Genomic DNA, 72,089 nt, shown 5'->3' with positions numbered 1-72,089 from the left:
TCCCAGCAACCTAAACTCACAGGATGCTCAAATACAACAAGTTTTTCTCTCACGAGCAAAACAGCCTAATATGCTTAGAATGAGACTAGTTTTTTATCTATGTGGTATTAGGGTTTATGCTAGGTTTGAATACTTGAGAAAGAATACTTTTGCTGAGAGAATACTCAAAAATTATCGTGCAAAAGCTTAAGGTTTGAATCTAGCAAACTTCTTAAATAAGCCTTTGGTAAGTAAGTGTTACATGATATTATGAGAGTATATTTCCTCGGAAGTATGGAAATTATTCCAAGGAAAATATACTCAGTATAATATCATATAACACACTTACCATACTTAAGAAATCTTGCTCGCATAACAAACCATGCATCCGTGTATTTTGAAAATCAATTTTACGCGGAAAGAAACTTTCCTAAAATACGAATGCATGAAGTAAAATTAGAGGACTGGTTCAGATCTGTTCCCAGATTGTTCCAATCAACCAAGTTTTACTTGTAGTTGTGTATGACAGTATCCGATGTTTCTTGTCATCCACAACTACCTCATCTCTCTAGTTTCAAACCTTTATAATGCATTAAAACCTTTATACCACTTACATTGCATCTAAGACCTAAAAGCTACACTTGATCTTGGTCTTCATGCAATTCTTCAAGACTTGGCTTCACTAGCTTCGTCTTTCTATCCATTGAACTCGTACTTTGGCACCTACACATGTAAACAGAAACATACATGCAATATAATAGTTCAATGTGGTTTGTCATCATTCAAAACTCAAAATAGGGAACATAACAAATTCCCCTTTTTGATGACGACAAACCCTGAAGTTCCCCCTGCAAATAATATCATTAGTTTTGGGAACTTTTTTCAAACAAATTGAATTCTTAAGATAAGAACTCAAAGAACTGGTCTCGTACTGTTCCTGCAGATTAAGCATCATTTACAAGTACACCAGTTCACAACTAACTGACAGCAGTTTAAGAAAGAGTTTCTAAGTACCATAGGCAAATACTAATTAGACTCAGAGCTCTTAGACTTAAACATGCATCCGCAAGAAGAACATCAGTAGTGTTCAGACTTATTTCTAAGTCATTAGGGTGAAAAGAAGTAAAGTGCTTTGAATACACTCAATCCAAACCACTTCTAGTCTGTCACCACTAACAAGGCCTCAGCCTTGTTCTAGTTGTGCAACACACACAAGTTATAGCACCAGATCTACGCCCCCCTAAGATTAGGTGGAAAAGATCACATAACCTTCACACCTGCTTCCCCCTTTTGGCATCATCAAAATGAATCAAGGGTACAATCAAAGGAACATAAAATAAGCAGTAGAAACTACTAATTCAAGCCAAATAGGCAGCTCAAACAGCATTCTAGGGATGCTGATGCTACCAAAGTTCCTGCAGAGTACCAAAAGCTACTTGTCCTAATTAAGAGTTATTACAGACCAGTAGTAGACCAAATTACAGAAGAGATCAATTGTTTTTGTAATTTGGGAAGGGGGGGTAACCAGATAGAAAGTTTAGGGAAAGAGGGGTTAGCAACAAAAAATAATAAGAAGAAAAGAAAATAAATCAATCAGCTCCAGAGTCATTTTCAGTCCCATCATCTTCTTCTCCTCAAGTTCTCTGAAGCATCTTCTTCATGTCTTCTTCCTCCTCTTCTTCTTGCTCTCCTCCTCCTCTTCTGCCTCCTCCTCTTCATCATCTTCATCACCAGCAGCATGAGATGACTCATCCTTTTCCTCAGAATCCTCTCTTCCCTGAATACCAGCCTTGTCAAGGCGAACCTCAACTCTCTGTAGGATTCCTGAAGAGCAGTGCAAAGCTGAATGACACTATTTAGCATATTCTGCATCATCTGATTCTGGTCACTCAACTGCTTCACCAAGGCATAAGTAGCCTGAACTGATTCCGTACTGGTCCCTTCACCAATAGCATCACCCTTTGCTGCACTTTTCATTTTCAGAACACCACCTGCATAGACATGCCCTTCTGACCTATAATCTGATTCGTAAGGTGAGACATGGTGCCATAGTCTCCCACCATACGAATTTTCCAATGAGTGAACACTAAGGTCAGCCATCCTCCATAGGGCAGTGCATGCTTGGCCTTTTCCACACAGCAGATCATGTGACCCAAAATTATAGCAGGGAGATTGACTGGAATATGTTCCATGAGACAGTAAATAAGAACACTATCCATCAACCGAACACTCATGCGCCCTTGTGCTCTGGGAAACACAATCTTTGAGGCTATGGTATGAAAGATCCTCATGATGGCTCCCTTAGATGGCCAATGGTGTACCCCTGCTTAGGGTTAGGAGGACCAATGAACAACCTGGTCTGGATCTGTTCTGCTGTGAGGCCTTTAACTGTGGGCCAGTTCTCCCTTGAGTACTCATCCAGTCCCTTGTGTGGGACTTTGAGAATTTCAGCCAAACTCTTCTCAGATAAATTAATGGGAGTGCCCTTAACAAAAGCAAAGTAGGACCCATCGTCCTTAGTATGCAGGTGTTCATAAAATTCCTCAACCAAAGGCATAAACACATCAAGTTCTTTGGCAAATAACACAGACCATTTCTGAAAATCTAGGGCTTCCTTCGCAAGAATTTCTGATTAACCCAACTCTTTGCAACAGAAAAACCAACCAGTATAGACCTATCCCTCAAATCATACAAAGGCGCAGGAGTAATAGACTTACTTTTCTTGGGTTTAGAACCCTCAGCAGCAGCAGTAGCAGACACCTTCCTCTTTTTGTCAGCAGGGAACCGGTCTGATTCTGGTTCCTGCTCCATGATCTCCTTGCCTTTGGAAGATTCAGCACCCTCTAGCAACCGTCTTTATCTAGGCCCTTGCTAGCACCAGCCTTAACCCCTCCTTCTTAAAAACTTCCCCCTCAACATCAACATCTGCCTTCTTTTTTAATTTCTCCACTGGTTTAGGTGAGATTGAGGGGGTAGAGATTTTGGACTTGGTGGTTTTGACTAGCGGTTTTAAGGAATGGGTTTGGTAACCGTCTTCTCAACAGACTTAACCGCTTTTGATGGCGGTTTCTTGGCGGCAACCTTCTTTGCCTTTTCAACTACAACATCCTCCTTCTCAACTTCTTCTTCCTCCAACTCCTGATTTTCCGGTTCCGACTCACCCACCGGCTCCGACTCCTTTTCAGATTCTGACTCCTCTATCTTCTCCGACTCCTCTGGCTTAGACTCCTCAACCGGTTTTGGAGAGGGAGCCTTTGATTTTGGTGTGACAGGTTTTTGGGAGTGGTGGTTTTTGTAATTTTGGGAGTAGTGTTTTGGTTTTTGGCGGTTGATGTGGAAGTAACTGCTGTTGTGGTGGTAGATTTTGTGGTGATTTTTGGTGTTGTTGATTTTGTAGTGGTGGATTTTGCAGTGGTTGGCTTCTTTGAGACCTCGTATCAGAGGTACTTCTTCCTCTTCTTCAATCTCTTCCTCTACAACGGATCAACCACTTCCTTTGCTTGCTTGTTTCAATTTCAGGAGATTCTTCAACCTCCTTTTCGACCAACCTTGAACTCCTTCTTTTTGACATGATGAGACTGAATTTACTCTGTTGTGAGCACTTGAGAACAAGAAAAGAAAACTTGAACAATTTGTGTTTCAAGAATTCGAGAAAGAAAGGAGTAGAAGAAAGTAGGGTTTGATCGAGAGAGAATAAGCAACTAAAGAAAAAAACAAGAAAATATGTGATCAAAGATAATGAGAGAGAAATAAGGAAAGTATGATCACATGCAAGAATATATATAAGATGGTAAGAAGAAAAAAAATCAAACGGATATATCCGTTCTTCGCAAACTGCAGTTGCCTTAATTACAACCGTCACTTCATTTATTTTCCTAATTTGAAATTTGAAAAATAAACCAAGTATTCAGAGAATAACCGCCTCAAGAATCTGGTTCCCAAGTGGTCTGCAACTGGTCTGTGCCAACTTACCTTTTAAGACTTATGCTTAAGTACTCCAAGTACTAAGATGATCAGTTCAGCATCGCATAAGAACTTTGTAAGCCCTAAAGAAAAAAAAAAAAAAATTACAAAAAAAATATATACACAAATTGACATCATTTGACTAGCCAAAGGGACAAGTCAAGACCTAAGAGCTCATTGTCTAATCTTAATCATACCCAACAAGGTACGAAGTTGATGAACACTTCTCTGCTCAAAGGTTTTGTAAATATGTCAGCATATTGATCTTCTGACCTGCAAAACTCCAACTCAACATTACCTTTTTCAACATTGTCCCTTAGAAAATGATGCCTTAATCTCAATATGCTTGGTTTTAGAATGCTGGACAGGTTTTTCGAAATATTGATTGCACTTGTGTTATCACATAAAATCGAAACACTTCCGAAACAGACCCCAAAATCCTTTAGTTGTGACTTTATCCACAAGAGTTAGCACAGCACAAAGCAGCAGCAATGTACTCAGACTCAGCTGTGGATAATGCTACAGAATTTTGTTTCTTAGATCCCCATGAAATGAGACAAGAACCTAAGAAGTGGGCCATTCCAGAAGTACTTTCCTGTCCACAATAAAACCAGCAAAGTCAGCATCTGTGTATCCAATGAGGCTCATGCTGCTGCCCTTTGGATACCACAAACACAAATCATCAGTACCATTGAGATATCAAGAATCCTTTTAACAGCCTTTAGGTGAGATTCTTTAGGGTTGCTTTGAAATCTCGCACACAACCCTACTGAAAACACTATATCTGGCCTACTGGCTGTTAAGTAAAGCAATGAGCCAATCATACCTCTGTATAGCGTCCCTCAACATCCTTTCCCTTCTCATCAAGGCTCAATTTTGTAGAAGTTGGAATAGGTGTTTCATAGGACTTGCTATCTTGCAGACCATACCTCTTCAGCAGCTCCTTGAGGTATTTCTGTTGATGGATCATGATTCCATCTTTGGTTTGCTTGATTTGAAGACCAAGGAAGAATCCAAGCTCTCCCATCATACTCATCTCAAATTCGCTCTTCATCAAATCTGCAAACTCTTTACACAAATCAGGATTAGTAGCTCCAAACAAAATATCATCAACATATATTTGGACCACTAACAGATCAATTCCCTTTCTTTCAAGAATAGTGTCTTGTCAACTGATCCTCTCTTATAACCATTTTCTAAAAGAAAACTGGAAAGTCTCTCATACCAAGCTCTGGAGCTTGTTTGAGACCATAGAGAGCTTTATCGAGTTTAAAAACATGATTTGGCAAATCACTATCTCAAACCAGGGGGCTGCTTTACATAAACATCTTCTTTCAAATAGCCATTAAGAAAGGTGTCTTAACGTCCATTTGAAAGAGTTTAAAATTCATTTGAGCAGCAAATGCAATTAATATCCTGATAGCTTCAAGCCTGGCTACTGGAGCAAAGGTTTCATCATAATCAATTCCTTCCTGTTGATTAAACCCTTGAACCACTAGCCTAGCTTTGTTTCTGACTATAATTCCTGAATCGTCCAATTTGTTCCTGAACACCCATTTAGTTCCAATAACAGACATGTTCTCCGTCCTGGGTTCAAGATGCCATACTTGATTTCTCTCAAACTGATTGAGTTCATCTTGCATGGCTAGAACCCAATCTGGATCCGTTAAAGCAACCTTATAGTCAGTAGGTTCAACACTTGATAAGAAGGAATAGAATGCACAAAAGTTTTGCAAAGTAGAATTCCTTGTCTGCACCCCCTTGTTAATGTCACTAATGATTAGATCAGTGGGGTGAGAGGACTTGTACTTAAAAGATTTATTCATATCAATGTTTTCATTTGTGCCTTCTAATGTTGAACCTGTTCCTGTACTGGTTCCCCCTGTCTCATTGTTGTTTTGAGCAGGTGAACCAGTTTCCATAGTGGTCTCATCTGCATCATCTTCATGTGGATGAGCATCTGAGTCACTATCTCCTTCCCTTACCTCTTGAGCTACCTGATTCTGTGCTGGACCAGACTCTTCCTCTCTATGAGAGTTGTGTGGTGAGCCTGGTTCAGCACCATCTTCATCCTTAGCCCCTGTAAAGTTCAGCATACCAATTTCGAACTCATCAACATCTTCAACCTGCACATGCTTGCTGAACATGTTAGTCTCATCAAACAAGACATGGATACTTTCTTCAACACACAAGGTTCTTTTATTGAAAACTTTGTATGCCTTGCTGTGTGAAGAGTATCCAACGAAAACAGCCTCATCACTCCTAGGGTCAAACTTGTCCAAACTTGATTTACCATTGTTGTGTACAAAACATTTGCACCCAAAAATGCGTAAATGTATAATGTTTGGTTTTCTTCCCCTAAGGAGCTCATAAGGTGTTTTCTTAAGTAAAGGTCTCAACATTACCCATTCAAAATATAACACGCAGTACTCACAGCCTCAGCCCAGAAGTTTCGAGGAAGACCACTCTCTAGAAGCATTGTTCTTGCCATTTCTTCTAGAGTGCGATTTTTCCTTTCAACCACTCCATTTTGTTGTGGAGTTCTAGGAGCTGAAAAATTGTGAGATACACCATGATCATTACAGTAGGTTACGAAGCTGACATTGTCAAATTCAGAACCATGATCAGACCGGATAGAGACCAGTTGATGACTAATCTTGTTTTGGACTTGTTTTACCAGAATTTCAAATTCTTCAAAAGTTTCATTTTTAAACTTCAAAAAGATTGTCCAAGTGAAACGAGAATAATCATCAACTAACACAAACACATAACTATGACCATTTCGACTTTGCACGCATGGGCCCACACAAGTCCATGTGTACAAGTTCGAAAGGTCTAGTTGTGCTTACAAACTTCTTTGGCTGAAAAGAGGACTTGACATGTTTACATTTAGCACATTCATGACAAATATGATCTGCAGCAAACTTGATGTTGGGTAAACCTGTCACCAAGTCTTGAGATCTCAGTTTATTTAATAAAGAAAAACTCACATGTCCAAGTCTCTTATGCCACAGCCAATGATCATCCTTTATAACACTAAGACAAGTGGCACTGGTCTTTGGAATCTGACTTAAAAATGTTATGTAAACATTGTTATGTCGAAATCCCTTGCAGACCAGTTCCCTTGTTTCAGTGTTGACTATATGACAAAGATTGGTTTCAAATTCAACATGGTTTCCTTTGTCACATAGTTGAGAAATGCTCAAGAGGTTATGTTTCAAACCTTCTACATAGTAAACATCATTAATCGCTTGAGAAAGTGTCTTACCAACTTTACCTATACCTTTAATCAAACCTTTGCTATTGTCTCAAAGGTGACACTTCCTCCTTCATACGCTACGAGTGAGAGAAATTGACTTTTATCTCCTGACATGTGTCTGAGCAACCACTGTCCAAATACCAGTATGGTTTTGCTCTCACTCTAACCTGCATAAACAAATCAAGGTTTAGTTTTAGGAACCCAGACTTTCTTGGGTTCCTTGTCCTGGCAACTGGTTTGACTCTGTCCTTTCTAACCCAGATTTGTTTTACATTGGTCTTCTTAGTTTTATCATGTTTTCCATTGTTAGACCAATTGTGTGTGTGACCCTTCTGATATTGAATATTGTGAACATGAGACTGGTTTCTTTTGTCATGTTTTTGCTTAGTCCAACAAGTATTAATAACATGACCATTCTTACCGCAGTAGGTACACACGTGCATATCCTTTGCAAACACGTACTTACCTCTCTTGAATTCAGAAATCCAAGTCTCATCTCTTCCCAACTTTGGTGGCTGTTGGGAGCTGGTTCCAGAGTACCCTAATCCAAACCTCTGAGGATTACCAGGTTGTGAGGTCAAATGTTTAAGGTACTCTGAGCATCGAGCAGCCTGTTCATCTGTCTCAAGCAATCACTCAAATCCTGTTCCTTGGTTTCAAGTTTCTTAAGTTGAGCTTCATTAAATTCTGCAGCAATGGCAAGATCCAACTTTGCCCTATGAAGCTCATCCTTAAGTTTTGAAACCAGTTCAGGATCTGTTTTAGAAGTGGTCGCAATGTTCTTGCCTTTTCTTAGTTCGTATATTCGGATTGAAGATCACAGATCTTACCCTCATATTCCAAACATAAGTCTTCAACATTAACTCTAGGACCACTTGTGCTAGCAAAAGAAGCTTTCAAATCCACATACTCATTGAACAATTCTTTCACATCATCAATTAGATAATTATGAGCCATAATTAAATCAGAATGTTCTAAAGTAGAAGCTTTTCTGTTTGAGTAACTCGAAGTTTATACCTTCAACTTCAGCCTCCTTGAGTTTACTAAATCCTCTATCAGTGTTTTGATAAAAATCAGTTTTTGAAAAATCTGATTGAGGTCTTAGCATCTCAAGCTCAATGTTCTTCTGATCCAAACTTATTTCAAGCTCTGAAATTTTTTCTTTCAGTTCTGTACAAATAAGTTCAAGTTCAGCAGACCGGCTCTCACTTAGGTCTAAGTTTCGAGTTACTTCTCTCAACTTCTTTTTGTTAGCTTTATAAGCACATTACCTTTAACATTTTGTTCTATAGCAGAATCAATAAAATCCAGTAACTCATCTCTATCACAATATCTCATTTGTTCTTGGATATTAGAAATAGTTACCTGTTCCTCGTCGTCGGAGCTGCTTCCTGCCATGAGGCACATGTGTCCTTTCTTTCCCAAACTGGTCTGCTTCTGGTCTATGTCTCCAATCAGAGCTGTCACCACCTGAATCAGAATCACCCCAGGCGGCTAACATAGCCCTCTTAGTCATTTTCTTCTCCCTCTGTCCTCCTTTATCATTCTTCCATGCTGGGCAATCCTTGATCATGTGTCCAGTTTCTCAGTGCTGGAACTGGTCTTCTTCAAGTTGCCCTTATTCTTCTAAGACTTCCCCTTGAACTGTGTTCTGAGACTCCTCTCAAACCTCTTGGCCATGAGACCAATATCATCAAGATCTTCATCATTTTCCTCACCCTTCAAAGCTAACCCACGACTTTTTGTTGTGCTTTCCTCTTTTGACTCCACCAACATCTCATGAGTCATTAATGACCAATAAGTTGTTCTATGGACAAGGTCGTTAGATCCTTGCCTCCTGAATAGCAGTCACCTTGGGCAGCCATTTACCTGTCAAACTTCTCAAGATCTTTCTCACCAAATCTTCATTAGTAAAGTCTTTTCCAAGAGATTTAAGTTCATTGATAATTGTCATGAAACGAGTAAACATATCGCTTATATTTTCATCTCGGTTCATATCAAAAATTTCATATTTAGACACAAGCATATCAACTTTAGATCTCCTGACTTCACTAGTGCCTTCATAGGCTAATTCTAAGGTTTCCCATATTTCCTTAGCAGTAGAGCATGCTAATATACGACTTACCTCATTATAAGCAATACCTTGTTAAAGAAGAGACATGGCCTTTGCATTCTTCTCGAAGGTCTTCAGATCTGTAGTAGTGTACTCACTCTCCTTCTTCTCTGTTCCATCTGAATTTTCAGCCACCTTCTTTGGTCCATTCTTGATGATCATCCAGCACTCATAGTCTGTGCCAATCACTAGTACAAAAACGTCGATTTACGTCGGACTTGGGTCTGACGGCACAGGTCACGACGCAAATGACCTATCAATGGTCTGCGTTGAATGCAGATCCGACGCACATTTTCATCTATTTGCGTCGCACCTCGTATACGGTGCGACACAGATGGCTATCACAGCCCAATTCAGAGTAATGCAGAGGGTAATCTGCGTCGCACATAGCCTAGGGTGCGACGCACATTAGTGATTTGCGTCGCACCTCGTATACGGTGCGACACAGATGGCTATCCCAGCCCAATTCAGAGTAATGCAGAGGGTAATCTGCGTCGCACATAGCCTAGGGTGCGACGCACATTAGTGATTTGCGTCGCACCTCGGCCTATGTGCGACGCAAATTACTATTTTAATAAAAAAAAAATTATTTTTAGAACAGTAGAAGATTCTCGAACAGTAGGAGATTGAGAGAAAAATTACCAACAGAAATCGAATGAATTGAACACAACAAAATATATACTTCAATAATTTAACACAACAGAAGTTCAATAATTTTATAATTTACAAACTCCAACACAAAACATTAAACCACCAAAATTCTATAATTTACAACTAGAACACAAAATAATATAAAAAATCAGAGATCTAGAGTAGAGAGACATTGCGAAGTCGAAACAAAAAGACGTAACTTCAATTTCCTTCCATTTCTGACGAAGAAAACTTCCAGATAAACTTTTTCCTACTAGTGTTCGATGAAAACTTCCATTTCAAAAATTTCCAACGAAACGACCATCTGCAAATGAAAGTAAGAAAAAAAAGTCAATAAAAAATCAGATCTAAAAAGTAAAAAAACAGAAGAATATAATTTCAGATGTATAAAACTCGAAGACAATGAAAAAATGAAAAAATTAGATCTAAACAATGTAAAAATGAAAAAACGAAGGAAAAAATTGTAGATCTGAAAACATGAAAAAATGAAAAAACAAAATTGTAGATCTAAACAATGAAAAAATGAAAAAACGACAATTTTACATGCGAAACTAACCATAAAACGGCTGATTTGTCGTCGGAAAACGACCGTTGATGTGTTCGAAGTGATGGATTTTATGTGTTGGTGTGTTCGAAGTGATGCAAAATTGTAGATCTGTTGAACACGGAGTTGAACGCGAAACTAACCATGAAAATGCTCGAATGATTTCTCATTTCAAGTGTGAGGGAGGAGGGAGGAGAGTTTTTAGGGTTGAGGAGTGACGGAGGGAGAGAGAGGAGGGAGGAGAGAGAGAAGAGTTTTTAGGGTTGAGGAGTGACGGAGGGAGAGAGAGGATGGAGAGAGAGGAGAGAGGGAGGAGAGAGAGAGGAGTAGTGAGAAATGAAATGCAGCGCGGTAAGATAGAGGAGTTTTTAGGTTAAAAGTAAGGATGGGCCGAATTTGCGTCGTATGGGCCATGAGGTCCGACGCCATTTAGGCTTTTGCAACGCACTAAAATACCATGCGACGCAGATAGTAAAGGACGATTTGCGTCAGATTCGTCACGTGGTCCGACGCAAATTGGGATTTTGCAACGCACTTTTGTTGCATGCGACGCAGATAGCTCATCTTGGTGCTCATTTACCCATGATGTGCGTCGCAGTCTTCTTCAAGTGCGACGCAAGTAACATTTTTGCGTCGTTTCCGTTTATGTGCGACGCAAATCGTCTTTTTTCTACTAGTGAATGATCAGATTTCTCATGCAATTCTTCCACCAAGAATAGTTAGTTCCATTGAACTTTGGTAGCCTTGATCCTCCGGGTCCACTGGTCATTTCTTGAGTAGTCATTATGTCCTCCTTCTCTAGTTGTTACCCTTTCAAGAAGTTAGGCTCTGATACCAATTGTAAGTGCAAGAGACACTCAAGAGGGGGGTGAATTGAGTGTTTGTCCGAATGTTGCAACTTTTTCGATTATTGTAAGAACAATAAGGAACCAGTTCTCTAGCAGCGGAAATAAAAGCAATGAATAAACAACACAAGGATTTAACGAGGTTCGACTTCAAATAAGTCTACGTCCTCCACTCACTCACTTTTTTATTAATCAACTCAGAATAACAAAAGGATTACACTCAATCACTTATGCACCTATGCACAAGATGATTCCCCAACTTCCAGCTATGGAAGTTCAACTCAACCACCAACTATGATGGTTCAAATGAAATTGATCCCTGATCAACTTCCCCAGCAACCTAAACTCACAGGATGCTCAAATACAACAAGTTTTTCTCTCACGAGCAAAATAACCTAATATGCTTAGAATGAGAGTAGTTTTTTTATCTATGTGGTATTAGGGTTTATGCTAGGTTTGAATACTTGAGAAAGAATACTTTTGCTGAGAGAATACTCAAAAATTATCGTGCAAAAGCTTAAGGTTTGAATACTAGCAGAACTTCTTAAATAAGCCTTTGATAAGTAAGTGTTACATGATATTATGAGAGTATACTTTCCTCGGAAGTATGGAAATTATTCCAAGGAAAATATACTCAGTATAATATCATATAACACAATTACCATACTTAAGAAATCTTGCTCGCATAACAAACCATGCATCCGTGTATTTTGAAAATCAATTTTACGCGGAAAGAAACTTTCCTAAAATACGAATGCATGAAGTAAATATTAGAGAACTGGTTCAGATCTGTTCCCAGATTGTTCCAATCAACCAAGTTTTACTTATAGTTGTGTATGACAGATATCCGATGTTTCTTGTCATCCACAACTACCTCATCTCTCTAGTTTCAAACCTTTATAATGCATTAAAACCTTTATACCACTTACATTGCATCTAAGACCTAAAAGCTACAGCTTGATCTTGGTCTTCATGCAATTCTTCAAGACTTGGCTTCACTAGCTTCGTCTTTCTATCCATTGAACTCGTACTTTGGCACCTACACATGTAAACAGAAACATACATGCAATATAATAGTTCAATGTGGTTTGTCATCATTCAAAACTCAAAATAGGGAACGTAACAGTATGTGTCACTTATATGTGCGTGTCAATATAAATAATAATATGTAAATAACATAAAGTGTAACGAGAATAAGTTATAGACTTTAGACTGGTGCACGTCTAGAGTTGGACACTAAGGGTTGGAGTACATGGTGGTAGCCCATGGCTTTTCTAGGATTGGATTGATCACCATCCCTCTTTTATTTCAAAGGTTCCTCGATATCGTAGGTCACTCTGAAATACGGAGTCGCGCCTGCATTTCACATTAGTAGCTAAGTCAACTCGTCCAATAAGTATTCCATTTAAGTATTAAAAAGATGTTTTGAGTTTAGTTCAATAAAAGTTGCCTGCAGTTTGTTATATGTTTATTTATGATTTATTCCTATACTTATTGTTTAGTATCATGTTTAGGAATATTTATATCTGATATGTAGTACTCAGCTTTGCTGATTACGTGCTTTACTCGTATGTGTGATCATGGCTTTGCCTATTGATCCTGTAATGATCCTTCTGATGAGCAGAGTTGATATTGCATTGACATTAGAGGTTCGCAGATGTGCATCGCATTGGGAATCTGGAGTGGAGAGACTATATATATATATATCTAGCGTAGTTTAATTTCCGTGTTCGTAGGAACATGTTTATTTCGGATAGTTGTTGATTTAAGTTGGTTTATTATGTTTCAAACACTTGTTTCGTAAGTTTTAATAAAGTTGGTTTTTAGTAAACTGTTTTCCGCTGCAAAATTCTGAATAAGCCGATACGTTATCACACGGGCGATAATGCTTGGGTAATTCTCTAAGTTTTATATTATAAAAGTATTTCTGAAAAGAGAGAATTATCGGGGTATTACACCTAGTGAATTTTAAAAACATGGAGGGTACCAGGTGAATTTATTTGAAAACTTGGAGGTATTTGGTGAAAAAACCGTTTTTTTTTTGTACTAGTGGGTCCTCCTGGCCAATGTATTCTTTTCCTGGCATATAGTGACTTGTCTCTACAAGGATGGTGTGCTTAAGATTGGGTCGCCTGTCCTTCACTCGTCGGTCTCTCACAAGTTGGATTGTTTTCTTGGTTGCTTCTCCTATATCTTGGAAGACTAAGAAACATCATACAATTTCTCATTCCTCTGTAGATTCAGAATATGTTCTATGGCTGCTATTACTTGTGAGTGGAAGTGGTTAAAGGCACTTCTTTTAAGTTTGGGTGTGCATTATCCCAAATCTATTCCTTTGTTCTATGATAGTTAAGTCTGCAATATATTTGGGTTGGAATCTAATTTTTCATGAATGCACAAAACATAATGAGGTTGATTGTCATTTTATGTGATGACATCACTGAAGGATTTATTTCTCCATCTTTTGTGTCTACTAAGTAGGGATGGAAAAAGATCGGGTTCGGGAAGGGTGGAGCTTCGCCCGCATACACCCGCATCCATCCATCACCCGCTAAGCCATCACCTGCATCCATCCATCTGTCATCCACCAAGTGAACGGGTGGGTCGGGTGAGGATATGTATATATATACATATATATATATATATATACATATATATATATATATATATATATATACATATATATATATATATATATATATATATACATATATATATATATATATATATACATATATATATATATATACATATATATAACAACTTTTACAAAAAAAATTATGCCATAAGATACATATTTTTAAAATTTTCAACTAAAAAATTTAATAAAGTAAGTAAATAAACATGTGTAATTGACAAAATGGATGATGGGTGGGTGTTAAGCGGGTGATGGGTCGGGTGACGGATGAAAAAAATCTCACCTGCATCCGACCCGCTTCACCCGCCACCCGCTTTTTATCCATTTATTTCGTGTTTTCACACACTTAATACAACCGGGATAAGCGGATGATGGATGATCCATCATCCATTTTCATCCCTACTTCAAGGCACATTTAGATGATATATTTACTAAGGCTCTTGGCAAGTCTCAGTTTGATTTTTATTGTCCAAGTTTAGCATTGCGGAACCTACCCATGCTCCAACTTGAGGAACGGTGTTGGAGATAGCTTAGCATAATGTTTTCTTAAGACAGACTTAGCTTAGGTTTCCTTATTCTTGTTGGTTTCCCAAAACTATTGTACTATATACTGTGATGGCTTAATGAGAAAAGGGAAAACTTTACACATATTAAGTACTCTCTCTATTTTTTTATCTTTCTCACTTGGAATCTTGACAATGTTCATACTTAGAGAGAATCTTCTCAATTTTTCTAGATTTTTAAGAAAATATAGTTATGTAGGGTCTTGTTTGATTCAATTCGTCTCAATTAGTAGTTTATTAATATTCATTCGTTATATTTTTTACTAATATACAAGTAAATATATTTAAGTACAAAGACATGGGAGACGCGCATAGGATAGTGAAAATGATAAAAACAAAGGAAAAATTGGCAAGGGCAGTCCCAAATATGGTCGTCCTTCCATAAAAGGTCCCAACATTCGATTATTCCACAGCAGTCTCAACTTTGGTGGGGGTTTTATAATAACGATACAAGTGGAGGTGTTATCGGTATAAGAGGTACTTTTTTACAAAAAAAAATCTTTTACTGGTTTTAAGGAATGCAGTTTCAAGGGGGTTTCAGGAGGGTGTGTAGTTTGGACCGGAATTGTACCGGAATTGACCAGATCGGAAATTCAAATCTTGTCTCCGGTCTACGAAAAATTGGGATTCCAGGTTTCCGGTCCCGTCCAAACCCGAAAATTTACGGTCTGGACCGAAATTTTTTCTTTTTGTAAAAATAGGTTTGAAAGTTAAAAAAAAGTTTCAAACTTAGAAAAGTTAGAAAGTTAAAACCTTATCTTTATTGCCTTTAAGAGTATTACTTTTACTATTATAATTTTGGGTTTTTTCACCAAATACCCCTGACAAACTAACAAATTCACAATATACCCTCAATGTTTCAACAATTCACCATATACCCCTGAGTTTTCAATTTTGTGCACCAAATACCCTTTTCGTAACTGTCGTTATCTCACCGTTTGCATTATTTACAATTTTGCCACTTTTAAACCCTAACCCTAAAATCTAAACCATAATTCTTAACCCTAATTTAAACCCTAATACTTTACCCTAATCTAAACCCTAATCTAACCCATCCACCCCAACACAGCCCCCTCCCTCTCCCCTCCACCCACCCCGGCCCCCACCCCACCCTCGAATTCTGCCAGTCCCCACCACCATCCTCTCGCCCCTTTTGACGGCAGCCCCCAGCCCAACCCTCGAATTCTGCGCTAGTCCCCACCCCCATCCCTGCCACCACAGCCCCACCCCATCCCCCTCCCCTCTAACCCAGTGCAGCCCGCACCCCTTCCCGCTGGCACCCCAACCCCATCCCCCTCCCTTCCCTTTCGATTTCAGCCGATAATCCTCTACCCTCTCTCGTCCTTGTCTTTCGATTTGCGCAACCCTCAATTCTCGTTCTCATCTTGCGATTTGCACTTCAGATCTTGCCGGAAATTCGAGGAAGGGTAATTCGAAGAGGGGGTTTGCGAAGATTTGTCGATTTCCGGCGGTTGGGGACTCAAATTCCGCCGCGAAAACTCGTGTGTGCTTTCCGGCAGTTGCGGACTCAATTTTCGACAGCGGTTTTCAAATTCGAAGGGGAGACTCGAATGCAGCCGCAAAAACTCGTGTACGCAGGCGGGTGTTGCGCCGGTGGAGAGGAGGTGGAGGGGGCAGTTGGATGGGGAGGGGGACCAGTGGAGGGGGACCGGTGGATGGGAGGAGGTGGGAGTGGGGGGGGGGGGGCTGGTGGGGGTGGGGGAAGGGTGGGTTAGGGTTTAGATTTTAGGTTAGATTAGGATTAAGATTAGAATTAGATTAGGGTTATGGTTTAGGGTTAATAATGGCAAAATGGTAAATAAAAGTTAACGGTGAGTTAACGGCAGTTAGAAAAAGGGTATCTTGTGAGCATAAATTTTCATATTTTAAGGAGTGAGATTTAAGAAAGCAAATGAGGGTTTCAAGAATCAACGGGAACCACCTCCAAAAAAAATTCTATGCCTGGGCCGATTAATGTTAGTGAGGACAATATTGATGCGATATTATCAAATTAAATATGGACGAGTCTGAATATATTTTTATTGTCTAAATCTTCAATTAGTGAGGGCGAGGCAAGGGCCGGGTTTCAAGGACGGGGGAGGGTTATTCTGGGACAAGGGAGGGGGTAGCGGCGCAAAGGACAAGGTTTCGAGGGTGTAGGAAGGGGTAGCGGGGCATTGGAGGAGGTTTCGATGGCATGGGAGGGGTAGCAGTGCCTGGAAGAGGGTGGTGGTTTCGAGGGTTTACCTACCATAGCAGTTTAGATGACCTGCTAGGACCGTTAAGCACCCTCGTAATTGAGACTGTTGTGGAATAGCCAAAAGTTAGGGCCTTTTGTGAAAGGGCGGTCATAGTTGGGACCGTTAATCACTCACGCTAACCCCAGTTGGTTAAGAAAAAACATCCTTGGGCATACATTACACCCCACATGTATAGTATACTTCATTTGTTTTTTAATAGTTGAAATATTTTGACTTTTACATTTGTCAATGCATAATTTTAATCATTATTATTTTTAGCTATTCATGTATAAAAGTAATAAAATGTTGAAATCTTATAATTATACTTTTATATTGAGATAAGTTATAACTAGTGATGGCCACTGGTGCGGGCTGGGCGGGCTGGACCGTGGGCCGTAGTGGGCTGGGCTGAGATTTCACGGCCCAGGACCGGACCGTGAAATTCATGGGTTGAGCGGGCTGGTCCGCAGGCTGAAAAATCTTGGCCCACACCGATCTGCTACCGGTTTTCACGGTTCGTGGCTCTGATGGGCTTGACCGGGCTGACGGGCCGACATGAGAATTTTTTTTCAAAATTATTTAATCATTGAAATTATTCATTATTGTTACATAAAATATTTAAAATGAATTTAAAATATATACAAATATTAATATTAATGAATAATTTCATTATTTTTAAATTTGATTAAATCATAATATATGCAATTTGATTAAAATATATATAATTTGATTAAAATATACATAATTTGGTTCAAATTTTTGCTTGGATTGGGCTAGTCTGGTTCATGGGTCGGGTTGGACCGGTTTCATGGGTCGGGTTGGACCGGTTTCATGGTCCGGCTGGATGGTTTTAGTAGTGGGCTGGGCTCAAGGAATCTGGCCCACGGCCCACCCACCAATTTGACGGTTCGAGCTGGGTTGGACCGGACTTTTTGCTGGCCTGGCCCACACGGCCCACAAAATGGGCTGGGTTGGATGGGCTGGATTGACCTGCACTGTTGGCCATCTCTAATTATAACGGATAAATCCAGCAACGTGTTAAAAATTGCCATTATATGTGTCACAATAATCACAAAAAGTATATGAGTAATGTAGAAATCAATACGTTTCAAATTGCGATGGGGGTAAACTTAAAAAGGGAGGGACGGGACTGGACTGGACTGGGAGGAACAAAGCGACTTTTTCAATGCGGATACATTGCTCGATAATTTGGAAACTATAACATTCAATAATGGAAAAGTATTTCTCTCTCTGTTGCACCAGTCCACTAGATATGGAGAAAACCCAGCTCTTAATAGAATGCCCGTCCAAAATCCAGAGAGTAAAGTCTAAAGGTATCTCATAAAAAAATTATTTATTGTCTTCAATTTGTTCTGTTGTAAATATCAAAATAGCAAAATTGATTCAACAGATGCAAATTTTTTAAGGGTTCATAATTCTCTATCTCTTGCTTTAAGATAAGCTCTTATCCTGATTATTTTTCCATTACATCTTGTTTCAACAGATGCAAATTCCTTAAGACTTCATGTTTATTCCGTGAATTTGCCACACTTCTTACTATCCGACCAATTTCTCAAGATCTTATGTGTTTTTCTTCTTAAATTAAGATAAATTTTCCCATTTATTGTTAAGCTAATAACAATTTTGTTTTGGGTAATTTTCATTGGGTTTAATATGTGCAATGCTATTACCTACTCCTCTTGAATTGGAAAAATACACAATTGAAATTTTTTATCAAATGAAAGTATAGTGATGGAAAAATGGGTCTTTTTATTACAGTAAGGAAGAAGATTTTTCTTTAATTGTGCATGAATTTGTTTCTGAATACTAGTATAAAATAAATTTGGATTATTTCTTGAAAATTATTCTCAGAAGGAAATCTAACAGGGGTGACCACAGTTTAAGGCATTTTTCCCCTACTCCTTATTATTGATGTAGTAATAATTAATCTTCATTCCCTTAAAAGTTAAAACTCTTCTTTGACCATCCTCCTGAATCACCAAAAATTCCTGATAAATCAACATTATAATTAGGCTAACTTGGAGAGAAAGCAAGTGCATTAGCTCTATAAATAGAAGAGGTTAGTGAAGGGAAGGGACATGAATTACGATGAATATTGGAGCGTTTAGTTTGGTATTTTGGAGAGAACAAGCCTCTCGAAAGCTTGTAGTTATCACTTTATTGTACTGTCTTCCAGAAAATCGTCGATCGAAGTCCAATTATTTCTTAATCTTCTTCTCTTATCTTCATAGCAACGTTAGTTCACTACACAGTATAACCTGAGAGTCTCTCAGTTTATTTCAGACGGTTGTCTTATTACATCTCAAGTATAACGTTGTTGAGAGTCAGCCTTAAGTCAAAATAGTGAACTTTGATGATTAACATGTGTGTGGATATGGACGAAGAGCTATTGTACAAATATATATTTGTTCTTGTTCTTTGAACATTGTAGAATAACTAATTTTTATGATCCTTGCATAGATGCATTGCTTCGCAAACAACACAACGGTTTCATATTTTATAATTATGTTTGTTTCTGTTAACTTTAACTGAGATTGAGTTTTATTGTATTGGATACAGGTAATCACTGATGAAGGAAAGCACCAATACTAGCACTTTCTCTTCTACACAAACTTTGATTATATGTAAGTATTCATTTTCTCCATGGGATGTAGAGTTCTGTCTTTTTATGGTAGTTGATGTCCATACTATAAGAATGTAGGTGCAGCTCTCAGCATGGTAGCTCATCCTTCCACTGTGCTCAACTCAATCCAACATGTGCATTGCACTTTGTATCAGAAGATAGAATTTTTGTATAAAAGACTGCATCTTGCAGTTTTCATTTGATTGGCTTGATATCTTCTGATTTTGATCAGTCTCATTTGCTGTGTGTGGCGGCTCATAAGCCATTTTTACATATATACAGCGGCAATTTCTAAAGAATCTAAAGGACCAGTCAGCCAATAAAACAGTGGCAGAATGCAATGGCACAGCATAAAAACAACAGCTAGCATTTGAGCTGTTTTACAAGAGTAAAAAACTAAGAAAAGGACTGCAATTAGCTAAAAATTGTGATTAGCTAAGCAAGCACATTTGACTCTGCTTCTGCAGATGATTTCTCTTTACAGAACTAGAATATGGAAACCTTGTCTCATGATTTCCAATGTTATCGTGGTCTGTTGCGAGAGATGGTGGGATCAATGATTGGGAGCAACACGACGAGTTGGATGTGCAATTTTGAGAACAATGATGGTTGTGAATACTGAAAGAGGGGGTTGTATAAAGATGTTGAAGTACTTTATATTGTTTTCTGCTTTCTCCCTCGTGGTTGTGTTGCAGTTATTAATTTTAAATTTTCTTTTTCTAGCTTCCTCGAAGTGATTGGCCTTGGTTATGAATAGTAATCAAATTTTTCCTTCATTACTCATTTTTAGAATAGGAAAGCAAGTTATATGCGTATTGGCTGTGTAGTTGTCAAATGAAAGGCACAAAGCATAGTCAAACTTCTACAAAATGAAACTTCAATGCAGTACTCTCTGAGTTTGGCACTAGAAACAACAAAGAGGAAAGAGATAGATGAAAAGAAAAAGTACACCCATGTGATATGAGAGTGAGAAAATTAGAAAGAAATCCCATAGAAATAAAAGTGAATGTCAAACTTATTTTAAAAATAAGGGTTATGATTTTTGGTTATGCTTATGCAAGTCTTTTTTAATTAGAATTTTTAAACATCATTTTTGTTATTGGGTCATATTATGTATTGTTTATGCCCATCTTGTACGATGTTATCGGTGTCATCCAACAACCACATCATATTAATTCATTCTTCCCTGAACTTTTTGAAAAGTTTGTCTGCCACCTTAGATTATTCTATTCAAAGAAAATCCTTGTATAAGCTGATCTCTATGTTCACTTAACTCATATCCTTGATACCTCAAACTCGAATGATCAGAAATTTTGGAATAATAAACAGAACAAACCACAGAAATAATGGCAGTAGCAGTTCTGTCCTGTATTGCAGAGGAAGTTCTCAAGAATTTGGGATCAAGTGCACTTGATGAAATTGCCTCAGCATGGGGTTTCAAGGCTCGGATCGAGAGCCTGAAGAACACCATCAACACCCTCAAAGATGTGCTGTTGGATGCTGAGAAGAGACAAGCTGATAGCCACGCAATTCGTGGTTGGCTTACGAGGCTTACCTCTGTTATCTATGCTGCAGATGACTTGTTTGATGAGTTCACTACAGTTGCATCGCGGAGGAAGCTCCTGGGTGGAAATAAACTAATTAAGGAGGTACATACTTTCTTCTCCTGCTCAAAGCAGATCGCATTTGCTTTTACCATTTCCAAAAAGATTAAAACAATTAGGCGAGAGCTTGATGACATAGTCAAAGATGGTACCCAGTTTGAATTTGTACACCGTTCTTATGAGGAAGGGAGAGTAATGAATAGAAGGAGAGATGATACTTATTCTTTTGTTGATGCGGAAGAAATTATTGGTAGAGATGATGATAAAAAGGCCATCTTGGACATGTTATTAGTTCAATCCACTTCTATTGAGCATGAGGTCCTCTCTGTTATCCCAATTGTGGGAATGGGAGGCCTGGGAAAGACAACTTTAGCTCAACTCATATATAATGATTCTCAAATTGAGGAGTACTTCGAGTTGAGATTATGGGTTTGTGTTTCAGATGTCTTTGATATCAAAGGAATCACAGAGAAGATCCTTATGTCGGCTACCAACACAGAACCTCTGAAATTAGAGATGGAGCAATTACAGGGTCGACTGCAGAACGAAATCAGTGATAAGAAATACTTGCTTGTTCTGGATGATGTTTGGAATGAAAAACGCGAGGAATGGCTCAAGTTGAGGGCTCTCTTGAAGATTGGTAGAATGGGGAGTAAGGTCTTGGTAACTACTCGATCAAGGGAGGTGGCAAAAATAATGGGCTCTGTACCTCTTTATGAGTTACAAGGTCTATCAGAAGAGAAGTCATGGGATCTATTTCAAAAGATGGCATATGAGCCTGGACAAGCTCAACGAAAGTCACATCTTATGGAGGTGGGGAAGGATATTGTTAAGAAGTGTGCAAATGTTCCATTAGCCATACGAACATTAGGGAGTCTCCTTTATGGCAAGGATGAAAGCAAGTGGTTATCATTGAACGATACAAGTCTTGCTAATATACCTGCAGATCAAAATGATACTATGAGCATTTTGAAGCTTAGCTATTTCCACCTCTGGTCCCCGTTGAAGAACTGTTTTGCTTATTGTGCTTTGTTTCCTAAAGATTATGAATTTGACAAGGATACATTGATCGATCTTTGGATGGCTGAAGGCTTTATTGCTCCAACAGATTTTGAAAATCGAGCTCTAGAAGAACTTGGTGAGGAGTATTTTCATATTTTGTTGCAAAGGTGCTTCTTCCAGGACATACAAAGAGATGAATGGGGGTTTATTACGAGGTGCAAAATGCATGACTTGATGCATGATCTTGCTCAAGAAGTGGCTGGATTCAACTGCAAGGTTGCAAAACTCGAAGACATAAACTTTGATAACAAAATCCATCACGTGTCCTTTGATTATTGTCTGAATTTCCAGTGGAAGATCCCGAACAGCATGCTGAATCTGAAGCTTCTGCGGACATTTCTTTTGCCAGCACAAATGAAAGACGGGTCGCCTTTCAGCAAATCGATCTGTCTACAATTAATATCAAACTTTAGAGGCTTGCGGGTACTGGATATACATAACCTTGGGATCAAAAGTCTTCCTAATTCAGTAGGTCAACTTATTCACTTAAGGTACCTTGATCTCTCTACGACACCTATCAAAAAACTCCCTGGCTCAATCACAGAACTTCACAATCTACAAACGCTGAAACTTTATGGTTGTTTGAGACTTAGAAGGCTACCTACAAATATTAGAGCACTTGCCAATCTTAGGAGCCTTGACATTGGTGAATGTCACTACTTAACTCATATGCCTCCAGGAATAGGAGAATTGACTTCTCTCCATAAGTTACCTCGCTTCACTGTTAACCTCGAGCATTGTCCAATATTCAAGGGCAAGCCCACTGCTGCTATGTTGAGTGATCTAAAGAACCTCAATGGCCTGAGAGGAGTCTTGTGGATTGACATTCGTGGAAAGGTAAAGGACCCTCATTTACAAGCAAAGGAGGCAAACATCACCAACAAACATGGGTTAACTGAGTTGCGTTTAGAATTGGGTAACCTTTTGCATAAAGATGATAGTGGCAATAATCAGGGTGAAGCCGTGCTGGAAGGCCTCAAACCACATCCAAATTTAAGGAAGCTGGAGATTTATCATTTCAGGGGTCAGAAGCTCCCAACTTGGGCAATGATGGGCAATTTGTGTGTTAATCTACCAAATTTGGTTGACATTACACTCCTACGTTGTGACGGGTGCCAGCAAGTGCCCTCTTTTGGCCAACTACCTTTCTTGAAGCGTCTTAATCTTGCATGTTTGGCAAGTGTAGAATACATGGAAATGGAAAGCGGTCTGTATGACTTTCCCTCATCATCGAAATTGACATCGACAGAGATACCGTTCTTCCGATCTCTGAAGGATCTTACTCTCATGGGTATGAGTAATTTGAAGGGATGGTGGAAAGGAGAAGAAAATGCTAATAGTGATACAAAAGAAACACTGCATGTTTCAACGGAACATCTATTATCCATGTCATTTTCTAATCTATCAAAATTGAGTGTACAGGAATGTCCAAACCTCGTGTACTTGCCAGCATGTCCTAATCTGGACGAATTGTCCCTAGTGGACGCCAACGAGACCCTCTCAGTGTCAAAGATGGCAACAGTGTCATCATCAAGGCCTAGCTCTAAGTTGAAAAGGTTGACAATCAGTAATGTGGAAGACCTTATATCCCTCCCAGCAGAGTTCCTAAAGCATCTTTCCTCACTAGACATTTGGGATGTGAAGCTGGTGAGCACTGACAGATTAGGAGAAGTCATGGCAAGTCTATCTTCTTCTTTGCGATGTTTGCAGTTCACTCATTGCAAGAGCTTAAGAAACATCTCTAAAGGCCTAGAACATCTGACTGCATTGGAGGAGTTGGTACTTTGGGATTGTGAACAGCTTGATTTTCCACTCGAGGACGACAATATGCCCTGGAAAGCCTTCAACAGTAGTCTCCGTTCTTTGCGTTTACATGTGATCTCTAAGCTGGTGTCTCTTCCTAATGGGCTTCAGTACTTGACAAGCCTCCGTTCGCTGAAGGTAACGGGCAATTATGAATTAGCAGAACTACCAGACTGGATTAGTTCTCTCCAGTCCCTTAAATATATGGAATTGGACTCTAGTGACAAATTGACGTCTCTACCAGAAGGCTTTCGCGAGCTCACCACCTTAAATCAACTACGAATTGAGGAGTGTCCAGAATTAACGAAAAGATGTCGAGGCCCAAGTGGTACGGAATGGCCCAAGATTCGGCATATTCCATTTGTTACTATTCTGGAGAGCTATCTTGATTGATTCATGGTGTATTAGTGTAGCAGCCTAGCAGCTTTCTGATTAAAATTTAGACAAAGAAACACAGCTTCTACTTAATTGTTTCTTGTTTTTGTATATGTTTTTCCCATATAATCCCTTACAGCCTTCTATGTATATGAATATAGACTACAACTACAAGAAGTTAACTGAAGTAGTTCCTTGTATGTCTGTAAAAATCAACTTTTATTGAATTTTTATCTATTCAATGAACATGAATGTCTGCTCTTAGATTTTATCCGGGCAGTTAATTATAATTCCTGTCTGTGGTCATTTAAGATTATCATGTCTACATCCTTTTTATCATATCGAGAGGCGGCTAAAGACATATGCAGGATGAGCAGTTGGGTCCCCAAAATATAAGGGTCCAATTCTATTAGTTGTCCGCCTAAAGAAAAAAAAACCTAAATCTAATTACAAACTATTCAATTTAAAGAGATTAATTTCTATTTGGTATTTTTCTTTCTCCTCCTATTTTCCCAAAAAACCCAATTAATAATTCTTTCTTCTCTTTCATTTTACCAAAAAAAAAAATTAGTCTTTATAATTTATTTTAGCACATGGTCCCTGATTTTATAAGACGACGGTCCTGATCATATCTAATCATATATTCAGGAAAGGTTTTTCCAAGTTTTTCTATAGAGTTTGTTTTACTGTTTTTCCATTGTAACTTGTACCTTCAATGTTTTCTTTTTCAAGATGTACCCTTGAACTTTATATTGCTATATTAATTATTCAACATTTTGTGTAATCAGACAACCAACTGACTTTCTGCTAACTGGAATTTTTCAAGCTGAATCCTTCCATTCTCTTATGAGCCAACTCAAATTTCAGCTGGTGGGGAATTGGTACTAGTTGTCCATATGGAATTTTGCTGATACCTTATTTATAAATTTATAATTTCTGTGTGTTGTTTTTCTGGGTTTTAAGCATATCTTTCAAATAAAGATATAAGTGACCAACTAACCATTACATACTTTACATCCCGCTTGACCAATTTCAGATGATTTATTAGTCAAATCCTCTAACATTGTTCTTTTTTTTTTTTAGAAGAAGTCTAACACTGGTTTTTAATAAAGAGAAGACTGGAAAAGTTTTAAGACCCAAACCTCTAATTTCAAAAAAATAATGGAAGAAGCTTTTCGGTGAGTAGGGATTCGAAATATTAAGGTAAAATGAAAATTAGGCTAAACTACAATGAGCCACCAATTATTTACCAAACACTCATACAAACAGCTAAAAAAACTTCCTACATTGATTGCATTTGACTTACCCTTCATATACCTCTAAAGTGTGAAGTAGTATATAATTCTAAGGTTGTTAGCATACTTAGGAGTTAGCACCCATCTGCATATATTATCTAAATCTCTAGTATTATCTTCTTAGCTTGTCATACATTGTTCAAAAGATTTGCACTATCTCATTACAGTTGTTTGTGTAATTAAAATATGAAATGGTTCCCTGCGAGCCGGAATCTGTCAAGAAAATCCCTTTCATTATCTTGACAGCCAACTTCACATCTTGTATACATATTATTGTTATTTATCTTTAGCATATTTTTCAAAGACTAATAATTAAAATCTAAAATACTTATTGTTATTTTTACCTTGAATAATCAGGTTGATTGACCTGATCAAAGCTCATCATTACAATAAGTTGCACATATGTTTCAATAATATCAGATTCTTCAATTACTAGGTGACATTTGTTACTTTTCCCAGAAAATCCTAGAGGACTAACTCGCAGAAGAGTGGAAGAAAGAGACTCAAGGAGACAATGGCAGAAGCAATTCTGTATGGTGTTGCAGTAGAAGTCCTGAAAAAAATGGGATCAATGACACTTGATAAGACTGCATCAGCTTGGGGATTCAAGGGTGAGCTCGAGAAGCTCAAGAACAGTATCTGCTCTATCAAAGATTTCCTGATGGATGCTGAGGAGAAGCAAGCTGATAGCCATGCTGTCCGCGGTTGGCTTGAGAGGCTTGCCACTGTGGTATATGCTGCAGACGACTTATTCGATCAGGTCGCTACAGTTGCATCAAGAAAGCAGCTCATGGGCAGAAACAAACTAGTTAATGAGGTACAAACTTTCTTCTCCCAGTCCAATCAGATCGCATTTGCCATCAACATTTCCAGGAAGATTAAAATAATTAGACAAGGGCTGGATGATATAGTGAATGACAGTGCCCAATTTGCCTTCATAGCCCGCCCTGTAGAGGAAAAAGGCATAGTATGCAAGAGGAGGGATCAAACCTATTCAATTGTAGATGCAGAAGAAGTTATTGGTAGAGACGGAGACAAAAATGCTATCTTAGACATGCTGCTTACCTCCTGTTCCACGAACGATGATCATGAGCATCAGCGTGAGGTGCTCCCTGTCATCACAATTGTGGGAATTGGAGGCCTGGGGAAGACAACTTTAGCTCAACTTGTATATAATGATCCTCTGGTTGAGGAGCACTTTGACTTAAGATTATGGGTGTGTGTTTCAGATGTCTTTGACATTAAGGTAATCACAGAAAATATCCTTAAGTCAATAACACTGAAAGAAACTCAAAATTTAGAGATAGAGCAGCTACAAGGTCAGCTACGGAAAGAAGTTGGTGCTGGAAATGAAATTGCTAATAAAAGATCAAAGATGGAGCAGCAGGATCAATTGCACAAAGAAGTTGGTGACAAGAAATACTTGCTTGTTCTGGATGATGTTTGGAATGAAGAACGTGAGGAGTGGCTGAAGCTTAGGGCTCTTTTAAAGGTTGGTAGAAAGGGGAGTAAGATCTTGGTAACTACTCGGTCGTTGAAGGTGGCGAAAATAATGGGAACGGTTCCTCCTTATGAGTTGCAAGGCCTATCAGATGAGAACTCATGGGAATTATTTCAAAAAATGGCATTTGAGCCTGGACAAGCTCAGCAGCAGCAACACTTAGTGGAGGTTGGAAGAGAAATTATAAAGAAGTGTGTGAACTGTCCTTTGGCCATAAGAACTTTGGGGAATCTTCTATATGGTGAGGATGAAAACAAATGGTTCTCATTAAGAAAAAGAAGTCTTGCAAAGATACCAGAGAACAAAAACGGCATTATAAAGATTCTGAAGCTTAGCTACCATCACCTCCAGTCTCCATTGAAGAATTGCTTTGCGTACTGCGCTTTGTTTCCAAAAGGCTATGAATTTGACAAGGAAACCCTGATAGATCTTTGGATTGCTGAGGGATTCATTACTCCATCTGATATTGATGGAAGTGAGAATCTAGAAGAAATTGCTGAGGAGTATTTTCTCACTTTGCTGCGAAGATGCTTCTTCCAAGACATCAAAAGAGATGAATGGGGAGCCATGAAGAGCTGCAAGATGCATGATTTGATGCATGATCTTGCTCAACAAGTCGCTGGTGTCAAGTGCAAGGTAACCAAACTCGACGGAGGAGAACTGAATGGGAAAATTTATCACTTGTCAGTAGACTACAGTTTGGATCAGCGATGGATGATCCCGAGTTGCACACCCAATTTGGAACTTCTGCGTACATTTCTTTTGCCTGAGCAGATCAAAGACGGATTGACCTTGAGCAAATCTATATGTCAACAGTTAATATTGAGGTTTGGATGCTTGAGGGTATTGGATCTTCACAACCTTGGGCTTTATAGTTTACCCAATTCAATAGGTCGATTAATTCACTTAAGGTACCTCAATCTCTCAAAGACTTGTATTGAAGAACTCCCTAAGACAATTACAAAACTTCATAATCTGCAAACACTAAAACTACATAGATGTTTGAGTCTTCGAAGGCTGCCCAAAAATATTAGGCAACTTGTTAAGCTCAGGAACCTTGATCTTGGCAAATGCGACGAACTAGATTATATGCCTTCAGGGATAGAAGAATTGACTTCCCTCGAAAAACTACCTCTATTTATAGTTAATTGCAAACATCTAGGTACTGCTAGGTTCAAAGATCTGAGGAACCTTGAAAAGCTTAGAGGAGTCTTGCACATTAAAGTTCTTAGAGAGTTAAAAGATCCATTCTTAGAAGCAAGAGAGGCAAACTTGAGGGGCAAATGTGGGCTAGTCGAGTTGTTTATAGAATTTTTAGATTTGGATGTCTATCTGGAGTCATATGCCAATAATGTTAATGGTGGTAACCATGATAAAGCTTTGCTGGAAGGTCTTACACCACATTATAATTTAAAGAAACTGGGGATTAAACATTATAGAGGTCAGTTCGTACCAAGTTGGGCGAATAACTTGTGCGTGTCTCTTCCCGGACTTGTTGAGATTGAACTTAGTTTTGGAAGATGCCAGAAAATTCCTAGTTTTAGCCAGCTACCCTCCTTGAAGCGCCTTACTCTTGTATCTCTGAAAAGTGTGAAATACATGGAGAGTGATCCTGCATCCTCAACCTCTTCACTACTGACACCGACAGAACGACTAATGTTTTTTCCATCTCTTCGAGAGCTAATCCTCATAGGAATGACCAGTTTGAAAGCATGGTGGAAAGAAGCATATCTAGGGGTGGAGCATCCTCTATTATCCATGTCATTTTCTCACCTTTCCAAATTGGATATAGGTTTCTGTCCAAACCTTGTAATCCTGCCACTTTGTCCTAATGTGGAGGAACTGATACTAGAAGGCACCAGCAGCACCCTTTCAGTGTTGGAGATGGCAACAAATACATCAACGACAACCTCACCTTCATCCTCAGGGTCTGGTTTGAAGTTGAAGAAGCTGAGAATCGATAATGTGGAAGACCAACTTTTGTTACTACCAAAACAAAGTCTGCATCACCTTGCTTCACTCTACGTCCTAGATCCCAGGCTGGAAGACACTCTCCGACTAGGGGAAATCTGCACAAGTCTGATATCACTCCGTTATTTGGAATTTTCCTTTTGTGATAGCTTGAGATGTATTTCTAAAGGGTTAGAACATTTGACTTCATTGGAGGAGTTGGTCTTTCGGCAATGTGAAAAGCTGGATTTATCCCTGCATGAAGAACAAGAAGATGAAGACATGCCATGGAAAACCTTCGAAACTAGTCTTCATTCTCTTGTGTTCCATAAGATGCCTAAACTATTGCGTCTTCCAAGTGGGCTTCAACACTTGACAAATCTTCGTTCTCTGCAGATATCAGACAATGATGAACTGATGGAAGTGCCAGAATGGATAAGTTGCTTTTCCTCACTTGGGTATATGGAATTGTATAAATGTCCCAAAATCACATCTCTGCCAAACAGCTTCAGCAAGCTCACTGCCCTAAATGAACTCCAAATTGTAGGATGTGATGGATTAACAGAAAGCTGTCGAAGTCCGAATGGTAAGTATTGGCCCAAGATTCAACATATCCCTCTAATTATAGTTCGGACGAGCTATAGCAATTAAGATGTTGGTAACTAACAATATTCTTACTCCCTGTTCTTCCTCTGTAAATCATCCCAAACTTGCAGATGGGCAGAGATCTGTTAAAAAGAGAAAATATATGATCTTTATTGTTTTTTTTCTATGTAGTATCCTCTCCAATCTTATTTTAACCTTCCAAGCATGTGAATACTACTCTCAAAAGGGAAAAAAATAATACTAGTACTATAAGATGTATTTCATATTCTAGAGGATATCATTGTATTTTTATAGGAGTGAGTTATTAATTGCTTAGATCATATATCTTTTCATTTCCTCTCTCTCACAACTCACAAGCAAGTGTAATTGCGGCACCACCAACTCCACCCCCGCGTCTTTCTTGTCAGATCCTTTGATTTCCCTAAATGCGGATTTTATTGTTTTAATTCATGAAAGTTCATTAATGGCAGTAGTTGAATGATAGTTTACATGATTAAATCTCGTTTTATTTGATATAATTAATGTTTAAGCTTATATACTCTATCCCTCAAAAGAAAAAAGCTTATATATTCCATCTACATTATATGAAAGTAGATGAATGTATGTTTCAGTAGGTGGAGTCGATAACAGTTCTTACCTTTTAGTTTATGGCAGTAGATGTATGTTGTAGGATGTTGATGAAATTAGTAAAGATGAAGATTGGAGCTCCTAGGTGATGAAAGTGTAATTGTGTAGACATTATTTTAGTTTTATTGGTTTTTTAATTTCCCGATTTGTTATAATTGAAATTAATCTTTCCTCCATTTGAAGATGTACAAAGATAGTATTATATCCCTTTAAAAAAATTAGTATTATATTACATTGTAAACGATTTTTTATAAAGTATGAATATAGGTTTTCAACATTAATTATTAAGGAATCCGTTTTGCACTTGAATATGTAAGATTAGCAGGCATTTGGATCTAGGTCCTATTTTCGGATATGTTAAATGCAGGTCAGATCTGGATCCAATTCCTAGAAATTGATTTGGATCCTGGTTTAGATCCAATCCGATGTCATGCCTACATTTCTGTTTTGTGGGTATGTTTGATTTTAATCCTTAAACATGCTAATATATCTTTCGTTAAGATAAAAAGATTGATGTTGGCCAAGAGCATAGCACCAACAGAATAATATTGTCTGCTACTAATGCCCTTTGTTAGTTTGAACAAATTTAAGATTTTGTCAAAGACAATAATAATTAGTTTATTACTCCATTGAGTTAAGATGCAGTAGCACACTAGCATCCGAACTATAAATGGCATCTAAACCTTTTCTAGGAAACCAGCTAAAGTTAATCAAAGCTACAGCAAACCCATTTGCGAAAAGGCTAACAAAGATGAATGGCTTGCCCCAGACCCAGAAAAATACAACTTCATACTACATTTGAAGATCTTAGAACTACCTGTTAAAAAAATCATCTTTAAACTGTGCTCCGGGGATATTAACGAGTACAGTAGCAAGGTTCGATGCGTCTCGCACTTATTGAGACTGAACTCTTTCGGTTTAGGGGAGCTAGCCTGCTGTCTTTCTGAGGTTCGGTTTTAAGCTGGTGTGTCCTCTTTTCAAGGGCGGTGAAAGGTGCATGAGTGATGAGTTCATGAATGGCTTCTCATTGCTCTCATGGTCGTTCAAATATATACTTCCTGCGTCTTTTTATACTTGCAACATTCGGGTCTGCACAAGAACCAAGGAGGAGAAAAAAATAGAGGGAGATAAAAAGAGAAAGCCTATGTGTAGGGAGAGAGAAAGAAATAACATATTGCTAAAAATAAATATGTTAAAAGTAATAAATTAAAAACTTCAGTTGGTGGCAATTCTAGCCTTCTAGGGGGGCACCAACTTTGCTGACGTCTCCTTCACAACTTGGGTTTATTTTCTTTTTTTTTAACACACATTATTCGACCAAATGTGCAGGAGTAATTATTGAATTCCAGCTTATCCATTGTTAATTTCCTTGAAATGATAAGATTGACCCAATCGATCGCTTGGATATTCAAATTAATTAGAGAAATTGTGAAGTTCATACACGCCTATTGTTAATTTTCCTTGAAAATCCTGAGAGAACAGAGAGAGGGGAACTAAAGAAAATGGCAGAAACAATCTTGTACGGCACTGCAGTTCAACTTGTTAGGAAACTAGGCTCACCTGCACTTGATGAGATTGCCACTATATGGGGCTTCAAGGCTCGTCTTCAGAAGCTCAAGAGCACCATCAACACCATCAAAGATGTGCTGCTGGATGCCGAGGAGAAGCAAGCTCATAACCACGCTGTTCATGGTTGGCTTCAGAGGCTCGCCACTGCTGTCTATGCTGCTGACGACTTGTTTGACGAATTCGCCACTCTTGCATCGCGGAAGCAGCTCATAGGTGGAAGCAATTTCACTAAGAAGTTACGCACTTTCTTGTCCAGAACTAATCAGATCATATTTGCCATCAACATATCCCAAAAGGTTAAAACAATTAGGCAACAGCTGGATGATATAGCCAAAGACAGTACCCAGTTTGCCTTCATAATCCGCCCTCATGAGGATGACAGGGCACCAAGAACACTTAGAGGGAGAGATCAGACCTACTCTTTTGTAGATACAGAAGTTATTGGCAGGGATGATGATAAGAAAGCCATCTTAGGCATGCTGCTTGCTTCCTCTTCTGATGATCATGATCATGATCATGAACATCAGCATGATGTGCTCCCTGTCATCTCAATTGTGGGAATTGGAGGTTTGGGGAAGACAGCTCTAGCTAGACTTGTATATAATGATTCTCAAGTTGAGAAGTACTTTGAGTTAAAATTATGGGTTTGCGTCTCAGATGTTTTCGACATTCAAGTAATCACAAAAAAGATCCTCACCTCAATAACCCTGAAATTAGGAAATCAGAATTTACAGAAAGAACAGATACATGGTGAATTGTGGAACGAAATCAATGTTAATAATAATTTAGAGATGGAAGACTTACAGAGTCAATTGCGAAACAAAGTCAATGACAAGAAATACTTGCTTGTTATGGATGATGTTTGGAATGAAGAACGTGAGGAATGGCTGAAGCTGAGGGCTCTATTGAAGATGGGCAAAGTGGGAAGTAAGATCCTAGTAACTACACGATCTCGGAAGGTGGCAAAAATAATGGGCACTGTTCCTCCTTATGAGTTACGAGGCCTTTCAGAAGCGAACTCGTGGGAGTTATTTCAAAAGATGGCGTTTGAGCCTGGACAAGCTCAACAACAACCACACCTGGCGGAGGTTGGGAGGGAAATTGTTAAGGAGAGTGCAAATGTTCCATTAGCCATAAGAACTTTGGCGAATCTCCTTTACAAGGAGGATGAAAACAAATGGTTGTCAGTCAAAAGTAGAGGCCTTGCGAAAAATCATGAAGACAAAAAAGGTGTTACAGAGATCCTCATGCTTAGTTATGATCACCTTCAGTCACCATTGAAGAAATGTTTCACTTATTGTGCTTTGTTTCCAAAAGACTATGAGTATGACAAGGAGATTTTGATGGACCTTTGGATTGCTGAGGGGTTCATTGTTTCAGTTGATCAAAGTCAGAATCTAGAAGAACTTGCTGAGGAGTATTTTCTTACTTTGTTGCAAAGGTGTTTCTTCCAGGACATAAAAAGAGATGAATGGGGGGCCATAATGAGTTGCAAAATGCACGATTTGATGCATGATCTTGCTCAACAAGTGGTTGGAGTCAAGTGCATGGTCGTGAAGCTCAGAGAAGAAGAGTTGAATGGGAGGATCTATCACTTATCTTTTGACTTTCATTTGGATGACCAATGGATGATCCAGAGATTCGCGCCAAATTTGAAGGTCATGCGTACTTTTCTTTTGCCAGCTCAACAAATCAAATATGGGTCTTCCTTCAGTAAATCAATATGTGAAAAATTAATATCGAACTCCGGATGCTTGCGGGTGTTGGATCTTCACAATCTCGGACTCAAAAGTTTGCCGAGCTCAATAGGCGGATTAATTCACTTAAGGTACCTCAACCTCTCCAAGAATTTCATTAAAGTACTCCCGGAAACAATCACAAAACTTCATAATTTGCAAACACTCTACTTGCATGGATGTTTGCATCTTACAAAGCTACCAGAAGATATTAGGCGACTTGTTAATCTCAGGAACCTCGATTTTGGTGAATGTTTTGAGTTAGACTATATGCCTTCTAGAATAGGAGAATTGACTTCCTTGCAAAAACTACCCCTTTTTATAGTCAACTACTATAAACATCAGGGTAGTGCTAGGTTGAGTGACCTGGGGAACCTTCAAAAACTGAGAGGAGCCTTACACATCAAAGTTCCGAGGGAGTTGAATGATGCAAAAACAGAAGCAAGAGCGGTGAACTTGGGTGCAAAACATGGGCTGACCAAGCTGTTCATAGAATTATTAGATCAAAAGTTATACTGGGAGTCATCAGAGCAAGATGTTAATGGCAGTAAACATGATGAAGATTTGCTGGAAGGTTTACGACCACATACTAATTTAAGAAAACTAGGTATTCAACGTTATAGGGGCCAGAAGCTCCCAAGTTGGGCAACTAACTTGCGTGATAATCTTCCTCAACTGGTTTCAATTAAACTTGAGTTTGCAAAATGCCAGGAAGTCCCTAGTTTTAGCCAACTACCCTCCTTGAAGCGCCTTATTCTTGTAAATCTAGAAAATGTTGAGTACATGGAGGGTGGTGTAGATGGCCTCACATTTTCTTCCTCCTTACTATCGTTAAAAGTAGCCTTTTTCCCATCTCTTCAAGAACTAATTCTCATGGGAATGACACGTCTTAAAGGATGGTGGAAAGGAGGATCAATTGTTGATAACGGAAGTACAGGAAAGGCATCAAATCAAATGTATCCAGTATCATTTTCTAATTTAGCAAAACTCACCATAGAAATGTGTCCCAACTTGACAATCCTCCCACTTTGTCCAAATGTGGAGGAACTGAAACTATGGGAGAGTAACAAGAGCCTTTCGATGTTAAAAATGACAGCAACTTCATCAGCCAAGTTGGGATCTGGATTGAAGTTGAAAGAGCTGACAACAGATGATGTGGAAGACAAGCTTTTACAAAGTCTACATCAGCTTTCTTCACTAACAGTCCTTGGTGATCCCAAGCTGGAGACTACTTTCAGTTTCAGACCAGCAGAAGTCAGCACAAGTATTACACCATCTCTTCGGCGTTTGGAATTTTGTCTATGTCATAGCTTAAGATCTGTCTCTAAAGGCCTGGAACACCTCACTTCATTGGAGGAATTGGTTTTTTCCAGTTGTAAAGAGCTTGATCTATCACCAGATACACAACCACAAAATGAAGATGAAGTTAACATGCCATGGAAAGCTTTCAAAACTAGTCTTCATTCTTTGCAGTTGCAATTCATGGACAAACTAGTGGCTTTTCCGAGTGGGCTTCAATACTTGACAAACCTCCACTCTCTGGACATACAATCCAATTATGAATTGCTGGAACTGCCAGGATGGATAAGCTGTTTCTCTTGTCTTAGATTTATGCAATTGTATAATTGTCCCAAATTGACCTCTCTTCCCCAAGGTTTTAGTGAGCTTGACGCCCTACATGAACTTCGAATCGTCAAATGTAATGGATTAACAGAAAGATGTCAAGCTCCCAATGGTGAAGATTGGCCCAAGATCAAGCATATCCCTCTTCTAGTTGTTCGAATGAGCTATCATAATTGAAGATGTTGAGCTCCAATTGAACACCACCAATGATACTAATCTTGCCCATGCACATATTGACAGTTATTAATTGATGCATCAAGGAAAGAAACCATGTGATGGCAAATCAGATTGCCAACTGAGACACCAACAGCGGAATGAACCCACCATAGCATCCATGACACAAAAGACTAATCATCTTGTAAATCGACAAGATTGTCAACATGATCTTAAGCAGGGGATTAGGTTAAAACCCGCCTTAACTTGGCTTGTAATTGTTCGTTTTCTATTCTTTCTAGTATTTACTTTGCGTTTTCAGGACTCATGTTTAGATGTACATAGACTACATACATTATTGTGTTCCTTTTCCAATGTTCAGCAAGAAATATAACTATGTTTCATTTGAACCTCTTGTAGAGTGATGAATTGATGATTAATGAAATCAAAAAATTTATCAATTGTTGCCATTGCTCTAGATTCTAGAAATTTGGTTGTTATAAGACTAACCTAAAAATTGTATCGCCTCTTGTGTTAAAACTGTCAAGTTTCCAAAATTTCAAGCAAGATATATCAATTGTGCTCTGACGGAATCTCTGCTGTTGCACATTAGAAACTACAACTGAAAGTACTCAAATTGAAAGTGATGAAACCTAGAGCTCAGACCTCAGAGTGCAATGCACCACAAGATGTATTCATGGTCTTTCGAAATGGTAAACCAATTACAAAAGCTCTTAGAATCTCGTCCAGAAGGACCTCATGAGCAACAAACAACTGGAGCTCAAAAGCCAAGTCCAGCTCATGTTATTGAGTAGCTCAGCATGTACTGCAAGAAACTCTCCGCTAAATCTTATTTTCTTTACTGAAATTGGTTGAAAATTTTCTTTGCGAAAATCATCATCTTTTTTGAGTTTGTAATAGACTAGCCTAGGGGGTAGGGGGTATTTTAGTAGTTGAAAGTGGCAAAACGAGAACAAGATAACCAGATATCAGTACCACACTATTTACACAGTTTTGCAATTAAAATTTTCACACAGATTTCATTACCACATTATTTCAGCAATTCTACAAGCAAAAGCTCAATTTTTTGGCAACTATATTAAAACATCAAGCTTGCGCAAGTGATAATGTGATATGACATATCATATCAATATATTGAACAAATCCAAAGAAGGCAAAACTTAATTCATATATACAAAAAAGAACTGCAACTTACATAATGAAGGCTTAAAGTCTCAGACCTCGCTCAAGATGAAGCAGCTTTAATGGCCTTTTGCAATTCATTTTCCACTTCACTCATCCTACTCTGTGACTTCTTTGATTCTCTATGCCCATTCTCTTCAACATCACTCTTTCCATTTCCACCACCTTTTTTGCTCCTCCACCTCTCAAACTCACTAGAACTGTCACTACTTGGTAATGGCATAATCTTCTTCCCAACAACTTCTCTCTCCCTTTCCTCACCTCGACCCCTCGAAGCCGGAACCTTCAACCTCATAACCTCCAAAATCTGCTTCATCTCCCTATTTTCCCTCTGTAAATCCTCCACTTCTCTTCTCATCCAGCTACACATCCCTTTCAAAAGCTCCACGTCCCCGGCTTTCGCCTCCTCAACCCTCTTCTTCTTATTATCCTCCTCTTTCCTCACCTCGTCCACCCTCTCCAATGAAATCTTATTCATCACCAACACCGGAAACTGCGGTTTCGCCTCCAAAACGCCACTCTCAGGTGGAAAACTCACCCCCCACCTAAAATTAACCACTGCCCTCTTCGTCAAAGGCACTGAAGTCCTCGCCGCAACCAAAATCCCAGACAAAATCGACGAATTCCTCTTCAAATCCCTCCACTCTAACGCCTTACCCCTCCCACCCGACCCATCCACTGGACCGTCCATAATCTCAAATTCCGACACCGACCCACTTGATAATTCCCCATTTTGTGGGCACCCATTAACTGAAATTGAGCTAGAACTGGACGAAGAAACAGATTTGAAGAGAGAGAAATTTCCGAATTGGGGTTTGATGAAGAGAGAGAAAGTTGGGGTTAGGGAATTAGGGTTGAAATTGGCAGTGAAGCTAAGAGGGGAATTTTGAGGGGAACCAAAAAGGCCGATACCAGATTTAAGAGATAGAGAAAAAGGGTAATTTGAGGGAGGAGAGATGGTAGGATGGTAGGAGAGAGAAAGAGAAGGACCAGAAGAGAAATTGGAACGGAGAGAGAAAGAGAGGTCGGAAGAATCGCCGGCAACTATTCCGGTGAGGAAGGGGAAACCGAGGATAGTGACGGGAATTTTAGCTCGTAAAAGTGGGTTGTGATGGTGAGTTTCTTCTCGAAATTTCAAGGAAAGCTTCATATCTTTAAGTTTGTGTCACTCGTTTATTCCTAATTTGGTTTCTCCTCTGAATATGGGAGTTATGGATAATGAATATGGTTGGTTGGCAAAGATTTGGGATTTACAGCAACTGAAACCTCAGAGTTGCTTGGTAGTTTGTACACTGTGCAAATTGCAATCGACGAAAGTACTAGTGCCATTTTAGTTTGGAACATAATTGCACATGTTGCAATGTCGGCTGTTGTTGGGTTAATGGGCTGCTAACGGCCCAAGACGAAGAACAAAACAAATTTCCTAAGAATACGAGGCTGGAATTGTAAAAGGATGAAAAGGTGAGAAAAAAAAGGTTATTAGGTGAGAAAAAAGAGGTTATTATGTTATTGGATGAAAATATTATTATGATAGATTAGTGATAGAAGTGCTAATTATATATATAAAAAAAAACTAAAAGTCTTTGTGGGCACCTCGTCCATTCGTCCACACTAAATTATTACAAAAATTATTAAAATAGACGGTCTAATTTTAATAAAAAAGTAGACTTAGTAACTAAATAGATTAAACTAGTCATCGAAATTAATTAAACTAGTCACTATTGGGCTAATTCTCTTTTTAGTATTGGGCTTATTATTGCCTGATTTTAATTTAAAAGTAAGCGGTCTTTTACAAGACAAATTCAAATTATTATGGACGAAAATGTCACGTGTGTCAAAAATTATACGACGAATACATAATGATCTCGATTTAGAAATAATGATGTTTTTTTAAAAACATATATTCTAATCATTGACATACGTGCGTGGTTTTCAATGCTTCAAAAAAAAAAGTCATTATGGGTTGAACAATGGTCAATATGATAAAATTAAGGATCAATTAAAGGTAAATGTATGAAGGTGACTATTTTGTGAAAAATATCTACAATTATATGCTAATAAAGCCACAACGATGACTAGGTCTAAATGAATACTTTAATTATGTTTACAAATTTATAATATATGTTATAAAAAAGACTTGTTAGAAAAGTGTGTATATTTAAATAGGGGTCATTATGTGTTCCACATATAATTTTTGCCACATGTGATCTTTTGGTTCGCAATAACGTTATTGTGGATAAGGTCTACGAAAGTCTTAATCATTAAAAAAAAAAAAATACGTGTAACTGTACAAGACGTAATAGACTGTCATTTGACACAAAGCCAACTAACAACTGAATATCTATACCGCTCAAAAGATAAATTATTCCATATCCTAAAAAGATGTATTTTATTCAAGATTGCCCTCATACAATGACAAGGCCTATCATCAAAAGATAATTTTTTTATTCTAATTTTTCTATTTTTGGTGAAGACACAAAAACTCTCAAACAAAAAAATACTAACTAATTAGCAACACTTTTGACTAAAAAAATACTAACGAATTAGTAAATACTCAAAACTTTTGATTAAGTCAACCGATAAAAGGTAACAACTAACAAGTTAATCAACATTCACTTAAACCCTCAATTATTTACCATTCTCTCTCTAGATTGTTTCTATCAAAAACCGTTTGTTTGGGTTCCTTCTCACTGTTGCCTCTGCTCTTTTATTTGATTGAAGATTACCGTTTTTCTCTCTCCTGCCAAGAGAGCAATCAGAAGCCATTGAAAAACCAAAACTTGGAGAAAATTGATTCATCTGAAAACTCAAAATTAACAGGTATGTTTTTCAATTCACACTCAAAAAACTACAAATTAGACTAGTGTGATTTTCGATTTTCTGTAATTAATGGTATAATTGTCAATGCACTTCCTATTAAAGCTAAAACTGACTCAATTATATAGTTTTTCTTTATAGATTGATAGCTTTTTTTACTTTATTGTATGTTTTTGCTTTCAATTTGTTTTGTATTATTTGAACTAAATGCATTTGATTAAAGTTGAATTTTTTAATTAGTCATTATATGTTTTGGCCAATGAGAATTGTACAATTGATTTTGTGGGAATTCGAATAGTATAACGTTAAAATTCTGTTGTATTGTTTTCATGTTTTGCTTTAGCAAAAGGGTGTTTTTTTAAAGAATTGAACATTCAATAATAACATCGAATGTTTTAAGAAGAATTTTACTGATACATTGAGTTTTCGTTCCTCAAAAGTTGGGTATATACTGATAGATGCAGTCAATAGTCGACTAATGTGCAAGTGTGATGTGAATATAATTTATGGTGGTTATTATCATTCTGTGATTATACATTATGGTTGTTGATATTATGATGTGGTTATAAATTATTTCTGGAGTCTTCGGTTAATATTACTGTCATGGATTTAAGTTGTTCTATATGAAAACTAGTCTTATGCATGTCAAAGCAAATAGAAATCACCTTGAAATTTGATAGAACTGGAGTATAATTTGGCCTCTTTATTGGTAAAGATGAGTTGGATTTTTTTTTACTTGAGGGTATATATGAATTATTTGTATTGATCTTGATGTAAAGAATTTTATATTTGATTCATGTTAAGTTGCAAATTGCAATAAACTGTTATTTATTTGAGATGTTTTTTTCTGAGATCACTGAAAGACAGATTTGAAAAAGAATTGAGTAATTAAAACAGAAATAATAGTTTTGATAGATAAGTCGAATATATGATGAATTTCTCGAACTTTTAAATAGCTACCCACCTCTTGTAAATATAGTCAATTGTTGTTTGCAGAAATAATGGATAACGTTACAAAGAAGGATTTGGGAAAGATCAATTGTTGGGTGCCAATAACTCCAGAAAAGCTGCCTGTTGCTGAGATTTCCAGTATCACCAGTGGTAGCATTTGCATCGATATGGTAACAACCTTCCCCAAAAATATATCAAGATTTAGCATCTTATTAACACACTTTCGATCTTAATTAGTGTATTCTAACTCGTCGCCGCTGTAGGACAAGATCGATCTGGATGGACTTTCTTGTACTGAAATTCTGGGGTTAGCTGATGCTGCAAGTGTAATCCAGCAAGAACAACTTCAAACGTCATCGCTGCCGCAGGACAAGATCGATCTGGATGGACTTTCTTGTACTGAAATTTTGGGGCTAGCTGATGCTGCAAGTGTAATCCAGCAAGAACAAGTTCAAACCCCAGCAGATGCTACTGGAATTAACTATCAGGTTGCTGCATCTGAACCTGCTTTGGGTGAGTATATACTAACACCTTCAACTATATATATTTGTAATGTGGTATATCTTATCTGGTGCATCTTTTTTCTTGCCTTTCAATTTGTTACTCGTTTAACCCATCTACTATTCAAGTGGTCAAACTTATAATTAAGGATATAATCATCATGTGATAAGCTTGGCTCAATAAAATTTAATATGTAATGAAAGATGTAAATGGTGCATTAAAGAGTGAGTAAGTGGTTGTTTGATATATAGGAAATTATGTAGGTAATAGAAATTTTCATGATTTTCAAATTTGGTTAGTTTCATGCGAATTTGAAATTCCCACAAAATGTAGGAATTTATTTACCTACCCTCCCCTTGATACATATATCCGATGAATTACAGCTTTTCTTATGAATACTAAACAATTTAGATTAATTCCTAGAAATTTCATAAGGGAGATTTCCCACATTGTAAATTCCTATGGGACTTTTATTCCCATTACGACCAAACAAGCACTAAGTGCATATAGCTCTGGACAACATAGATTATATGATAGTACATCAAGTTTCTTTTAGACCAACTAATTCTACACTTGTGAGGTTGAGGTGGGAAGTGATTTGAGGTGGTGTAATAGTGACATCACTTTCTACCTCGTATTCGTGAAATATCAAACCCCATGAGACTCATTTGAGGAATTCTTTCTATTCTCTCAAGTGAGCCCCTTTATTTTACCTAACAAAAACTAATTACTACACTTGTGGAGAAATTAAAATATGATTTTGTAGGCCAAACTTTGACGTAAAAGTTGACTAATGCAACACAAAGTTATCAGAATTTCGATTATTCTATGTAGAGACCAAAATCTTAATAATTCATGTGGTACCTTTTTTTTTTTTAATTATGACCTACATTACTTTATGCCATTCCATTAAAATTCCACTAATATTTGGTTAAGTGCTTCTGTATATTAATTGAAAACGGTGTACTCTATAACATAAAAAGGACCTAAGTCGCAATAAGATGTCAAATGAAAGTAATTATATATATTTTCGTTTGAGTGGTGTGACCAATTAAAGTAATTAATAAGCGAATTTTGGCAAACATTAACTACAATTATTTTTTTTATTTTTTTTTGAAAAACTAACTAATAACAAATGTTATTAAAAACTATCTTATAGGACACTTGAGGTTGTGAAACACGATCTTATACCTAAAAGTGAGATGTTGACCAGTTTTCCAGTATTGACCTTCCACATGTGGCTGACTTCAAAAGAAACCACATTTTCACTATTTTTCGTTAATTGTCCCTCATCTCGATTTTTAGTGGGATTCTTGTAGATTGAGATTTCTTTCAAAAATTAGAACAGGTGAAAAGTGATTTAGGAGGAATGAGAGAAAAGAAAGGAAAAAAAGGGTTTTTTTAAGTCACATAACATGCAAATGACGACGTCACCGCGTCAACAATGAATAATAGGTCAACCCCTTACGATTCGAAATAAGGTGGTGGTCCACAATCTAAAACAATTTATTAGGTAGTTGTTGATAATAATTTTTTCAAAAAATTAGTTTTATAGGTAGATTCTGACAAAATTCCCTTGTGTTAACAATAGTTGTGGCAAAAAGTGATCTCACTTGGAAAAATTGTTTCGGCCTGCTTATATGTGGAATTGCTAGTTTTGCACTTCCTTCATTTTCTTTCCTTCTATCATTTTGACTTTTGATATTACTCACAAATTCTATCTTACTATTTATATGTAAGAAAAGACATTATTATGTCGATCTTATCATATTTGTCTCAATATATATTTTTAAATATCAACCCTATATAGTATTTATTTATACCTAACTATAGATATTAATGCTCCAAGTTGCGAATTGAAAAATATACAAAAAACAAATAATATAACCAAAAAAATGAAGGAAAATTAAATATTTTCTTTTTTTGTTAAATACTACGTGTTTAATTATCATTTCAATTATACCTCTTTTTCCATGATTTGCCAAAGGGAAAATTGCCAATAACTACCTTTCCATTATCATCAACTTTGTCCCTTTTCCTTGCAAGGAATCATATTTTGCTCTCTACTTTAGTCTTAGAGGATGAAGACATATCTCTTTTAGATAACAAAGAAAAAAGCAATTAAAACTAATTTCAGGAAGTAATTGAGGGATGAAAGAGTTGTTAGAAAAAAAATCAAACAAAAACCCCCCAAAATTATAAGCCTTAATTTCTAAAATGAATGAATCTTATCTGGGAATAATTGTTAAACTTGGGACTAGCTCTAGAAGTGGCTAAATCAACTTGATAGAGTATTTTCTATCCTAGTTTAAGAAAATTGGGGAGAAGTTTTTAATTTTGGGATGATTTAATTTGATAAGAATGTGAAGAAGAAAGGGTTTTTTTTTTTAATGAAGTACTCCCTTTGTTTTTTTTTTATCATTCTCACTCTTTTGTGCGCATCTCTCAATATACGTCTTTGAACTTAAATATTTTTCATTATATATCAGTAAAAATTATAACGATTGAATATTAGTAAAGTACTAATATTGTCACAAACAAACAAGATTTAACTTGACTATATTTTTTCTTATAGATTGAAAAAACTAGAATATTTTTTCAAAGCTATATAGTATTAGTTTTCAATGAGAAAGACAAAAAAAATAGAGGGAGTATGTTTTGATTAAGATAAAACGAGGAAAGGTTTAGTTTTCATTGGTGGGCCCCACCCTAACTGGATGTTTGGATGGAATTCGTGAAGTGGCAGCGATTGTTTAGGTATTGGTACTTGGTAGTTAGAATTTAATTTTTTTAATTTTTTTTTACATCAAGCAAACATACAATCTATCTATATATATATATAAAACAAGGTTCATTTTGCTTACGTGTCAAGCCATCATTATTCAATGTTCACTTCGCCTACGTGTCACGCTACTACTACATCTGCCATGTGTCATCGCCAAATTCGACACTCTATTATATAAATGTTACATCAAAGATTCTGATGTCACATGGCGTGATAATTTCCTTCCAAAAAAAACTACCGTGAAATCAAACAATGATATTAGTGTGGGAAGTTTTAAACAACTGCCTATATTATAGCTGCAATCAAATATAATTGAATGTTTTTTATTTAAAATTTAAAATTCACCCACCAAGAATTGTTATTATAGTTGCGGAAAAATAAAGGTAAAAAATGTTATTATATAAGATGTTCATGTAATCACACCCTAATATAAACTGATTGTCCAGAAAATTAAAATGTGCATTAATCCTAATTTCAATCTCAATTCTAAATTTTCTAAATGACAGTTATATTACTAATATATTAAATAATTTTCACTAACTTTTAAAACTTAGAATCTTGATTTTTTCAATATAGTTTCTCACTCACTAACTGTAATAAATTAGAATATTTTCTATAGATTGGCATATTCACTATTTCATTTCAACCTCATGTTATTGTTTCAAATAATTTGAATCTTGATTCTTCTCACTCACTGTTATCAATTTTAGGAATTATATGACTCATTTTAGTATTATAATTATAAGATATCTAATTGCTAAAAACTACATGCAAACATACAATCATGGAAATTTCATCATAATAGTCAAAAATCATTTTTTTAAAATAAACTTACCAAATATTTCCAACCTATTGACCCATTTAGAAAATTTCTTCGAACTCCATTTCAATCCAACTCCTTCATAAGATTTGCGATTTTGCATGCGGTCTTTAAATCTTCTTCACTTTGTAGATCGAATGATGTACACCTTGGTTGCATTAAGGGATTATAGTAACCATGCTTCAAATGCAAAAAACATAAAGATAATCAAAGGCTTAATTTCTTCACAAAACCCACATGCGTGAGTTTTATAATTGTTGTTGTTGCAAAAATCGATGACTTGAGAAGATAACAATTCAAGATGTTGGAGTATAATTTTGATCGATAATTTGTGGCTTAAAGTATAAAAATGTAGCTACTTATAAATGAGAGATTGTAATTTGATTTGCTTGAAGCCTCTAGATTTTAGAAGATGAGTAGGCGTATTTTTTGGACTTAATTTTTGGAGGGTTTTGATGGAAAATCGAAGAGGAAGAAGAATGGCGGTTGGTAATGGATAATTGTTCATAAAGAAGTTTAATATACGGTACATAAATATAAGGAAGATGAAGAAAGAATCTATCTCATTTAAGTTCCCTGAATAATCTGAATACAAACCATAGTATAAGTTTGCTATAAAGTGTAACAACTTATAAAGCTTGATATAAAGAGTTGAAAATAAAGTCTGATATCTTATTGTATAAGTTGATATTAAGGTTATATAAAAACAAATACAATTTTTAAACATATTAATATGGTTTTATTTTTTGATGTATACATAACTAATTATCAGGTCAAAAAATTGGTTTTTCTTTTTTGATGCATAATGTACGTACTTGATATATGATGTATGCTTTTTGATATAGTTGAAGAATATTTTGTGGACTGTGCGACATAACAATAAGAAAAAAAATTATATTGTTAACTCATAAGAGCCCTTTATTAGATATATATTTAACAGTACGACCAATCATAATTTCAGTAGTAAAAATTATATAAGAGTTATTGACTTGGTGCTCGAAATCTAGATCTCAATTTATAAGGAATCTTAATGAAAGATATATAAATGAAATATATTGTCTATTTGATAAATTAACTCACATGTTTTTTTAAAAATGATGGAAAACGTAATCACTTTACTTTGATTAAATAATATTTAATACATAGGCTTAATTATAATATTTCGGTAAATATTTATGAACTTTACAACATATTTTTGGCGAAACTATCATAAAATCTTAAATTTATCATTCCCATGTAATTTGCAGGGGTCAAAAACCTATACTAAAATTTTTCGATCAAATTTATTAGTAGCATAAATTATGTCCACTCACACATGAGAACCATGGTATTAGGGGGCTATACTTTGTTTTTGTGTGTAAAGAAATTGATATAGACATTTAAAATTGACTATAAGGAACAATGGCATAAAATTACTGAGTTTAAAGTATCTATGAGACAAGTTTTACCGCTAAAAAGTTAGTTAAAGTTAAATAAATGACCTAAGCAGGTCCATTTTTTATAAGGCCCGTTCTAATAAAATAAGAACAATCATACTACTATTATAGATAATTCACAAGTCATAACTTCAGCACAAGGGTCGTAAGCCAGTTTTAAACTATTCTCATTACAAGTTCTAAATTTTTTAATCACAAGGCCATAATAAATATTTCAACCTAAAATTACGAGATACACCTCATTCACGAGTATGTTGGAATGTAAATATAGAAGTTTGAAATTGTTCTACAATACAATTCTAAAAATCGAAAAGAATATGGAAAAGAACAGGCCGGTCATATGGTGATTAAGAAATAAAAGGCAAATCAAGACAAAAAATGCCATATTTGTATAATTTTTTGAGTGTTTCTATTTATTAAATTAATTTTTTCACTTAGAAATTTAGAGATAACCTCATTCATTTGATGAAAATCATGCTATATAAACTTTGAGATTGTTTTTTAATACAATTTGGATAATCATATCATTAGAAAAATAAAAATTTGTAATAAGATAGTTTAATAAGAGAGATGAGTTGAGTGGGATTGCAGAAAGCAAGGAGTACTGAAAGTTGTTGCATGATTGAGTGACAGTAGTGCTACACATTGTGTTTTTATATGAGCCTTTGTATAAAACGATAGGCAGAACAAAAGCTTCTTCATTCAACTTTTTTTGTTTTAAGGAATATTTTTTGCAAAGCAAGTAATTATATTAATTAGAGCAACCAGTTACAACCTAAAACGAACTGAGAGAAAGTAAACCTTTGCTTAGCAAAAAAAAAAGTTGGTCGGTCACATGTTTTATCATGACATTAGCTACATCAATCACTGAACATACGGGTCATACGTCATTTATTTTTAATACACGATATGATTATGAAAACTTGAAATCAATTAGCTACTATTCAAATCATGATTTTAGGAGAAAATCACTAAAATCTTAAATTTATAAACAAAGTATTCCCCCACATTTTAATGTGTTTTTTTTGTTTTATTTACGTAATTATAAATGTATATATCACGATTACAATATTTTTAAAGTTTAAAATATTATAACAAATGATTTTTATATATATTAAATATAATTTTACATTGTATATTCTTTTAATCTTAAATACATGGATTCTAATAATCACGGATTCAATATATTTCGAATAAAAACAACTACTTAATATACAAAATGATGTTGTCGCACATTATACACGGCTCCAAACCATTTCTACATAAAACCTCCCGTGCATTTTTGCACGGGTGGAAAGCTAGTCTCTATTATATAAGGGAAGGGGGAGCAACGACGTCCTCTTTTGAAATGCCTATTTTGCCCCTCTTCCCATTCTAAATTACAAATTCACTTACAAATCAAAAGGGGCTTCAAACAAAAATACCAAAAATATAATTATAACAATCACTCACAAGTCAACTAAAATCATAAAATTGCATAATTTACGTTATGCAAATCACTAAAATGATGACACTTTATAAAAACTTAAAAATTCACTTACAAACTACCACCTATGAAAAAATTGACTTGAAATCAAAATGTCCACTTTCTTTACAATTTATGAAGTATTGTACTTAATTCAAAAATCAACTAAAAAATTATAATATTAGAAATCATAAATAAATTCAATAAAATTTCTATTTTTTTCATAGAATTTAATTGTAAAATTAAAAAAACAAAAAGAATGGTGAGAGACTTAAGTGACATAAACTAAACCAATCAAAATTTTTAATTGCAAAATGGTGAGCTACAATAATAAGAGCACCAACATCAATATAGCTTTTCAAGATTACTCTCCAACCATTTTTAACTTTATCCCTACTCAAGATGACCCCTTCAAAAATTGCTTAATATGCTCTCTTAATGCTATTGGAGGAGAGCATTTCTCCAAGTTCTCTCCATGGAGAGCAAACGGAGAGCACCAATCTCCTTGTAGAAGATCAATGTTGGTCCTCTAATACCAACCAATAAGAATGAACGGCACATAAGTGGTTTGTGAAACATAAGATTTAGCTTATAATCTCTTAATAGACTTCTCCTTCACTTTTGACATGGTCTCTAATAATGTTGTATACTTTTCAAAGAGGAATTTGAAAAAGAAATGGAAATAGGTATATATTAGTCCAATCTTATCATATTTGTAGTTATTGCTGGTATATAACAATCTTGTTGACAGGTATAGAGGAGAAGGTGAATGTTGATGTTCCACCAACCCCGTCGAAAAACAAAAGGCGAAGAGTTGGCTTAGAGGGAAACAAGAAGCCTGGTGAGAAACGTCAAAATAAGTATTACTGGGCGAAAATTGATGTTCAAAAGGTGCACACTCCCAAACCTAAAACTCCAAAACCAGTAACTCCCAAGCCAATTAGAAAGAAGGTCGTTAAAAAAGAGGTTAAAAGAGAACATGTTCCTATCTGTAAACGGGTTTTGGATTTTGAGGAACGTGGGGAGAAAGATTTCGAGGAACGTGGGGAGAAAGGGGAAACGAAAAACACTGAAAAACAACAAGCTGGCAATTTAAGTGTTTATCGAAGACTTCGATGTAAATGTCTCACTCAGTGTCGAAAGTTGGGGACGAATTTTGTAAAATCTTTCAAGAAGAGATCAAAGAGGAATAAGAAGTCGAGTTTTAAACAATTTGAAGGATTTAACCATACTTCCATCCTTCAAGATTTGCTTGATCGAATTGCTATTGTAAAAGGTAAATCAATAATGTTATTGTCTACACAAGTGAAGACTTTTGAAGAAGCAAAAGAGTCTTCAAAATGTATTCTGAGTATACTAGCTTCACCAATGAAGTTCAATAAGAAAAAGAGATCAGCGAAGAGATTGACTTCAACACTCAAGAAGCAAGCAATCATACCTGATCACACATTGCCTTGTTGTCTTCCTCCTATACTAGAGTCGTCTATCCCAGGTATGTTCTCTCATTATTTTAACTTTCTAAACAATATAAAGAATGCAATTATTTAGTACCTAAAATTTGATAGATAAATGGTTGCAGAGAATAAACAGGATAAGGTGGATCCAGAACTATGTCAAATTGGGAGTGGAGAACTACACGAAAGAGTTGTTTCTTCATCACGTTGCTCTACCTCAAATCGTCTTTCAAAGGGAGAAAACAAAGTAAAGGTTGCAAAGGAGCAGATGTCAAAGCGTACTTATAAACGCAAGGATAAACGTGAAAATTATTTGAGCAAGCTTGATGGTAATAATGTTGTTACTTTAAACTAAATCCTATATCATTAATACTATAGCTAAATTTATGATTTTGTTTCCTGTAGATTGGAATAATACATCATTGGAACAAATAATGGATGCGTTTGTTCAAGAATTTGAAGCTTTGCAACTTTACGATGACCCTAAGAAACTTGAAAGATGGAGTGTAATGTTGAGCGAGCCAAATATTCGAGATGATGGTTCTGAAATACCAGATGAAGAGAGCACTCGTTTTAGAGAAGAAAGAAATATTTTGCTTGCAAAGATTTATAGATTTATGTCTGAAATGACCAAATATCAAGGTAAATCCACTTTTAATACTCGAGCATATATGATGTCTATTAAAACATCTAAGAACTTGTGCTGATATCATATTGTAACATTTATGATAATGGCAGGGAGTAAGGAATTTGTGAAATGGAATGGTTCCGTATTGGATTCGATGGTTGGTGTTTTTCTCACACAAAATGTGTCTGATGTTTTGTCAAGGTAAGTATTTTGATTTTAATATAGTATTTGGAATTTGTAAATTAGCAAGTAAAGAGATAAAAAGTAAGGAGGAGAATGTTAAATAGAAGGGAAAATTAGGATTAATTAGGTCCTGAAATAACTTCGACATGTTGATATTAATGTGTATGTATAATCTTATGATTGTTGTAGTAACGATAAGAACTTTCTACATGCTGATGTTAATGTGTATGTATAATGTTATGATTGTTGTAGTAATGCATACATGGCATTAGCCTCACGATATCCTATAAAAGGAGGAAGCAATGAAGATGGAGGTGATGCAAAATTGAATAATGGCAACAACAATCTAGAGAGTGTGGGTAGTAACGTGATCATCGAGCATCCTTACGAAGAAGAAACGATTTCGGTTCTATATGAGGAGGAAATCATTTCAATTCCAATTGAAATAAATTCTTCTCCTGTTCTAGATAGAGAAGAAACAACTTCACCTGAAGAATTTGAAGAAGGAGGAGATTCGACTAAAGAATATGAAGTTGCGTTTAATGATATGATGCAATCACTACCTTTCCTACAAAAATATAAATTAGAAGATAAAAAAGTTGGAGATAAAACAAATAAGGTTAAGGTTGATTGGGAAGGCATTCGACTCCATTTTGTAGGGAAGAATAATAACTCTCAAAGGAATCCAGACACACACGATTCTGTAGATTGGGATGCAGTAAGGAAAGCTCCACTTGCGCATATTGCTATAACCATCAAGGAAAGGGGTCAAAATTGGATTATCGCAAGGAAAATTCAGGTATTATATATGTTAATTGCTTTTTTTAGGAGTATGTTGATAAAATTTAAATGATTGAGAATCAATTTAAGGTTTGTAATTTATTAAATGTAATAATTATTATTACAATTCTTTCTCATTATTACGATGAAAGAAAAAACAGTTAGTAAATTGTAAAATTTGAGAAAGAAAAAGAGTGAAAGCACGGAGGCTCATTTTATTTTGTTAGTAACCTTTGGTAGATTTTGTTAGTTGCAACTAAAATGTGATAATGTGATACAATCTTCCAAATGAGAGAAACTTAATGTTTTTTATTTCCCCATACATATAGAGGATGCTCAATCGACTAGTTCACCAACATGGAACTCTTGATGTTCAATGGTTACGTGATGCCCCACCTCAAGTAGCAAAGTAAGTTAAAAATGTACTAGTACTTTTATTATTTGAATTTCTATACACATATTGCAAATTAATATTTAAGGACCTTAATATTTTTTTCATTTGCAGGGCATATTTACTAAGCTTTTATGGACTTGGCTTAAAAAGTGTCGAATGCTTGCGGCTGTTAACACTTCACCACCATGGCTTCCCGGTAAGAATGGTCCATAACTGAGAATATCTACCTGTCAATAGTTTCTTTGAGGGTTTCCTTATCTATCGTCTAATATTTTATGGATTAGTCACATTTCTAATAATTATGGTAATTTTTCTGGTTTATCACTCTCAGGTTGATGTAAATATTGCTCGAACTGCAATACGTCTAGGTTGGGTTCCTCTCAAGCCATTGCCTCTAGGATTACCCTTTCATCTCCTTCAAAAGTAAGTATATATTTGTTTAACTACATTATGTTTCATACTTCACATTAAAATATGTTGTGTATATGTGGTAGTTTAACTTGAATATTTGTTTGCTGTAGGTACCCATTAGAAAATGAAATCCAGCAATATTTGTGGCCCAGATTGTGCCATATGAAGCAAGAATCATTGTATAGTTTCATTGTATCTCTCAATGCCAAGATTTTATAGAATGCTCTATTGAACTTAATTTATTTTGTTTTTGGTTAATAGGTATCAAATACATTATCAGATGATCACATTCGGAAAGGTAATTCTTATTTAGTGTATAAAGGGTTATTAGTTTTTTTAATGCAATTAACACAAAAGATGATATTCCATTGTAGGTTTTTTGTCTCAAGAAAAATCCGAACTGTAGAGCATGTCCACTCAAACAAAATTGCAAATATTACAAAAGCGTGGTAGACTGGTTCGTAGTCATTTCTATATTATAAATTAGATCAGAACACTATGTGATGCAGGGTCATTCTCCTCACCATTTAAAACATTATATATGAATTTATCCATTATTTGATTTGTTTTGAGTATTTACGGAAATATGATTAATATGATAACACTAAGGACGTTCTCGTCATACTACCTTATTAAACTTGATTGGAATGACTGTTGTTTTGATCTTATTTTTCAAGTGAAGAGAATGAAAACTAAATGAACTAACAATTTTTTTAATTGGGATTGCAGTACAAAAATGAAACATCCTCTTTTGTCGTGGACAAACAATAAGATGGTGAAATCAAAGAGGAATTCTAAGAAGATTAAGAATCTACCAAATCCTTTTAACATAAAAAAATCTTCTATACCTTTGCTTGGGACATCGAATTATGATTCATCTATTGTCGCGAATCTGTCTCCCATATATTGTAATACAAACCTACATATCTGGGAAGCAGATCATAATACCTCCTCCCAACAATGTAAATCTAACCCTATAATTGAGTTTCCAGCATCTCCAAAGAAAGCTGAAGAAAGAAACGAACCTGACATTGAAGATTTATTCAAAGATGATGATGTGAATGAGGTGGATGAAGAAGATTTTATAGTTATTAAGCTTGAAACACATTTGTTTGAACAAACATTGTCGAGTTCAGTTGAAGAGCATAATGTGTCTTCACACAGCGGTGGTTTGTCAAGAGCTTTAGTTAGTATATCTTCAGAGGATACCTCTATTCCTTTGCCTAAGCAAATTAATCCAGCTCGGTTGAGGACAGAACACCAAGTGTAAGTTGTTATGTTTATGCAAATTAAGTTTAATATATCATAAATTATTTTTTTTTGAAAGAATATATCATAAATTTTAATACTTTTAGTTAGTGTTAATACTAAATAATAATGTTTGTCTTGCAGATACGAATTGCCGTACAATCACTTGCTGCTCAAAGATGTAAGTCATTTTTCTAAATCTTTGATATCTTTTTTTTCCATGTATTATACATTTTTTGATGCAATTTTACTATATCGTTTCAGTTTGATAGGCAACAAGGACACATACCTTATCTTCTTGCCATATGGACACAAGGTAAGACATTGCAACTTTTTATTATATTATTATTTTGTTAACATTATACATATGTATCTATGAGACTCAACATTATGCATATATAATTGTTTTTATTACAGGTCAAAATGAGAAGATTGATGATAATCTGGAAGGGTGCTATGAGCATAGTGTCCCAGGAACAATTTTGGTAAGCATTGATAATAAGGAAAATTAATGGTATTTATCAAACTATAAATGACTTAATTTTAAAAATAAATTTTACAACAGATACCTGTTCGATCAGCAATGAGAGGATCATTTCCTCTCAATGGTACCTATTTTCAAGTTAACGAGGTAATTATTTTAACTTTGAACCAACTTCAAATTTTTATTTTATATAATAGTTCAAAATATTAATTTATATTTATCTTGAAAAACTTTATAGGTTTTTGCGGATGATGAAAGTAGTGAACATCCCATCAACGTTCCTACCAGTTTGATATGGATGCTAGAGAAACGAACTTTATATTGTGGTTCTGGCACATCATCAATATTTAGAGGTACCAACGAATATTTACATTTTTCTATATAAAAAGAAAAGATTTTATTACTAACTAGTAGTAATAGTCTTGTATAAGATTGTAAAGATACTAATTTTGCACCTCTTAAAATAGGTTTAACTGAAGACGAGATTCAACGTTGTTGTTGGCAAGGTACATATTTATATGTTATGTATTATTATAATTCGAGAAAATGTGAATAAAAGACAAATACAAATTTAGATTTAAAATATAAAAGTAGCAACGTGTGGAGCAAACGTTTATAACAAATATAAAGTTATGAACCCTGACATACTTCCTGTACTTCTCTCGAGAATTTGCTTTTTCATTAATAAACAATTAATTGAATATTGTGCATCGCTTAGATAAAATCTGGTGGAGCATTAACTCTCATAGTGGTTTACTTATGTTTTCATGTATATTTAGGTTAAGTTTGTTTTCATGTATATTTAGGTTATGTTTGCACAAGGAGTTTTAATAAAAAAACTCGGGCACCAAAGCCGTTACCGCTCAGATTTCATAATCGTCCACAAGTAAAGGGAAAACTGCAACAAGATGGAGATGATGAGGATTAGATGTAAATTCAGGTTTGTTGTATAGTAATTAGGGAGGCGATTCTGGTACACTTGTAAAAAAAAAAAATACGTAGGCTAATCACAAAATATCAGATGTAATTATGAAGTTGTATTATTGCTCTTAATTGGTATAATCTAAATGCTCATAATTATGAGCAGCTTTATGATATTGATCAACAATTGTAAGTGATGTTTTTTCTATGTTTGGCACTCTCTCGAGGGATACGCCTTAGGTACTTGAAAATTATAATATCAAGTATTACTAGGAAACGGCTTTTAATATGGTAGTATTAATATGTTAGTATAGATATAGATTTTTGGAGGGTAAAATGTAGCTTAAACAAAAATTATTTAAATTAAACACTGAGACGTTTTCTTTTGAGAAGTATACTTCTCGGCTTATGAGATTGATATAGTGTTCAAAATTTTCAAATAGATATAGCTGCCTATATGGTATAAATGGCTACAACATTTGACAGCTCAATCATTGGCTTTCATGAGCCTGACACGAGGGGGGAGGAGAAAGAAGATAAGGACATTTTTGTATGTTGTTTTCATAAATAACTGATGAATTGGATCTTATCATAATAACATAATTTGAATGAAGGTAGATAATGATCTGCATATAAAAATAATGGATAACGTCGCCAGTTTATTGTTTGTATTTCTCTATTATTTGCATGTCATACAATTGATAATTTTATTGTTTGTATTTCTCTATTATTTGCATGTTAACTTTTGAGAACTCAGAATTGAATGTGAGTGAGATTATGCTATTAAGGGTATACTATGGATTGATATTGTAATTAAATGAGTTAATTAAGAATAGTTCTCTTTATGATTAGTTGTATTGTTTTAGTTCGACATCACAAACTATGGCTCGGGCATACCTAACATTTCAAACTTTGACTAGTAGCCAAACATCACACTATTGATCTGAGTGCAGTATGTGTTATAAATGAGTACAGATTCGGAGATACCTTAAACCTTCCCATAACAACTTTTAGATTTCTTCGTGAAGAGGAGTTCTAGAGAGAGAAAGCTTGCGATTGGCTACTAGGCAACGCAAAAAAAGTATCTTCAACGTTATTTATGACACGCACTACAACCATGCCAATGTTTTGTGGTGTTCCGGCTAGCTACTAGCCATAGTTTGTGATGATGGGTGCATCCGAGCCATAGTTTGTGGTGTTGATGATAATTTTGTCTTTAATTTAAATTCTTTGTTACCGGTTCGATTAGGATGAAATTTTAAGGTTATTTCCCTTACAAATTGAAAATTAATTAGATTTATAAGTTTTAGTTGTGTTTGATCAGCAGTTTTCGGAAAGCGGAGCTATTATGTTGTGTTTACACCAATATGGTATGTGGCGATCGAAAATCAACACTTAACAATGATCAATATTAGAAAACGTTCATAGAGAATTGAAGCTGGTTAGGAAAGATAGAAGACAAACAACGATGTTTAATTACATATCAAACTGTTACACTTTGCCAGAATTAAAGCAAACACCCTTCTCTGTAAAAATACAAAGCTAACTAACAACAAACAAGGCTTAAAATGGCAAATATTAGGCACAATAATGGAGCTTACAAAAGTATTCATATTATCTAATAAGCTTTTAATTACTTTAGTAATGAAACAGCAACCATGAATTCTGCATTTGTTTCAAGAGCTTTCATTGAATCAGGCGGCAAACATATCTCAAGATCAATACTTCCTCCTCCTTCATATCCTGGGCAAGCACACACTACCCCTATAGCTTGGTTTTCCTGGTCCATTACGGACCGTGACTGGTTTTCCGAGCCCAAATTGATTGCCATACATGTCAAATCTTGGCGATTGCTCCATCGCTATAGTATTATAGTCATGCAGGTCTTTATGATGGTAACAGTAAGGAGAAACTAACCATTCTTTAACAAAATTGCGCACAACTTTGTCAGTGAGATTTGCCACTGACTGGTGCAACAAAGATGCTGCCCATCCTAGATTATTTTCAAGTAATTCACCAACTGTAGTTTTTGTAGTAATTGATTCAATACAGGTGCCATAATAATTTTGAGGTAAAGGCGGGTTTAATCTGTGCCTGTTATTTGCATACATGTAATTATAAAGAACAACATCATAAGATAGGTGGTTCTCTCGAATTATTGACCTCCAAACAAGTGCAGATAAGGCCTGAAAGGAAGAGATTTCCATTGTATCAAGATTGCTTTCGTTGTTTGCTTTCTCTTTTAACATTGCTATAGACTGAAACGAGAAATGGAAGACCTTCTCTCGAAGTTCAGGAGCTTCAAATCTGCTTAAAAATTCGTCAGGATGGCTAAAAGGAAGAGGGATGGGAAGTACACATCTGTTAGGAAACCAACAGTTGTGTATTGACAAATGTGAAATAGGAATTTTATTTCCGTTTGCTCTATGTATTTCGGACCATACGTTCCAAAAATGCCAATACGAAAGTTCCATCAGAAATAGCATGATTTATCGAACAGGCAACAAAGACCCCATCCAAGAGCTTAGTAACTTGAACCGATAACAAAGGTTTTTCGTGGCCGTCGTAGTTTACAGCCTCCTCGTTGTAGTAAAAAATGACCGAACTACCAAAGGAACATCGTGTGAAAAGACTAGAGAGTATATCGGAAACAGTGATATCTAAAGCCGAGGCATGGTGAAACCGAGCCCCAGGGCCTTTGTTGCAATCAACAAAGACACGACATTCGTGTTTGTTTTCGTCAAATTGTATGACAAGTTGACCAGCTAGTGGGTAGAAATGAACCAAGGTGTGTGAGAGATTCTTTAAGACTTTCAAGGAATGTAAGGATTGAAAATGCTGTCATATAAATGTGAAGGTTTGATGAAGAGGAGACCAACTTGGATGTAATGGAAAGAAAGCATGATTAAACCCAGAGGATCGGAGCTAAATGGTATGGCTTTTTTTTTTTTTTTTTCAACGGAGGTCATATTTTGGCTTCACAAAAGTTTCGGAAATCTGCTTAACTGTGGAAAATTCCATCTTTAATTTAGGGATGGTTATTCTTTTATTTTGTGATTTCTTCACTTCTACGAAGAGGAGAGGAGGGTAGTACTTTACACAGGTTTGAAATGGATCTTTCACCACCTTACTATAGTATTTTTTTTTTTTTTTGTGAAGAAGGATCTTTCAACCCTAAAATTTAGGTTGCATAGGGTGTGTTTATCCCTCATACTCAACCCCAAACTTCCAATTGTGTCATATCAGCTTTTCATTAATTTTTACCTACATTTTATTCTTTAGACTCACTTAAGATTCATTACAATTTTACCCTTATCCCTCATACTCTCTAGAAAAAGTTTAACATACTCCTCTGTTTCATTTTAATCTACACACTTTGACATTTTACACTATTCACAAATTGCACTTTGACCCTCGTTTGTGATTTATACGTGAATAAAAACATAGTCATGTGGGATCTTGTTAGATTCGTCTTAGTATGTATTTTATTAATATGTACTTTTTACAATTTTTACAAATACAAAACTAAAGATATATGTCCTCAAAGTTTTACATTGGCATGCGTGAAAAGTGTAAGTGTGTAGATTAAAATGAAACGAGGGAGTATTATTTTATATTTACTCTATTTTATTTTACATCATAAAATCATGTCATCAGAATATATATACTTTGAATATTTACTTAGAGATATAGGAGAATTTGGGAAAATGTAAAAAGAAAAATTACAAACAAAGGGTTATTTATAACAATTATTTTTATATATAAAAAAAAGAAACAAATTGTAGATTTTGATTTAGTCTCACGTAATTATAACATTGGTAGTATTCCCATATCTCACACTTCTTGGTTTATAAAAAAAAAAACAATTGCTTGCATGAGCGGATGAGCCCACAATAGATAAGTCTTTGATAGAGTCTTGAATTTCCAATCTCCATTCGAGACTCACATGAGTCTTTGCCAAAAATATAGCTGGTTTGCACTCAAAGCTCACCAAATTAAAGTTTGCACTCAAGATTCCTACTCCAGACTCCTACTCCAGACTACCGTTAATCACACCCTTAATCAAACCAGATTCATGAATGCAATATAAGTAGTTCATTTACCATCAACTCTAGTATAACTATATCTAGAGCATGGTACTCCCTCTCACGTTCTCTTTCATCATTTGCTCTTCACATGAGCACATAATACGTGGAATATATGAGAGGGTGATGATGCAAATTGTACATTATAAATCTAGTGAAGTAATGTGGATGCATCTAGCCAACCTAATTCGAAACTACTATTAAAAATATTGTTTGATTTTTGAATTTAGCCAATTCTAAAAATTAACAAGATTTTTAAAAGTTTAAATAACGCTAATCATGCTAAAGTGTTAGTTAAACAACTTTAAAAAGCTCTTAGAAAACCAATTTTGTTTTAGTTAACATGTTTTCTATTTTAGCAAGAAAATAATCTGATTTTTGAAGTAGCTTAGCTACCTGTGCTTAAGCACACACCTTACAAAGGCATGAGTATAAGATGCTTGGTTTTGGTCCAATTAGAAGCTTACCTAGTAAAGAGTAGCAGCTAGCTAGGTGTGAAGAATAGTTGAACTTATTCAGCTTTGGGCAGCAACAGTTTATCCTCCATATGTGGCCTATGATTGAAAAGCTTTTTAAATGTAGAATACCCTCCTATTGATTTGCTAATCTAGTTCATAGCCAACCAAAAGCGGTAGTCAAAAGAGATGGAGCTGTGCTTGAGAGTTTCTACTTTTAGCTGTATATTTATTTTTTTCCTTATCTTTATTGTATTTCTTATCTAGTAGAATGATATACGTTTTTTTGCATAACTTATATAAATAATTAGTTGTAAGCTCGTGTTCAGAGAAGCGCCAGCCGAAAAAGATGGAGTTGTGCGTGAGAGTTTCAACTTTTAATTAGCTGTACAGTTATCTTTTTTTCTTATCTTTATTGTATTTCTTATCCGTAGAATAGTGTAAGATTTTTGCACGACTTATATAAATAATTAATTGTAAGCTCGTGAAATTTCAGATTCAGATATTGAATTTTGGCAAAATTATAATCATTAGAAAACAAATGCGTTTTTTGTTCAAAACCGGCTTTGATTTTGTTTATCTTTCAAATCTTTGTTTAATTTGTGTGCTTGTCTTTCACAGGTTGAGAGCTAGACTTTAAAGTAGGTTGATTAGTGAGTTTTTCACTTCATTCATACCTTAGATTGGTGGCTCTTTGGTTGGAGAAAGTTGATGGCTCATTAATTGAATTGGTTTTATCTAAAATTTCAATTCTATTCATTTTTTACTTTTTTTTTTGCTCTCATTGCATAATAATATATGTACCGTGATGAACTAAAGCAACTGAATAGTTTATACTTCCTCCATTCCTATTTCATTACGACATTTTTAACTTCACGCTTACCAAATGCACAATTTACATGATTAAAATCTTTAGTTATGCATTTGCAAAAATCATAAAAATTAGATATTAATAAAATACACATTGAGACGAATACAACAATATCCCACATGACTACATTTCTCCATACATATGAAACAAAAAAGCTAGTTGTATGAATGATTGTGAATAGTGCAAAAAACTGGAAGTACTGTTGCAATTAACTCTATGTTTTTGATTCATTTTTAGTAAAGGAAAAGAAGAGAAGAGAAAGGAAGGAAGAGAAAGGAAGGAAGAGAAAGGAAAAGAATGGAAGAGAAAGGAAAAGAATGGAAGAGAAAGGAAAAAAACCTTTTATTAAAGAGTCTTTCACTAGTAGAATAAATGCTTATTGGTGCGGTCATTAAGTGGCCTATTGCGACGGTTTTGGCGGCGCAACAATTAAGGGGACAACAATAGGTAATTAATATATTGCCGCAGTTTGAAACCGCAGCAATATTTGAACACAACTAAAGCAACACAACGTATACCAAATAGACAGCATAAACAAAAACTGACTTCAAGATCAACACAATTAAAGCAACACAATATATATATATATATATATATATATATATATATATATATATATTATATATATATATATATAATATATATATATATATATAATATATTAAATAAAATAAGAAACTGAAAATTAGAAAAAGATCCTAAAACATAAATCTACGAACATATTAAAACATAAACGGAAAAAAAAACTACTGGATTTCGAAATCCTAAAACATAAATCTACAAACGAAAAAAACAGATTCTGGTGGTCAGTGTCTCCTTTCGCAGTGCTCGCATCAACCACCGGATTTCGACGAACGACGAACGACGATTGAGTGAAAATTGGTCTTTCACTGATGGCGACGAACGACGAGGAGAGTGAGCGAACGATAGTTGATGGCGACGAAGAGTGAACGAGTGTTGATGGCCGGTCACTAGTACAGAATAGACGATTTGCGTCCCCTGATTTGCGTCGCACAGACACGGAAACGACGCACAGCTGGGATTTGCGTCGCATGTAGGGGGAGTGCGACGCACAACATGGCCCATTTGCGTCGCACCTGCTTTACATGCGTTGCAAAAGCCAAATGTGCGTCGTTTCCGTGTCTGTGCGACGCAAATCAGGTACCTAATTTGCATCGCACCTATTGAGTGTGCGACGCACATAGGCCATGAGGCCAGGCCCACTACCTACCCTTCTTATTTGATAAACCCTAACGCGCGCGGTATTCTCAACACACTCTCTCTCTCAATTATTCTCAGCACCTCTCTCTCTCTCTCTCTCCTCAACGCTTCTCTCAAAACTCTCATAATTCTCAAACTCTCTCCCCTTTTTCAGACCTGAAATTCTCAAATTCACATTCCTTCTCAAAAGGACGACTTCTATTTTCCGGCGAACTAAAAAGGACGACTTCTATTTTCTATTTTCTATTTTCCGGCGAATGGTTTCAAGCGAACTAAACGGACGACTTCTATTTTCTATTTTCCGGCGACCTTCTATGCGAATCACACTAAACGACGATCTGATTTTCTAGTTTCCGGCGAATCACACTAAGTCTCTCGCTTTGACAGGTTCGAAGTTGTTTCAATGTTTAAATCTGATATGTTTTTTCATTTTTAGATCTGATTTTCTTTTTAGTTTTCAAATCTGAAAATTTGATTTTCATATTCAGATCTGAAAAACTAAAAATTTAGTTCATGCAAATGAAAATTAAAAACTCGAATCCTTTCGTTTTTTTTTTTATTTTTTATATCTTTTTTTTGTTTACTTTTTGGCATTTTTAGGGTTTATTTTCTGATTTAGAATTTACTCTATAATTTTCAGATCTGGAATTGGTTCTTCTCGAAGTCGTCTCCCTGGAATACATCTGCAATGTTTTTTTTATAATGTAATTTGTTTGGTATATATTGTAGATTTAGTTTTTTAATTTCGTATTTTGTTGTATATTAGATCTGATTTTTTTATTTTTGATATTTGTTTAGATTTTTTCGTTTAGATTTTGTTGTATAATTTTCGTTTAGATTTTGTTGTATAATTTTCGTTTAGATTTTTGATTTTTTACAATGCAATGTTCACTTGTTTAATTATCATCGTTTGTTGTTTGTTAAATCTGGTTTTTTTTATATGAGATTTGTCAGGTTTAATTATCATCATTTTGTTGTATGTTAGATCTGGTTTTTTGATGAGATTTGGCTCGTTTCTTTTTCCTCCTACGCAGTACTAAAGCATTTCATGCTTTAGTACTGCGTTTTTTTATTGTTCACATAATGTCATTTGCGTCGCACCGTATATACGGTGCGACGCAAATAGCTAATATATCTGCGTCGTATACTATACGACGCAGATCATGTCTGGGCTATTTGCGTCGAGGCCTTTGGCGTCGGACCCATGTCCGACGCAAATAGGCGTCTCACATCCGACGCAAATCGCCTTTTCTGTACTAGTGGGTGTTGATGGAGATCTGAACGAACGAACGAGGGAGGAAGCAAAGCCGGTGGATTTGTTGTGTCGAGCGAGGGTGGCGACGAGTAGATCTGTAGAGATAGAGGAGGAAGCGCCAGTGGGTGAGGAGGGAGGGTGAGAGAAAACGAACGACTGAGAGGAGAGAGAGGGTGAGAGAAAACGGCTGAGAGTGAGGTTGTCACTTGGCGAGGATGAGAAGAGAGAGAGGAGAGAGAGGCGCCTGACAGGAGTGATAGGCATGAGATAATGAGTGAAAAAAACCCTAATTGACATGCCACGCCTTATATATATATTTTTAATATTTTTTAATGATATTGCTGCAGTTTTTGTCAAGAACCGCAACAATATATTAAAATATTATTTTTTAATATCATTTTAATATATTGCTGCGGTTTTTGTCAAGAACCGCAACAATATGTCTGGTCAAATAGTCAACTTTTTTCAAAAAATCTCCTGTTAACACCATATTGTTGCGGTTTTAGGCCGAAATCGCAGCAATATCTTTATTTCATATTTTAAATTTTCTTTTTACGTGATATATTGTTGCGTATAGGTAATACCGCATCAATAAGCAATTATTCTACTAGTGTTTCCTTCCAATTCCTTCTATTTCCTTTCACTTAATAATTTTTTTAATGAACCAAAACATTGAAAAGTAACAAAATTTCTTCCACTTGCAGTCTACCAAACAAGCTGTAAATTGGAGCGAAACAAATACTATGTTGGTCATCAATTTCTTAATTAATACTTTTGAATAAGAGTACATTATTCTATTTTATTACTAGACTTATGACTTGTTTTACTTTTTTTTTATAATAACACAAGGAGAAACCTTGACAAGTTGGGGGAATAAAAGGGACCCCAACTTGCCAAGGGTGAAAATCCATACCATAACCTCCTGTAACTGGAAGGAAAGCTATAACCACTAGGCTACCCCTCACTCTCTATAACTTGATTTACATGCACATGTTTAGGCTGAGCAAATATACGAGTACGAAATACCTGAACATGGATCTGACGATGATATTAAAAGTAGGGTATCATAACCAAAATTTTTTTCGACAATTCGGGTACTCGATTCAAAAGTTGGGATATTGCATACTGGTAAAGTACCACAAACTTTTGGATATCCGATAATCATCTGGTAGCCTTGTTCTTCCTTTTCTTTCACCTTATATTTTTTATACCCTAACATATATATATATATATATATATATATATATTATTAATATATATATATATATATTATATATTATATTATATATATATACACACACACTTTTTATCTGAAAAAATAATAGGTTTGTGTTGCGCCTTAAATTGTACTTAAAATATAATAGGTCCTTGAATCTTTCCCAAGCCTCATGTAAAGATTCGTCGTTACCTTGGGTGAAATTCGAGATCTGACTACGCAACCTAGCAGTATTTTCTGGAGGGTAGTACTTCATGTAGAAAGCTAAAGCCAAGGTATTCCAATCTGTAATCCCAAGAGCAGTGCGATTAATCCCGTTGTACCACATCTTTGCCTTGTCTAGAAGTGAAAATGGAAAAAGGATCTCCCAAATTTGATCTTGTGTTACTCCCTGTTGCTTAATAGTAGAACAATATTGACAGAAATCCTGATAATGTAGTGTAGGATCTTCATTAGGTCCACCACCAAATTGTTTCCTTTCGATCATATTCAGCAATGCAGGTTTGATCTCAAAATTGACAGCTTCAATTTCGGGCATTTGATTGCTCTGGGGAAGCTCAGCCAAGGAGGGCAGGGAAAAATCAGTATGTCTCTGAGCCATTTATGATTCTCTGGGAATAGTAGGAACAAAACGTGTAGAATCAGAGTCAGAATCAGAATCCAAAGGTCTATCTCCCTCTGAATTATCTCGCAATTGTCTGAATAAGTTCTTCTGTCTATGAAAGGATCTTTCAATTTCATGATCAAATGGAAGACCACCCGAACTTAAGCTCCTGCGCATAGACGAACTGAAGAACAAACAATTAAGAGGTTGTATCCCAAAGAACAAGTGTTCTCTAAGACGAGAATATATAATCTAGACTCTAAAACAATTTAAGAAAATGGAACAAAACTGTTATTCCCCAGCAACGGCGCCAAATTTTGACAGGCTAAAGTCGTATCACCAAATCAAAAGTAATCCTAAAGTCCTCAAACAATAGTAGTCAAGGAAGTAATAAGGTCGAATCCACAGGGAAAAACAGTGTTCTTTTCCTAATTGTCAATCAAATCTAGATTATAGGGAACGAGTATTGTTGGATATTATACTAAACTAGACAATAACTATATCAAGAATATCAATAATAAAGAGCCTAGGGTATGGGTTCACCAATGAACGATAATTCCAGGATGAAACACAACAATCAAACATTAATAATGCAGTTAAACAGGTTGGTTTGTTCTCTCGAATCGAAATCAACTATAGAATGATATTAACAGACTCTTGCAATTTATTAAGACCAAAACTACCTATTGAAACTAGCCTTAATATCAAGTTTATACCTCTCAGCGCATAACTTAATATTGCAATACTATAACAATCAAATCTGGCCAAATTAGATTGAATAGAGATAATACATTCAATAGGAATCAACAAACATCATCAAATATCAATACTTTATAAACATCCCTTAATAATTGATCATGGATCCGCAATCATATTTGAAACAACCATACTCATGATGAAAGAAGTAAACGTGATGAATAAATAATCAAGAGCTAAAACAAGAATAATAAAGGAAGAGAAAGAATACCAATCGTAGAAACAATCTTGTGAAAGCCACACTTCTATTGAAAGTTCAATGAAACAAAATGCGAAAAACAATACTAGGGTTCTTAGGTAAATAAAATAGTGCTTAGAAACTAAAAGTCGAAACTCTAATGATAAAACATCGTCTATTCATTCCGAAAAGATAAGTATTTATATGTCCATCAAAAACTGGCGCAACACAGGCTCAAAAAGTGGTTTAAAAAGTCCCGCCCGACCGAGCGGTCATCAAGTGCTCAGTTTCTTCGTTGCGCCCGATCGGGCGCATTCCAGTTCTTCAATCTCACTTGTTCTCGCCTCGCCCGACCGACCCGGGCGGAATTCGCTCGGTCGGGTCCGTGGGTAGAATTCGCTGGATCTTTCAAGTCTCTGAATTTGGCTAAGTTAATTCGCCCGACCAACCCGGGCGGATTTCGCCTGGTCGGGCGGTCATCAGCTTTTTATGCCCAAAATCCGATCCTCAAAATATCATAACTTCTGCGTTAATTGTCGGAATTAAGTGAATGACCACTCCTTGGAAAGCTCTTGGACCATAGAATCCAACTCATGCAAAGTGATCGTGCTCCCAAAATTACATCGTCTCTTGTAGTGGTATAAAAGAATAGGAAATGCACCAAAATATGCTAATTCCTACAATAATCAATCTGAGAACACAAACACATACACTACACGGAGCACATTAGTACTAAAAAGCGCTCTGAAGAGCGCAATTAAGACCAATAATTCATGAGGAATGGGGGTAAAAACTCTATAAAAAATAGATATACCAAGTATGTTTACGAGTTTAGCACTACCTAACATGCAGCTAGAAAAATCTAGTTAAATTCTTAGATAAAATATCCTAGAAAAATCTAGACATATTAATATCTTAAGCTACCTAGACTACACTAGAAAAATGTGAAGAGTTAGCTTAATTTAGTTGATCACCGACATAGTGCACTATATATATGCACTAGCTAGTTGTAAACTTGTAAGTGTGAGGTAATAAATTAACAAATTCACAAGTTAACTATCTCTTTGTATCTCCACATTATTACTCAATCAACAAATACAACAACATCAACTTCATTTTGATAAAAACATAAAATCCACTATACTTCCATCACATAATTTCCATCAAAAACTTGATTGTTGAGGGAGATAACCTAGGGTTTATTAACTCCCTAAAGAATGTCCGGAAGGTCCCTTGGGAAATCAACAATATTATTTCTGATGCCGGGGTGGATTTTAGGGTATTTAATTCTATTTTTGTCATTCACTGTTTCCGCGAGTCAAATTAATCTGCGGATTTTTTGGCTCACAAGGGTCACTCGGTTCGGATTCCTCATTGATGACTTGAACTCCATGATCCTGTGCTCTTCTCTATCATACAAAAGGATGTGATAGATTGGTCCTTTATTAGGGGCTAGCCTTATTTTTCTCTCCTTATATAACAAAAAAAGAGATAGTATTACTAACTTAAACTTAGTGGGATTTATACAGTTTATTTCAAAAGTTGACAACTGAATAGAGAAAACATAATACTACTTTTTTTGTTCGAATTTTAGTTCCAAATTATCCAAAAACTACAAACAAACATATGGATATTAACATAAGGTTTATTTTGGTTATTTGTTGTCATTCTATAATATAAACATGATCAAATTAAAAATGACTACTTTTAAATTTATAATATCACTCATATCACATGATTTTTCAAACATAAAAAAATTGACCCAATTTTGAGCATTAGTAATGGGATCTTAGGTGATTCTTATTTTAAGAGTTAGTAGCTATTAGGGGAGCGTTTGGTTCATGAAGGGAAAAGGGAAAGGGTTTAAGAAAGAGACACAAGGAGAAAGGAAAAGAAAACCCTTTCTTAAAGAATGTTGTTTGGTTTGAAAACTCATCTTCCTCCTCCCACTATTTTTCCTCACATTCTTCTCCTATCTCTCCCAAGTACCACCACCACAACCACAACCCCCACCCCTCACCGTCGCCGCGCCCTCTCACTGCCACTCATAACGCCTCCCTCTTACTACCGCATAACACTCCCCACCTCACCGCCGCCCGTCACAACCCCCTTCCTTGTTTTCTTCTCTACCACCATTAAAGACCATATTTGACGTTTTAAAGGTCAAATTCGACCATAAAAATTTCAGATTTGAAATTTTTATGGCCGAATTTGACCATCTAAAGCCATAATCAATATTAGAGTTGGGTTTTTAAGTTGGGTTGTGCGGGGTTGTTGTTACGTTTAGCGCCAACATTCTTCCTCCCTCCCCTCTTCCGCGGCAGTTGTGGGGTGAATGAGGTTTTTTTGAGTGGGTTTTGGTGGTTGTCAAGGGGTGGGGGTGGCTAACCGGGTGGTGGTTTTCAAGGGGTGGGGGTGGCTAACCGGGTGGTTAGATGGTTGGGGGAATGTTTTTCGGTTGGTTCAGATGACGTGTGGTGGTTCTGGTGGCGGTGGTGGTGAGTTCAGGTGGCGATGTGGTGGCGAGGGTGGTGAGTTCAGGTGGTGGTGTGGTGGTTCTGGTGGCGAGGATGGTGAGTTCAGTTGGTGGTGTGGTGGTCAATGATTGGTCAAGGTGCCATGAAGTAGAGGAGAGAAAGGGTAAGTGAAACCCTAGGGGGTGTAGGGAATGGATGTAGAGGACTTTTGGGGGAAAGGAGGGGGTAAAGAGAATGATTAAAATGACCAAACAAACATCGAGTAAGGGAATCAAGAGCTTTGTTTCCCTTACCCTTTCATGAAGCCCCCCAACCAAACGCCCCCTAGGTGTCTGGTGGACAGCAGGGGTTATTAATAAGAGATATATGTAAACTTTTGTGAAATAGGAGCTAGGTGCTCTAAATAACAATCATCTATTGAACTATTAAAAGATTGACACTTGATAGATGGAGGAAGGAAAATATTGATAACTCATACATATTTATAATGAAAACCAATTAAAAGATAGTGAATAAGAAATAGTACTCCATCCGTCACATAATATAGTGCTTGCATTTCTTTTTGGGTGTCCCAAAATTTTGTACCTATTTCTTTTTTATCAATTTGTTTGGAGTAAATTATTCTTCATTTCTACATAAAACTTTCCAAAATACCCCTACCTTTCTTTTAAAATATGTGTCCCTATTTATTGTTTTACACTATTCCAAGGAACATCAATTACCCTTTCATTTTATTTTAAAAGAAAAAGAAGAAAAAAAACTAATTCCAACACAAAAATACTCAATAAACATTTACTAAAATATACTCCCTCTATTTCATTTTAATCTACACACTTACACTTTTCACGCATGCCAATGCAAAACTTTGAGGACATATATCTTTAGTTTTGTATTTGTAAAAATTATAAAAGTATATATTAATAAAATACATGTTATGATGAATCTAACAAGATCCCACGTGACTATATTTTCGCATCCGTGTATAAATCACAAATGATAGTCAAAGTGAAGTTTGTGAATAGTGTAAAATATCAAAGTGTAACCATTAAAATGAAACGGAGGGAGTATGTTTTTGTGAAATCTTAAAACTCCTTCCATTTTTCTTGATTCTTGTGAAAAATGAGAAGTGAGCACTATATTATGAACCGGAGGGAGTACTTCTCTAGATCTACTTCCTCAGTTTAGAAATAGTTGCAACGTTTCATGTTTTCACGCTTGCCGATGCACGGTTTTAAACGTTAATATATCTTCAATTATCAATAAGTAAAAATTATAAAAAATTAAATATTAAAAAAATATACATTGAGATGAATCTAACACGATACTATATGAGTATGTTTTTCCTAAAATATAAATAACCAAAGATAATCAAAATGTAAAATGTGAATAGTAAACACTATTATACTATGCATATGGTGCAATTATTTCTAAATGAATGAAGTAAGTATATACTATATGGTAAGTGAGTTTCGAAGATATCACCATGAGGGTAATATTTAGCACTCATCACACGACTCAAAAGAGAATTCTTGTGATGTAATAAGCGCCAAACTTGTTTGCCCAACAAAGCATCATTGAACATAGCAAGGTCCTTGAAACCCATGCCCCTCATACACTTCGGTTTACACATTTTCTCCCAACTAATCCAATGCATCTTCCTCTCCTCACCCCTTCCTCCCCACCAAAAGCGAGCCATGGCCGAATGGATTATTTCCTGAATGACAGCCACAGGAATTTTCACACCCATGAGATATGTTGGTAGAGCTTGAATCACAACCTTGATGAGTACCTCTTTCTCCCCCTAGATAACAACTTTTCTTTCCATCCCCTCAGCTTTTTCCACATTCTATCTAACAATTCTAGGAACACCACTTTTTTTAGATCTTCCACTGATGGTAGGAATACCAAGATACTTCTGATGTTTATCAACTAGCCTCATATGGAGTAAATCAGTCAACTCTTCTTTTTTCTCGCAGCTTACACCTTTACTAAAAGATACCTCCGACTTTTCATATATAATTAATTTTCTGCCCAGATGCTGCTTTGAATAGCTACGCTTAGAGGAGAATTTGGAGTGAGAAGAGTTTGGTGAAGTAGGGGCTAATTTGGAGAGTTGGGAATGGAAAGGAGATTGATTTATGGCCGACTCCTTGGATGGGGGATGAGGAGGGCAGATTCATTACAAGTGAGAGGGTGGAAGATTTAATGTTGTGGGAGACTTGATTGATGAAGAAAGAAAGGAGTGGAAAGCGACAACCTTAGAACGATTGTTTAATGAGAGAGATCAAAGATGCATTCTTTCTATCCCATTGAGTTCAAGAGATGTTCAAGATGAATTGACATGGACGTATTCTAAAGGTGGGCTCTATTCGGTAAAAACTGCTTATATGTTAGGGAAAGGCGGAAATTTGGATGACTTTCATCGTGCTTGGAGTATTCTATGGAGCTTGGAAGTAAACCCAAAAGTCCGTCACTTTCTTTGGCGAGCTTGCACTAACTCTCTCCCCATGAGGTATGTTTTAAATAAGCCGCATTTGACTGATGTATTAGTGTGCCCTTGCCGCTCTTGTGAGGTCGAAACCCAACAACATTTGTTGTTTGGTTGCATGAGCTTTTCGAGGTTATGGGATGAAATTGGCTGCAAAGGATGTTGCGAAATGTTGAGGGGGAGGAAATGAGTGACTCCTTGGTGAGATGGAAGGATCTAGACCCAAAAGTTGTGCAAAAAGGATGTTATTTGATGTGGAATATCTAGGCTGAAAGAAACAGGCGTGTATTTGAGGATAAAAGTCAACCCATTCAAGTGATGTATCAATGCATTGGTCAGTAGGTTGAAGATTATAATCAGTACACCACTCGCATGTATGGAGGTATAGGGAATAAGAGTGCGTGCAGCCCCTCTTGATGGTGCGCTCCTCCACTTGACGTGCTGAAACTGAATACAGACGCAAGTGTGGGAGAGGAAGGATGGATAGGCCTCAGGGTTGTAGCTCGTGACTCGACAGGGAAGGTTGCTTTCTCGGCTGCGAGACGAGTTCGCGAATTTTGGCCCCCAGAGGTAGCAGAATGCAAAACCATCCACTTGGCAGTTAGGCTTGCACGATCACATAGCATTACAAATGTGATAATTGAGTCGGACTCGCAGGTGGTAACAACAAGGTTATCTAAAGCTGCTCTTTTCCTTTCTGACCTGGATACTATACTAGGTGATGTGCTTGAGATGTGTAATAATTTTAATTCAATTAAGTTTGTTCATGTGAAGAGAGATGAGAATACTGTTGCTCATAATCTCGCTAGAGTAGTGTCTTTCGGAGTAGAACAATGTTGGGAGAATCATTGTCCTAGAGATGTCAGATGTGGGTCCTTATGTATTCATGGACACTTTGACCCTTGATTAATGTACTTCTCTTTCCCCTTAAAAAAAATATGGTAGGTGAGTTTTATAGGATGAAAGAGAAGAAATATCAAAATAAAAAGTCTCCTATTTAGTCGGCCATAAAGGTCAAACTAAAGAGATCTTTCGAGCACAAGAAGAAAAGATCCCTTTACATTTCACACAACCATAATATTCCTCAAGCAATTTGGGTAGTATTGAAGTTACTAAGAAAGAAAACTAGATCAGCTTCTAGAAGCTACAGCTGTTGGCATGTGTAACTGATTTCCCTGGATTTCAGGAAGTTAGTTATTAGCTCAGATATTTTGTGATGTAATGATTAGTGGGTCTTTCCTACGTGGCAAACTTTCTTACTTTGTATATATTGATTTCTGCTGTAGCTCAGTCATTAAGACATTCATTACACAATAATGAGAAGCTGAAATTCTTCCTCTTTCTATTCATTTCTCTCTAAGAAATTTAATCTGTTCATATGAGAATTGTAACATGGTATCAGAGCATTGCAATTCTCTGATGAAAGTTATGAAAATTCCGCACAAGATATACTGAATTCTTATTCAAAATCAAAAGATCAGTTCTACAAAATTCTGATTTCAAGTAGGTAAAATTCTACTGAATTTCAAAGAAAATTGTTGATTACAGATTGTTAAATCACAATACACAAATTAGAAATTGATTACAGCAGAGTTTGTGATCAGTGATTAAATACAATTGATTCTCAGATTATGAGAATCTGAATGATAAGTGAAAATTTTCATCACAATTCAATTGTCAGCTTCAATTTCTTATTGATCTTATTCTGATCATCATATCTCCTTCTTTCCTCTTGATTTCTTTCTGATCTCCTTCTTTCTCAAACTTTTCTTCACAAAATTATCCTAAAACATGTCAGAAACTCCAGCAAGTAATAGCCAGAACAAGAACAGTTTGAATCCTCTTCAAGATCCTACTTCTGTCTATTATATACATCCTTCTGAGAATCCTACTCTTTCTTTAGTTTCTGATAAATTTGATGGTGAAAACTTTGCTGATTGGAAGAGAGGAATGATATTAGCTTTATCAATGAAAAATAAACTTGCATTTGTGGATGGAAGTTTGAAGAAACCAGATATTACAGATCCTCTCTATTCTGCTTGGGAGAGGTGTAATAATATGATAATTTCCTACATTTTGAGGTCTCTGGACTCTACTCTTGCCAAGAGTGTGCTGTATTTCTCAACAGCAAGTGAAATTTGGAAGGATCTAAATGATAGATACTCTATCATTTCTGGACCACAATTGTATGCAGTTCAACAGTCTCTGAGACAGATTGAACAAGGATCATCTTCTATTGCTGAATTTTTCACAAAAATTAAAGTGATCTGGGATCAAATAAGTACTGCAAGTCCAATTCCACATTGCACTTGTAATGGCTGCTCATGTGAATTAACCAAGCAATTCCAGAAAACACAACATGATGAAAGATTAATCCAATTCCTTATGAAATTGGATGGAAAATATGCTGCAGTAAGGAGTAACATTCTCATGATGACACCCTTGCCATCTATCTCAGTTGCTTATAACCTTCTGGTTCAAGATGAAAAGCAAAGAGAGATCACTGAATCTGGTAAACACACTATGGCATTTGCAGCTACCGAGGATAGAAAGCCTGACTACTCTTCTCCTATAAACAAACCACGATTCAGTACACATAACACTTTTACAGGAGGAAATAGAAGAAATATGTCTTATCTCTATTGTGATCATTGCAAGA

At 36.0% G+C, this 72,089-nt stretch overlaps 6 protein-coding genes and 1 pseudogene across 11 annotated transcripts; 5 read left to right on the top strand and 2 right to left on the bottom strand.

Annotated features, from left to right (window-relative positions):
- Nucleotides 1-17,901: 17,901 nt before the first annotated feature.
- On the top strand, nucleotides 17,902-24,574 carry LOC125497560 (putative disease resistance protein RGA3). 4 transcript variants are annotated; one of them, XM_048644821.2, is made up of 3 exons: nucleotides 17,902-18,129; nucleotides 19,376-19,440; nucleotides 20,769-24,574. In XM_048644821.2, the coding sequence occupies exon 3, from the start codon at nucleotides 20,786-20,788 to the stop codon at nucleotides 24,299-24,301; it is 3,516 nt and encodes a 1,171-aa protein (XP_048500778.1). In that variant the 5' UTR covers nucleotides 17,902-18,129; nucleotides 19,376-19,440; nucleotides 20,769-20,785; the 3' UTR covers nucleotides 24,302-24,574. The 4 variants fall into 4 exon arrangements, with proteins under 4 accessions (XP_048500778.1, XP_048500776.1, XP_048500777.1 ...); XM_048644819.2 differs by having other exon boundaries at nucleotides 19,722-24,574; XM_048644820.2 differs by having other exon boundaries at nucleotides 19,702-24,574.
- Nucleotides 24,575-26,092: 1,518 nt separating this feature from the next.
- LOC104892985 (putative disease resistance protein RGA4) lies at nucleotides 26,093-29,680 on the top strand. The gene has a single exon (XM_048645583.1). It carries the CDS (start codon nucleotides 26,093-26,095, stop codon nucleotides 29,678-29,680), a length of 3,588 nt encoding a protein of 1,195 aa, XP_048501540.1.
- LOC104892939 (hypothetical protein) lies at nucleotides 29,617-37,880 on the bottom strand. 3 transcript variants are annotated; one of them, XM_010678964.4, is made up of 2 exons: nucleotides 36,560-37,880; nucleotides 29,617-29,757 (listed from the first exon to the last, which is right to left on the bottom strand). In XM_010678964.4, exon 1 carries the CDS (start codon nucleotides 37,694-37,696, stop codon nucleotides 36,590-36,592), a length of 1,107 nt encoding a protein of 368 aa, XP_010677266.2. In that variant the 5' UTR covers nucleotides 37,697-37,880; the 3' UTR covers nucleotides 29,617-29,757; nucleotides 36,560-36,589. The 3 variants fall into 3 exon arrangements, with proteins under 3 accessions (XP_010677266.2, XP_048500780.1, XP_048500779.1); XM_048644823.2 differs by lacking the exon at nucleotides 29,617-29,757 and adding an exon at nucleotides 30,870-31,351; XM_048644822.2 differs by lacking the exon at nucleotides 29,617-29,757 and adding an exon at nucleotides 31,646-32,089.
- On the top strand, nucleotides 31,765-33,302 carry LOC130589401 (putative disease resistance protein RGA3). The gene is made up of 2 exons (XM_057394629.1): nucleotides 31,765-33,220; nucleotides 33,286-33,302. Exons 1-2 carry the CDS (start codon nucleotides 31,765-31,767, stop codon nucleotides 33,300-33,302), a joined length of 1,473 nt encoding a protein of 490 aa, XP_057250612.1.
- On the top strand, nucleotides 33,256-35,720 carry LOC104892938 (putative disease resistance protein RGA1). Its single transcript, XM_010678963.4, has one exon. It carries the CDS (start codon nucleotides 33,316-33,318, stop codon nucleotides 35,365-35,367), a length of 2,052 nt encoding a protein of 683 aa, XP_010677265.3. The 5' UTR covers nucleotides 33,256-33,315; the 3' UTR covers nucleotides 35,368-35,720.
- A 1,275-nt stretch (nucleotides 37,881-39,155) lies between the features above and the next one.
- On the top strand, nucleotides 39,156-54,032 carry LOC104892940 (protein ROS1C). The gene is made up of 22 exons (XM_010678968.4): nucleotides 39,156-39,366; nucleotides 40,360-40,484; nucleotides 40,578-40,827; nucleotides 48,073-48,813; nucleotides 48,901-49,104; nucleotides 49,181-49,417; nucleotides 49,514-49,604; nucleotides 49,839-50,385; nucleotides 50,696-50,775; nucleotides 50,872-50,956; nucleotides 51,092-51,183; nucleotides 51,282-51,350; nucleotides 51,433-51,469; nucleotides 51,546-51,628; nucleotides 51,901-52,437; nucleotides 52,564-52,600; nucleotides 52,684-52,735; nucleotides 52,837-52,904; nucleotides 52,985-53,050; nucleotides 53,142-53,256; nucleotides 53,371-53,409; nucleotides 53,710-54,032. Exons 2-22 carry the CDS (start codon nucleotides 40,365-40,367, stop codon nucleotides 53,829-53,831), a joined length of 3,672 nt encoding a protein of 1,223 aa, XP_010677270.1. The 5' UTR covers nucleotides 39,156-39,366; nucleotides 40,360-40,364; the 3' UTR covers nucleotides 53,832-54,032.
- Nucleotides 54,033-55,245: 1,213 nt separating this feature from the next.
- Nucleotides 55,246-57,887, bottom strand: LOC130591683 (uncharacterized acetyltransferase At3g50280-like; annotated as a pseudogene).
- Between the last annotated feature and the right edge of the window lie 14,202 nt (nucleotides 57,888-72,089).

Source organism: Beta vulgaris, chromosome 5, assembly GCF_026745355.1.
Source record: "Beta vulgaris subsp. vulgaris cultivar EL10 chromosome 5, EL10.2, whole genome shotgun sequence".
In the NCBI taxonomy this organism is placed as follows: Eukaryota; Viridiplantae; Streptophyta; class Magnoliopsida; order Caryophyllales; family Amaranthaceae; genus Beta; species Beta vulgaris.
This window is presented reverse-complemented; position numbering and strand designations above follow the sequence as displayed.

Coding starts and splice junctions, on each gene's coding strand:
- LOC130589401 (XM_057394629.1), top strand. CDS start 31,765: ATGGCAGAAACAATCTTGTACGGCACTGCAGTTCAACTTGTTAGGAAA.
- LOC104892985 (XM_048645583.1), top strand. CDS start 26,093: ATGGCAGAAGCAATTCTGTATGGTGTTGCAGTAGAAGTCCTGAAAAAA.
- LOC104892938 (XM_010678963.4), top strand. CDS start 33,316: ATGAGTTGCAAAATGCACGATTTGATGCATGATCTTGCTCAACAAGTG.
- LOC104892940 (XM_010678968.4), top strand. CDS start 40,365: ATGGATAACGTTACAAAGAAGGATTTGGGAAAGATCAATTGTTGGGTG. Junction 51,184..51,281: donor CCCTTTCATCTCCTTCAAAA/GTAAGTATATAT, acceptor TGTTTGCTGTAG/GTACCCATTAGAAAATGAAA. Junction 51,470..51,545: donor AGATGATCACATTCGGAAAG/GTAATTCTTATT, acceptor ATTCCATTGTAG/GTTTTTTGTCTCAAGAAAAA.
- LOC125497560 (XM_048644821.2), top strand. CDS start 20,786: ATGGCAGTAGCAGTTCTGTCCTGTATTGCAGAGGAAGTTCTCAAGAAT.
- LOC104892939 (XM_010678964.4), bottom strand. CDS start 37,696: ATGAAGCTTTCCTTGAAATTTCGAGAAGAAACTCACCATCACAACCCA.